Below are 72,089 nucleotides of genomic sequence, written 5' to 3'. Positions count from 1 at the left end.
AATGTATCGGCCAACCTTGTTAGGATCCACCTAAATCTTCCTAGGTTTCTAATGGTCAAGTCATTCTACAGCCTTCTAGCGTCGAGTCTTCAAATGATCTACTTTGCGCAAAGTATCTAAACTGAGGCGGACACATATTGCACTTGGTTCAAAGAGAATGGGAAACGAGAGGGATGCATCGCTCGACCTCTCTACCCATAGAGTAAAGTCCCATTCCGATCCCCTAAAACAATATGAGCCAGGGTTCTACCCTACATTATCTAAGGTCAATATGTCATCATGATTTGAATGTTGAGAAGCCTCCTAGTTCTCTAGGACCTCCCTGTCGTAGAACCGACCTGTCGAGGGTTCCACCCACCCGCTTCCCTTGATAGCTTTAGTTTTCTACTTACCTAAGGGCACATTAGTGGTAACACATACAAGCAACTTCCTTAATTAACCCATTAGTCACATGTTCCATTACGTAATTTAATGCACTAACACAAATTTAGATTAGATAAATTCCTTGAAAGTAAACTTTATATTAAAATTTTAACTGAGATACAAATCTCGTCCATGGGATGATTCCCGCACTCCGTACGGATGCGTCTTATTTTCCTCTAAGTTTCCACCCTTGCACTAGTAACAGGGCCTCGAGATTCCTTCTCGAGTCATGTAGACCATCTGAGTAGGATCCGGGGACAGGGGATTTATAGTCAGAGCCCCCTGGCACCCGAGCATCCTCCTACAAACAGACGTTTCTACAGAAAGATCTCTCACGATGGGTTTGGCCCATTTTTCCAATGTGGTTATCAGAAAAACCCCCTTGGATAAGGTTGGCGGCTAGCTGGGGGTGCTCAACACGCTAATGAAGATAAGATGCATAAATAGCTTGCTAAAACATTTGAGATCCATAAAGTAGTGTTCTAGAAAGATGAAGAGCCAACACATGAGCAATATATAAATGATACAAGGCTTAGATAACTAGCTATTACTGACATGGGAGTGCCATAGGTAGGTGGACAGCCTCACATTTTATATGATAGATAGGTGGGATAGCTAAAGACTTCTATTGATCCAGTTTTACGATATTCTATGGTCTAAACTATGGTATGCAATCAAAGATAGATTCTTTGCTTTAAAAATGCTACTTGGGAGTTAGTTCATTTCCTTTGCTTGAGGACAAAAATGCACTATCATGCAAGTGGATCAAGTTGAAGGTATCTCCATCTAATGCATTACCCGAGTACAATGCAAGATTGGTGGCCAAGGGATTCAAAAAAGAGAAGGAGATTGACTTTAATGAGATCTTCTCACCACTTAACCACCTTTCATATGCTAGTTACATTGGTTGCCAACAAGGAAGACATGGAGCTTATTCAAATATTGAAGTAAGTGAGCACTTATTAAAAAAAGTATAGTATTGCATCATTATGATACTGAGAATGTTTCTTGACATTTTTCCTAAAGCTCTAGGTAAAGAGCTCTTCTACAAGGACTTGGCATGATGAAACTTCCATTACACGAAATTAATTTGAGAAGGAAAGACATCACATAATGCATGCTAACTAACACTGTTAAATAGCATACACACATTGTTAACTAGCATATAGAAAACTATTAATATGCAAGAAAAGAACAGAAAAAAAGCTATATTTAGAGATGTTACTAAACTTGAGGGGAGGAAAGTTCATACTATCTCAAAGGTGTGAATATTACTCTTTGTTTTAGCTCACAGATTACTACTAATTAGCATATGGGCAATTGCTAAGTAGCATACATGACATCAAATAGGTCAATGCTATTTAGCATAGAAGAAAGCAAATATATTGGCTAATTAGCACGGAGGACTATATAAGAAAATTGCTAATTAACATACTAAATAATACACGTGTTATTACTAATTAGCGTGCAATACACTGCTCATCAACATATATAGTTTTTTATTCATAAGATGATGTCACAATGGTGACAATACATTAAAATATATGACTGAAGCTATATATTTGACCTTTGGTTACACTTTTAGTTGGAGAAAGTCTCCCTAAATCAAGGATTAAAAAAATTTCAGTTACTACTTTGGCTAAGAGCACTTTTGGAGAATGAATATCTCTCAATTCGACCACTAACTTTCAAGGCAATAAAAATATAAAATTGTTAACCCTCAAAACGACATAAGGCGCAAGTCTCAATATGACACAAGGTGCAAAAAAGACTTAAGAAGGAGCATAAAAGGACAACTTGCTGAAAAAAGAAGACTAAGAAGCACATGAAAATTTTTAAAAATCAAGAATAAGGTATGCAAGAAATAAAGCACATTTTAACCCTTTGTAAATGAGCACCATGCTCTCTCCTGTGCAAGTTGTAAATGAAAAGGCACATGTAAAGGAGCCATGAGAATAGAAAAAAGAATAGGAAAGAAAGTGGAAAAGAGGGCCAAGACTAGACGGCCGGTCATGGAAATGGGTTGGGTGCTTAAGGTGACAAGGGCATGTATAAAAGTCAAAAAATGAATGGATAAGCTGATTCTTAGTGTGTGTGCAAACTAGCCCTCTTCTTCCGCTTACTCTTACTTCCTTCTTGTGCATGACAGAGGGAGAGAGGGAGTGTGAGAGGTAGAGAGTGTGAGTGTGTGAGTGAGGGACCGTGGAGAAGCTCTTCTCCTCCTCTCTTCATCTTCTCCTTCTTCTCTTCTCTTTTCTTGTGCGCACAACTATGGAGGTTGGAGCATGAAGCATGGAGACAAAGCTTGCTTGAGCTAGCATCTTGAATCGTGGAGCCATCGAAGGATTTGAGGAGGAGGACTACAATGATCGGATTCAATGGTAAGCTCACTACATCCTTGTTTGAGAGCACGCACGGCTATGTGAGAGGTAGCCATAGCCACTCTCTTGAAACACTTGACTTGATAAGTGGTCCGTAGGGTCTTGGCGGTTGCTAGTGATAATGAAGAAATTTTGGTTCCATTGTTGCTAAGATCATGGATTCAAGCTTGAGTGCTTGCGCGCTCCAAATCGAGCAATGTAGTAGGAGTTTGTCTTTGAGACAATGCTTGGTTTAGGTAGAAAGTGAGGGAGTTGGAGGGTGTTTGATCTCCTTTGCTTGATAGTTTAGGTGTTGGAAGATTTAAAAATGTTAGTTAGATCAATGGTATGTTGTTTTTCATTAGTAGGATGCATTAAGATTTGGAAAATTAGGAAAAAGAAAGAAAAGGTAAGTCTCTATAATAACTAGGAAACAAGGAAGCAGGGAAAGAGAAGAAAAGAGATTTGAATATCTTACAAGGAAAACAGAGAGTAAGGGAAGAAAGAGAAAGCATTAAAAGGAGATATCTAAAAAGGGGAGGGAAGAGCTCATTTGATCTTGTGAAGGATTGAGAGAGAGAGTAGCAAGTCAAGAGAGAGTAGCATGCCAAGAGAGCACATCAAAAATCCATTGTAGCATCTCTTTCGATGATTCCATGTATGCTCAAAACTTTCCTTTTCTAGCTAATGAATAAGGCATTGTCATCATTTTTTTGTCATTTGGTGTATTTTTTCCATCTCTTGGAGATAGCGCCCCAAGCCTCGAACAGCCACCCTAACTAGCCCTCGGTCTCTTGGACGACTAAGTCACTTCGGTCCACTCAAAGAATCCACTCTCAGACTGCCTCGAATGGCCAAATTGTCCACTTAGATACATATTCTCGGACGGCACTCTTGTCCAAGTCGGCAAAGCTGACCATTCAGACAAGCTAAACTCACCACTTAGATTAATGAATCTGGGACTTGGATGGACAAAAATACTACAACTTGGACTTCCAAATCAAAACACTACCTAACCCAAAACACTTTCTTAGGGACTATCCAGACCTCCCAAACATACCAAAGGATGTGAGCTAGTTATTGAGTGACCCTAGCTAGATCCCAAACTCACAAGTGTGACCATAGAGCTGACCAACACTAGAATTCGCCCCGACAATCCAATAATTTACCAAATCAACCAATCACTTGCACCTTACTTCCTAGTAGAGACTCTATTTGATTGCCGTGTGTGTGTGTGTGTGTGTGTGTGTGTGTGTGTGTGTGTGTGTGTGTGTGTGTGTGTGTGTGTGTGTGTGTGTGTGTGTGTGTGTGTGTGTGTGTGTGTGTGTGTGTGTGTGTGTGTGTGTGTGTGTGTGTGTGTGTGTGTGTGTGTGTGTGTGTGTGTGTGAATGATTTAATTGAAGGTTGCACATTGCATTGTAGGCACCTAGGTGCATTTGAAAAGTGGAAAGCCTGATTGTGCATAGCTCACCTGCTGGCATTGCACCATCCGAGTGCATGAGTAAGTGTAATTTTGCGAAGTGATTTCATGAACAATGAATACACTAAAGGGGAATTAAGCTAAGAAACGAACCCACCATTGTAGAACTTGCAACATCCCTAGGACCATGGGGACAAACCAAGACACTCAACATTGAGAGGTGAACAGCCTTAAACCCCTTGATAACTAAGCGAAGAAAGGGATGAACCACAATAGAGACATGTCCTTGATTGACCTAATCACCCTCATTAACACCTTAGTGGTTCAAGAGAATGTCAACATAGTAGGTGCTAGCATGGACACGAGTAACCAAGACCTCAACCTAAGCGATTTTCCAGTCAACATATAGCAACTCATATCACAATACAATTGACAAATGGAAATAGCACACCATAGAAGATTCATAGATGAGATCATTACCGATCTCAAGGAGGAAAGGAGGCTAGAAAGAGTTGCCCTACTACAATGCTTAGCCAGTTATAACCAGGAGCAACATGTTTAGAGGCTACACCAGGAGATAGAGCTCAAAGAGGTCCAATGAGTCTTAGCCATCACAAGCAAGAATAGATCCAAATGAAATACTGATAAGGAGAGAGCATTAGAGGTTGTGAGCAAGCTTCTCACAAAGTGACTATTAGGCAAAACCGCCATAGAGCAAAGCGAAGCAGCCCTAGCAACTTCATTGCTAGCTGGACTAAGAATCACCCAAAATGTTAGAAAAGCCAGACCAAGATACTATAGTTGCAACAAAGAAACTTGAGAAGTATCAGACAAGTAACGATCCTTATAGCTTCATTAGTAGTTGGAGCAATTGTGCAAGGCAAATAGCCTCATGGACCCTGCTCAATGTGCACAAGCTTTTGGACTCTACCTAGGAGACAAGGGACGAGCTTGGTTTACTAGCCTAGACAACACAAAGTGCAAGAATTTCAATAACTTGAAGGATCTTTTCATTAACAGATTTTCCAAGGCAAGATACTTAGACAACCTCATCGTCAAGTTGATGAATGTCAACCAAAAAGACAAGGAGGAAATTCAAGACTATGTCACTCACATGAGAAGTCTCTACAAGAGGATTCTAGCAACAGAGCAACCCAATGAGAGTGCAGTCTTTACCATGTTTATCAATGGAATCCAAAACAAAGAGCTTTATAAGGCCTTAGCTAGTAAGTCTAACTTGCAAAGGGACATGCTAGCTAGGAACTTTGAAGAGGCAATACACGTGGACGACTTGCAAAGAGAGAGAAGCTCAAGAGCCACACCACTTTGAGGAACATCAAGAGAACCATAACCCCTAATGAGAGTGATCAAGCCATGGCATGTAGGATAAAGAAAAAAACATTGACCAAAACCAAGAGATAGTCAACTTGAAGTTAGAGTTGGCCAAGCTACAAGAGATGTTGAGAAGGCCAGTGTGACCCCACGTGTAATGTGTGCATTGTAGTGGGAACCATCTTCCTTGAATGTCTTGATCCTAGATCATGACATTGTGCTAACTATGGTAGATTCAAACATGATGTGATGCACTATCAATTGCCAAAAAGTCTCCCATATCAACAACCTTATACTTAGCCCTAGTATCCAAGGAATAGGCAGCCCAACTCTGGAAGAGGAGCTCCATTAGCTCTACTAGCACCTAATGACTCGAAGCCAGCTACCCCGAGGATTGACATCAACCCCATGGGAAGCCCTAGGCCACCTGACCCATAGTGACCCATCCACCAAGCAATGCTCTGATGATACACTTTATGGAGGAGCTAGTGGAGGATGAAGTGTATGTGAACCCCTATATCTCCTATGACGAGGAGGGTAATCCTATATTAATGGACATTAGACCAATGATGCCGGTTATGGCTTTAGGCAGGGGAAGACGTAGAGGTCTAGGAGAGGGGGCCCAAACCAAGAGCCACTAGCATGTTGGACTTATGGACATCCAGGGCACATCTCATCCCATTCCCCTAAAAAGGAGCAAGAAAATAGGGACAAGGCTAACTTGAGATGTCCAGAGTGTGGAGTTATACATTTGTACGCTAATTGCCCTAGAAGGGAACCCTCCACTAGTATGCCAATTGTGCCATATTTCCCACTTGAACTCTAGCATCAAAACACCTGATGATAAAGCCACACCAATCCCACTTAACATCATGACTCAAGCATAAACGAAGCGGGCTAGTATCTCAATACTTTGACCTAGCAACTTAGGTGCAACATCTAAGGGAAAGAAAAGTTGGAGAAGGAGAAGGAAGAGGGCAGATGCCAAGATAACTCTCAAAATGGATAGTGCCACCACCTTGACCAAAGGAAAACAGGTTATGGATGCAAATATAGAAATATCTACTCCTAAGACAGTAGAAAAGAGAAGTGCCAAGGTTGGAGAATACCTTGACCTGAAACACCAATTAGAAGTTGTGGACAAAGTCAAGGAGTGGGTGAAAGAAGCTCAAGAGCACCTGTAAGATGCAGAACCCATCTTGAAGGATGAGATTAATGACCTCTCTAGCATGAGTCCACCAATCTCCCCTACACACTTGAGATCAAGAGGCACATCAATGCCCCATGTGGCACCACACAAGCAGAATCTACATGCCATGGATAGATGAATTGCCCAACAACATTGGTAGAAAGGTGTTGAGTTAAAGGAAAAGGAAAGGATTGGCAATTTTCTCATGAAACTAATATCAACTCCTGTAACCTTGCCATTAAGAGAATTACTCAAGTAAAACCCCATGCTATGGGAAGTGTTGAAGCAGTGGGTAGAAACACCTCTAATGGACATGGAGCAACCGACTTGCCAACCATGATGCAGAGACACATATAGCTTAACCTTGAACCCATTGCCTAAATCTCTACAAGTGAATGCCTTTTGGGAGGGCATAGAAATGCACGCAATCTTACCTGTCATTGCATTAGGTATAATGCCACACAAAAAGGAATTGTGGACACATGAGTAGGAGTTAGTGTGCTTAGCCCCATAGTTTTGCAAGCCTGGGGAAACCCACCAATGGAAACTGCACAGTTTAGTGTTACACTAGCAAATGGAATGAAAGTTAGACCATTCAAAGTGCTAAAAGATTGGCCTTTGAAGATAGGAGTCCAATTCTTGGTTAACTTCATGGTTATGAAAGGAGTGGACTATGAAATTCTTGAGTGATAAAGGATTGGGGTAATGGCCTAATATTCTTGGATAATAGAACAAAAGTAGTTAGGGTAGAGATGGATACTTGGAAAACCTCACCAGTTGACATTGATGTTATCTCTACAATACTAAAGGGTGACTCACAAGGAAAGCACGAACATGGACCTCTAACTAAGTATATTCCTTGCCTTGAGGACAAGCATCATTGGATGCATGTATTGGCAACCATCGAATTGCCATTCTCAGATGATGAGGATGATTATAGCCAAAACTCTAGAAGCAACTAGTAAGCCCAATGGAGTCACGGCTTCTAAGTTACCCAAGAATGATGCTACAACATTTGTACCTCTCTACATGATGGCCAGAAGTTCCATTAGTCAACCAAAGCCTGTTACCTACCATGTACCAACTAAAAAACTTGAACTCCGTAGAATTATTGAATGCCTGAAGAGAGAGCTAGCTAGTAACCCAATTGCAAACCCTCTTAAGGATCTCATGAAGAGTCCAAAGTGGCAATGGACTAAGGTGCATGACCCAAATCTGTTGCACGGTTGGGCCCTTATTGCAGACAAGAAAAGTCCTACGAATGGGAGCCATGGGAATGATGAACAGTCTAGATATGAGGATTCGAATGATGAGTATGAAGACTATTGCTCCAATGGTGATGAATGTGAGGAAGAAGCTAAAACCATAGAACATGACACAGAGGGACGAGTGATTGAGCATATAAGAGTGGACTCTAAAACCCGAGAGGCCAAAGCTTTCAGAGTGGAAAGAGGATTCATCAAGGTAAATTGTGATTATACTTGGTTAGAGCACCTGGATATAGTGGACTGTGAGTGAGTTGGATTGGTTCAATCAGGCACTACAGCATTGCTTACAGTGGAATCGGTCTTGGAGCTACAACCACCAGGGGAAACTCCTTCTTTAAGTGAAGGCTATGAGTTCAACTATGAGTCAGAAGTCAGCTCTAAGAGTGATCCAAAAATCCCACAACCACCTAAGACCAAATGCACCAAAGGAGACCTCCCAATCCACCTGAGGCGCAAAAGGCTCAAAGAAGAAAGAAGAAAATAGTCCAAGTCCTCTGAAACTGAACGGCAAAAGAAACCACATGACTTAGCCAAACACTTTACTAAGTATAGAAAGGGCAATCGGATAGTGGTGTTAGTAGAAGAAAAATGAGCAGGATAGGTTAGTGAACCCATTGAAGGACTTGCTAAAGTTAAAGAAGTCAACTTAGCAAGGGAAGGGGACAAGCCTCGACTTGTATACATAGCTGATAATTTAACTGAGCAAGAGGGGGCCTATCTCATTAATCTCTTACGAGAGTATGTGGATGTATTCTCTTGGTCCTTAGAAGAGCTGAAAGGGATCGATCCAAGTATCGTGACTCACAACATTCCTATGATGCCCAACATAACACCAGTCAAACAAATACCATATGCAATGAATCCCAAGCATGCTCATGTTGTGAAGGAGGAAATAGAAAAGTTGTTGAATACTAGATTCATTTATGAGATTGAGCACACAGATTGGGTATCACCCATAATGATTGTCCTCAAGAAGAATGGGAAGATTCAAGTGTGCCTGAATTACAAAAAGGTCAATACATAAAAAAAGAGAGACAATTATTCATTACCATACACTGAGCATATGCTTGAGGGAAGGAAGCCTACAATTTCTTGGATGGCTTCTCTAGCTTTATAACCAAGTGCAAGTTGACCCAAATGATGATCATAAAATGACATTCGCAACAGAATGGGGGGGTGTTTGCCTACATAATCATGCCATTTGGATTGACTAATGTGCTTGCTACCTTCTAGCATCTTATGTGTGCTGTTTTCAAGGACATTCTCAGAAAGTGGCTGGAGATATTTGTTGATGATTTGTGTGTTCATTCCAGTTGTTGGGAGGAGCACCTACTCGCTGACTATTCTCTCATTTGAAGTACCTTGTTGTTGAGTTTGGCGGTCGGCTTCCCTCTTCATAGCCGCTTGCTCTACTTCTTCTTGTTGAGCTTGGTTAGCCTCTTCTTCCCCAAGGTTCCTTGTAGAGAAAGAGACGGTAGGGCTCATTGGAATGGGTCAATGATGCTCTTGGAGTGGCAATTGTTCTAGCATTTCCTCCCTCTTCTCTTCTTTGTCCCCCTCCCCCACGGCATCCTATATCAGGGATGTTAGCACTCCTTTGAACCCTATGTTTGATGCCTTGGATGTGGGGTTTTTCCTTTTTGACTTAGCCCTCGTTGTCATTGGGGATTCCCCACCCATGGTTCTTAGAGATAATGCAAGTAGTTAGTTGATGCCTAGATTGTTGTTCGGACATAGGAGTTTAGGTTCACCTTGTCTAGTGCCTTGGCTACAAGCTCTCGAGCAGTGGTACCCCTATTCTGTTCGTGAGTGCATTGTACCTCTGGCTCAAAAAAGGGAGCATGCACCATCTTGGCTTACAACTTAACAGTAGGATCGGGGATGTCTACTATGTTGATTCCATCATTCATGTATACTTGTTGCTTATTCATCCCCAGCATGCATACACATCTCTCTTTGGCCTCTTTTCTGGCTTGTCCATCAACCCTAGAGCTTTCTCAACCAACTCCAGGCTGAGCACAACTTCCACAATCTTGGTTACATCTCCTTGTTTGATCGTCACTATACCATTGTTCTTCTTGGCATTGAAGGATTTGAGAATTTTTGTGCACCTGTTTGTGATCTATTTGCTAGCTGACCTTCTCTAGGTACTTGCCTAGATTGTATTGCTCAACAATTTGCATGGCTGCATCCTTAGTTTGCTAACAAGTTCTTCCAGGTTGTGTATGCTTTGGTATTGTAGCTGATTGAAAACCTGCATCTCCGTGGTTAAATTATATTTGTTCCGTTGTTCCTTAGTAATTGGTAACCCTGCCATTTGGATTCCTATCATGACACAACAACTCATAATGAGTTCTCTTTGAAGGACAAATTTTTCTTTAAAAAACAAAGTAGTTAGGAGGAACAAAGTGAAATGTATAAGCCAAGGAATGAATCAATCCATATATCAATCAATCCATACATTCCATGTAAGAACTTTGTGAAGTTTTTTTTACTAAATGAAAATTCAATTCATCCTTCGTTTTGGAGTTCAATCGTCTCCCTCCCCTTTTGGAACGATGAGAATCCTTCCTAGGATTGGAGAATGAAGGGATAAGGACGTTTGGTACGCGCTTGATGGGCTCAAGTGTTTCAAGAGCCAATCATAGAAGTTTGGGTTATACTACAATGTAGCTTAGCAGTCCTTATCTTGTGGGAAAACGTCCACATGTGTGATATAGGTCAAGACATCAGTTAAGAGATCAATTGAGTTCATTCTACTAGCAATATGAAGTTCTTTTTCTGTCAAGATCCTATCTATGTGTGGATTCTACATGATATTTTCTTTTAATGGTCTATTTTGTGTCATGGCCAATACTCTAAATAAAGTTGGGGCCATGTACGTGGGGTCATATTTCGAATTTTTGATGGCACGTCGTTGCTCAGCATTGGCCATGATTTGGCACCCCTCTTGTTTCCATTGGATGAGGAGAGCATACAATTTTCGTAAGATATTAGATTTGAATTCAGCTAGCTTTTTCAGCTCATCAAGTTCATCGGGTGACATTGAAACTCTGCTTTTTCTGAAGGATGTGATCAACCGTTGGTTTAAGGCCGGTGCTCGAGAGATTTCAGTGGCAATCAACTACTCTGCAATCGTAGGAGTTTTTGTGAATATGAATTCAAATTCCTCCCAAGAACAGGGCAAAGAGTGTACATCGTTTGCTATTTGTTCGTCAAGCATGCCTAGGTCCAGGTGTTCATAGCTTTGAGCAAATAATGTGAAAGTTGAGTCCAATCGTCTAATACGTCACTAAGTCATCTCCCATGTTCATGGCCATATCGGATGCCAATTCAAGAATTGGTCGGCATTGATAAGATGGTTTAAGGCCTATGGGTGGTTGAGGTTTGACTTGACTAAACTACTTAGCTATGGTTGCCTTCACTATAAGGTGGTCGTTGGAGTATTTGTTAATTGTCACCTGTAGTTGAGCTTGCGGTTCAAGAGATGTGTGGATCTCTGTTTGTGTAGTGGGTGGGGCATTGGAGGTATTAGGGCAAGGCCTATCGGTAGTGGGTTTGAATTTTGGCCACAGTACCCTTCTTGAAAGCCGTGACTATCCTAACATTGCCTATGGCAAGTTGGATGCGCTAAGAGTCGTAGTCACCATTGCAGTATGTTTCTTGAAAGCGTCACCCAAAAGTTATTCTTTGCCAACACTTTTTTTATTAGGTAGTACATGAAATATGATTGGGAGGCTCTCAATCTCAATAGAAACTATTACCTTGGACTTCCCTAGTAGTGGATAGGATGAACCTCCAAATGGGTTGAGTTTGGCATTAGTTAGTTGCACTTGGGGTTGACCAATGAGGGTCCAATGATCATATGTGAGGATGTTTTTGTCAGCTCCCTTATCAAATAATGCACCAAAGGTATGTACCTTTTGGACATTTACCGTTATGCAAAAGTAGGCTGGTGCTATTGTTTCTTCATCCTCCATGCTTGCGATTTGATGTCCATGGGTGGTGTTATCATTGGAGGTTCGTGTAGTGGGTGTGATGGAATGTAGTACTTCTTGATGCGATTGCCATTGAAAAAGCCTATACCCTCTCCTTTTAAGGTTTCAAGCTCCACGTTGCCTATTCTGCTAATGTTACAAACTTTGAAGGGTCCCAATCCCTTGAACTTCATCTTTTACCCTTTACAGAGTACAACGACACTAAGTTTCCTTGTTCAAAGTCGTGTTGTTTGACATGCTTATCAAACCAACTCTTGCATCATGCCTTCTCATATATTAGAGCATATATTGCAATGAGCCGGGTTTTAGATAGGCGTTCTAGTTCTATCAAGTAATTTATCCATGCTTCCTTGCCATCCCATCTCTCTTGGATCGCTATTCTCAAGCTTGGAATGAAGAACTCAACTAGTAAGACTACTTTAATTCCATAGGTCAGCTTGTTGAATGGTGTTTGTCCTATAGCCATTTTGTAGGCTATCCTATAAGCCCATAATGTTGCCATTAGCTTATTGTCCCAATCACTGCATGAGACAGACCACCTTGGTTATGACAGTCACTAGGATTTTGTTTGTGGCTTTAGCTTGACCTTTGGCTTGAGGGTAATACGGTGAGGTTTTTCGATGGATTATCAAGAAGGTGGATAATAAATGGGCAATCACTTCATTGATGAAGAGTGCGCCTTGATCACTTACTAATTCTACGTGACATACAAACTGTGAAATCACTTGCTCCCAAAGAAATTTGGCAGTGGTCCTAGCATTGTTTTTTTGAGTTGCCTGGCTTAGCACCATCCAACCAAGGAGAGGCAAAGAATTATGCTTAGGATTCCTTTCAAGAAGACCAGATCCGCTAATGAAGAAAGTAGAGAATTGCATCGAGCTGAAGAAGAATCAAGGAAACTCAAAGAGGAATGCAAAAAGAGACGAGGAAGAGGAAGAAAGGATAAGACAAGAGGAGGAGGAGCAGGTGGCCGTCACTATTAGAAGATCAATGGAACAACCCTCTTGATCCCAAGAGCTAGCCATGATGAGCCCTACACATGAAGATATGCCTAGCACAAGTGTTGCGACAGAGGAGGCCGAATAAAGACCAGTGGTGGAAGGTAAGGGAAAGGCCCCCATGCATGAAATGCCATTAGTCATGCCTACCACAACCACCCCAACACAAGGATCCACAGAAGCGGTGGTTAATGAAAGTAACATGATGGAATGGGTGCAATAATTATTAGGCAAAGTGCATGAGCTAGCACCAGCTGCATCAAAAGGGGCCCCAATGGTAGGAGCCAAGAGACCAGTAACACAGCCGATGCAGAATCCCGCCAAGGTCCAAAGGTTCCATGACTTGAGGTATCTACCACTTTGGTACGGTCAATAGTGCACAACACAGAAGAGTACGATGAGCTCCAAAGTAGTGTGAGAGAATGAATGAGGAACAAAAAACAGTGCTCACCAAGCTAGAAGTAGAAAAGGAGGCTTTTGCAACCTTTCAACTAGGAAAAACAAGGTAAATGACGATATACACTAGGGAAGTGACAACACTGAAAGAGGCCTTAAAGGCAAGACAGGGTGAAGAAAATTTGAAGGACCTATACGAAGAAGAAAGGGAAAGCCACATGACTTTAGAGCAACTATGTGCCTTAAACTCCAAGGAAAATAAGTGTCTAGAGTTAGAGAACAAGGAGTTGAAGCGACAAAGAGAGGAGCCGAGACAAGAGCTGAATGCCACAAAGATGCAAAAAGATGAAGAGACCATGAGGAAGATGGTAGAGTTGCATAATCAACTCTAGGCAGCACTCCATGAGCAAGGCATCCTAAGGTGGAACACTAGGGCCAAGACAAAGTAAGGATGCTTGTGATATGGAAAGAGCAAGAGCAAATGGTAACTACCCTCTCACGAGAGCAGAACCGAAGCCTTGAACAGATAAAAGAGAGAGCTGAAGGATAGGCAGAAAGGAACAAGGCTTGAATCAAAGATTTGGCAGAGCATCTAACACTAGCAGAAAGTGAGCACATAATAGCTGAAGCAAAAGAAAAAGTGATAGAGACAAGGATGCTAGCACAGTAGGAAGCCTTATTAAACATTGTGCTGCATGTCACTCAAGTTTAAGGAGAAAAGACAATTGAAGGGCTCAAAATAAAATTAGAACTCACAAGGACAACACTAAGATACAGCCTCCATGAAAAGACACCTAGAGCCAACACACCAGCCTAAGCATAGAAGAGCAAAGAGATCATCTGATCAAGACAGGATTGTCTAGGGAAGAGCTCGACCTGTTGGGGTTTGGGGAACAAGAGCAGCAAGCAACACAATCCCCCACTCGGGAGCCTGTAATAGATCCAAATCTAGAAGAAGGACCTCATTTTGAGTAGCAAAATGATGAGGAAGTGCACCCTAATGCACCAAGCCCACATCCATAACCTGAATCTCAAGTAGAAGTGGATAGAGAAAGCTCAGTGCCAAGCCTCAGCCAGAGTGCCTAAAGTCCCTATCCCTCAGCGACAAGACAGCTTACCAGTCAATTGGCATGAGAATTGTCCCTATGGGAGCAACACGAAAGATCAAACTCTCAATGCAGTTGAGCAAAAGGTGGCTAAAGGAAAGAGTAAAGCACCCAACATTATGGCAAAGGAAACCCACCAGATATTAGGAGGACAAAGTGATGGATGAGCCTAGAATAGTCAAGGGCAATGAATCCTAGCCAAAGTGGAGAAGAAATATATGGGATGATAGTATGGATGCATGGATGGCCTTCTGCTACACATTGCCATATGAAAGGGATAATCTGACCTACATGCCCTACCCAAGGAGATTCAGAGTAGATTTTGATCCGGAGGTGCATGGAATGTACGATTTCCCTCGAATCTACAATGTTAATGCCACAACCCTTGAGGAGTGTATGATCTTCAATGAAAATGATCTTCACCCATCTATTGAACACTTCCTTAAGGAATTTTCTTCATATCCAGATCAATCATTTATCATCACTTGTAACTCTCTATGTCTCCTAAGGATACTTCTTAAGCAAAAGCTAGCAGCAAAGAAAGAGCGACTATTGCCCCTCTTTTTTTATATAAATGTGGGCATAGATAGTTATGGTATGACTAGATTCATGATGAGGGCTATCTTTATTGTCAACTTTTTGTATGAACCTCCTAGAGGACATGAGTGATAGTCAGTTCACAAGGTATAACCACCCACTTTTATCCACTACACCTCTAAACATGAGGGTTAACTTAAAAAGCTATATGCTAAGCAAATCCTTCCTAAGTAGGTTGCTTAAACCTCCAACCAGCTCTACCCCTAAAGGAGAATGTGATTCAACTTAGCATCATCCCTTGTAATTTATTTTTATTATTTTTATTTTAAAAAAGAAAAAAAGAAGGAAAGAAGAAGAAGAAGAAATAAAGAAAGAAAGAAGGAAAGGGGGAGAGAGAGAGAGAAAAAGGAAAAAAACAAAACAACTTATTTATTTATTTATGATGTATGAGTGCCATGAACATTGCACCTAGGGACCATCAAATCCCTAGTCCCTCTCCACTTAACGCACTTAGGGCACATCAAGGGCAGGACATTATGATAGACATGTGTCCCTAAGTCATGCATAGCACCTCCCTCTTCCTCGAACTGTGTCCTCAAGTGTGGGACAACACCTTAGGCTTTGTCAACCCATCTCCCAGTTCCATTTTAAATTTTATATTTCCTCTCTCTACAATCCTCTCTACATGTCCCCTCTCTCTCTCTCTCTCTCTCTCTCTCTCTCTCTCTCTCCTTCCACTTTCTTCCCCTCCCCCCTCAGTCTCTCTTAAAGTATGTGAGTTTTATCTTTTCCCTATATATAATTCTCTCTTTATGTTTATATTCTCTCTCTTCTTCTCCTCTCTCTCTCCACCCCTTTTTCTTCTCCTCCACTTTCTCCTAATTTTCATTTTTCTTCTCTCCCTCTCCCTCTTTTAAATTTTATATTTTCTCTCTCTTTCTCTCTCTCTCTGTCTCTTTCCCCTCTCCTTCTCTCTCTCAAAAAACATTTAAATTTAAAAAAAACTTTTCTCTTTTCTTTTTTTTCCTCATCTCTTTTCCTCTTTTCCTCTTTCTTTTTATTCTTCTTCTCTCTTTCTCTCTCTCTCTCTCTCCCCCCTCTCTCCTCTCTTTTCATTCTCTCTCCTCTTTTTTCATTTTTTTTCTTCTTTTCTCTTTAAATTTTTTTCTTTTCTCTTTCTTTTAAATTTGATCTTTCCTCTCTTTGTGTTCCAATTCTCTCTCTTTTTCTTCTTATTTTCTCACTCTCTTTTTCTTCTCTCTGTCTCTCTCCCCCCTCTCATCTCTTTTCCTTTTTTCTGTCTCTCTCTCTCTCTTTTAAATTTTATATTTCCTCTCTCTATAAATCTTTCTCTTTGTTCCCCCCTCTCTCTCCCTCCCTCCTTTCTTTCTTTTTTGCTCTTTGTATATTTCTCTCTCTCTCTCTCTCTCTCATAGTTAGAAAAGTTTAATCTAACTATGAGAGAGAGAGAGAGAGAGAGAGAGAGAGAGAGAGAGAGAGAGAGAGAACCTAGGCCCTACACATGAGAGAGAGGGGGGAGGGGGTGAAGAAAAACGTAAATCAAATAAAGACTATTCTCTTTCCTCTTTCCCCCCTCCTCTCTTAGTCGTCTTCGTTTTATTCCTCTTCTCTCTCTTCTTCTATCTCCCTCTCAAAGTGTGTAAAAAATTATGTTCGAAAAACTTTAAATTAAAAAATATTTAATTAAAAATTTTAAATTAAAAAAAATTAATCTAACTGAGAGAGAGAGAGAGAGAGAGAGAACCTAGGCCCTACACATGAGAGAGAGAGAGGGGGAGGAATTTGATTAAAAAGGGGAGGGGGAAAAGAAAGAGAGAGATTATAAGTGAGAGAGAAGGGAGGGGGCTTTAATTAAAAAAATGGAGGTGAGGGGAGGAGGGGGGAGGCTTTAATAAAAAAAAAGGGAGGGGGAAGAGAAATTGAGAGATTATAAGTGAGAAAGAGAGGAGAGGAGGGGGTTTTGATTGAAAAAGGGAGGTTTAGAAAATAAGATAGGTTCGGCAAGTCCTCTAGAAGTTCGGGGCTTTCCAAACCTATAGCAAAAATAATATAGTAGTATAATACACATATACACATATTGAAATATGCAGGTATTAGGTATATTGAGTTAATGATAACTTAATCTCTCTCTGTCTTTGCTCTCTCGCTTGCCACCATGGTTAAACCATTGCTTTGCTTAGAGGAACATGCCATGCCACCAAGGCTCCCTAGGAGACCATCGCCCACCCTCGTCTTGCATAGTGCATTGCTTGCAACATCATTGCTACCTCTCTCTCTCTCTCTCTCTCTCTCTCTCTCTATGAGAGTGGCATGTTGCCCAGTATGCCTTACTAGCTCATTGCCACCTAGTTGGTGCCCCCTACAACTCAAGTAACACGAGCAAGGAGCAATGAATCATACATAGGCAACCGTGGCAACGTGCGGAGAGAGAGAGAGAGAGAGAGAGAGAGAGAGAGAGAGAGAGAGAGCCTCTCTATGCTTGCTTAGTGCTGTTGAGAACATGGGTTATTGTTGTCAGAACAGAGGTCATATGTGTAGAAAATATGTGTGTAGGCATGTTCAATGGTACTCTTTGCCGAGCCGAGCGTGGACGGTGGCTTGGGCACGTAAAACGTAGGCTTGGAGCACCTAGTTTGTATATTGTGAGATAGCTATCAGCTTTTGAATATAAAAGCTCCTGTCGGATGTTAAAGTAAAAAGATGCGAATACTACCCGAATAGTAGCTGCTCCCACCTTCATCGAGTCATCGTCATAATTCTCATCGAGATGGAGCCCATGTTCATGATAGCGCGGAGCTTCCCTTCAACTCCAGACCGTTATATGCACCTCCTCTCCTGGCGCTAGCTTTGTTGCAGTATCAGTTCACGCGGACCCTTGGCAACATGAACATCTTCAAGAAGAAGGAGACTTCGAAAGGTGCGTCTTGCTACCCTCTCAATATGCTGTGCTGCGAAGGAATTTTAACAGCCATTTTGAAATTGTGCCGTCGAGATACATTTCACCAGGATTGAGACTTGCCTGGTACAAGAAGCTGCAAGCGAGAGCGCGATTCACCTGCATTGTATAAGGAGAGTTCGCCTGCATCAAAAAATTGAGGATCAGTGTCTATGCGGGAAGAGTGCAAGACCAAGGTTTGCCATAATGGCCAAGGTCTCCATATACAGTCCACTCATTCTTATTCCAAAGCTAAAAATTTTAGCCCTAGGGCACCATGAACATCCCGAAGAGGAAGAGCCCGAAAATCACTAGCAATCACCATACACACTCATCAACAAGAGCCCCAAGAAGTTGTGACCATCCAGATCTTGATTGGTTCGCTGAACTGCTGAATGTTATACACTTGCATTTCCCTCCTTCACCAATTACAGGTGTGTGTGCACTGGCCGGGATCCAGTCTTTGAAGTTCTAGGCACAAGTTTTGGACTATTATAGTTCTTCCTTGTCGTGGGGCTCTTCCAGTTCTCTTCAGACTTGGGGCTTCCTTTTGTGGCAGATAGCACTTCGTGGCTTACTTATGTGATATATACACACCTGACTGGATTATTAATCCTCATATAAAGATTGTTTCTTTTGCTGTAATTGGTGTAGATTTAGAGTGCATGTCGGATACAAGTCCCCATCTTGAGGACTTTTAGTGATCTGCTATGGAAGCTACTTTCTAGAGTTCCCTTCATGCCAACTACCTTTAACAGATGGATTGTAGGTGATCATGCCTTCTCAAGTAAAAGCTTTTCACTTTTGCATTCGGATAAGTATTTACAATGATTCTCCATGACTACTTCTTGGATCAGAGACGTTTCTTGGAGCCTCGAGGTGGAGTTGTAGGCTACTATAGAGGCTTGTTTTGTAAAACTTCTTTGGGAGTGGAGTCCGGACCCTTTGGGGATTTGTATCTGAGATGGTGTTCCTAGTTTCTCTCACATTATCTCCTGCTTTTGAGTCCTTTCACTGAGTCAGCTGGGGACATTATGGGGATAGCGGTACACTTCATGGGTTGTGCAGGCAGTTTATTGCCTCAACATTTGGGCATCTCTATTTTACATGGGCAGCATATTTCAGCTTGGCTGACTTGCATTAATGGCCTCATTTATGGCTTGCCAACCTGATACTTTACTGTCCCATTTTTGCCTATTTATAGGCCACCTCTCCTCCATATCATCATTCATTCATCCATGCATGCAGCATCCTCCTAGAGAAGGGGAGTTGGGAGCACTTTGCTGATTGCCCACAGCCCCTGTGGTTGTACACACTCTCATGCTTTGGTAAATGGTTTATGTTTCCCAAGTTCATTATTTCTGAGCTCATGTGTTTTTGTTCTTTTGTTCAATTCTTTATGTATACAACTCCATTGCTTTGCTCATGTTTCCACACCTGTCTGACATGGTATCAGAGCTCAAGCATTGTGGTTCTCGTTCACTGCTGTTTCAGGTTTGAATCATCCTGTTGGATTGCTGAAATCTTGTGCTTTGTCACTGTTCCTATCCAACTGGCCTGGGTTCATCATTCTACAGCTTGCTGGGCAGCTTGTTTAACTTGCGTTTTGATAGCTATTTCTTGTGTTTCCATTGCTGCACCCTTGGTTTCGATCAGTCCAGCCATCTTTTTCAATCAGCTGCTGATGTTTTCCTATTTTATATAATAGTTGCTATTTGTTTTGCAAGCGCCAATCTTTGATCGCTTGCATGTTTTGTTTTTTCGCATTTTATTTCGGCCTGACTTACACACCCAAGGGAAGGTTCACATGTGTTTGTTGTTGTGCCTTGGTTCATTACAGTCACTTCGTATACCATTCCTCTTGTCTTTATTATCTTTTGCTTGAATTGTTGAACTCATGCTATTGGGCTGATTAACCAAAAGTGCCCCAAGTATTCACTCTAAAACTCTTACTTATCTTCTTAGCATTGATGGCTCCTGCATGTTGTAACATTGATGACAGGCTTAAAGGCCGTGACCATCTAACTTGGAGTGTGGTAATGAAAGCGTGGTTTGTGTAGAACATCTCCAGTACGTTGTTTTAGGTTCTACCTTGTGCCCTCAATTACCCTCTTCTCTTCCATCCAATCAAGATGAAGTGAGCTATGAGGAAGTAGTTCTAGACTAGATTGCAACAATACCAAAGCACTAAACACTTATTTGATGTATCTTGAAAGAAGTCCTATCAATGGTTACCTCCTGTGGCATATCTTGCAAGTTGTGGGGCAAGCTCGAGCTTATGTATGAGGCTTTGTTGACCATGGGAGCTGTTATCCTTAATGGCCAATCATAGAATATCAAATTTGAAATGCCTAATATAATTCAGTCATTCATTCTTCAACTAACAGAGATGTAGGATTAACTTTGCAACATATAGTCCACTCTACCCAAAGCCAGTTTGATGGTGTTCCAAATGCCTTACGATGTTAAATACCTCTGTCAATTTCCAACACATGACACCTATACTAGTTGAGTATGAATTTGCTCTATGATTATAGGGGAGGCTGCCATATGATTTTGACGGTCCTCATTTGAGAGATTTAGTTGCTTCATAGAGGGGTGACACCCAAAAGAAGAAGAAGAAGAAGGGTCAGTGCTACTTCTATGGCAAGAAGGGGCACCTCCACAAGGATTGCAAGAAGTTAGGGGTATTATAGGAATAGAAGAAGGATAATAAGAGCAAGGACTCCTCCGATTCTTCATTATACTCCGGCTTCGACATGGACTCCAGCCATATGGCCAAGGTTGCGGTGGCTCAGGAATCATTCTTTTAGCCCTATTGGTTTTGTCATCCCTCATGACTCTCAAATGCCACAGAGTGAGTGGGGTGGTGGGGCATGTAAACCTCATCCATATGCATGTGTGGTGGACCTCGAGTATGACTTTCTATAGGCCTTGATAAAGTCTAGCAGATTCAAATCTTGGAGCTTGTTTGCTATATAGGTTGAGGATGGGAGAGGAGAGAGTGGTCTTTGCTCCTAGTCTATCCCCACATGAGGGGACACTTTGATGATTTGTTGGATGAAGAGGGGAATCCATTGTCATGATGTGCTTTCCACGGAGTTGGTTGACAAAAGGCATTGAAATTTAGCTATTTTTACTCTCTACGGTGAGGTATTGGTATGATCAATATTGACATTAGTGTCTTTCCAAGGCACCATGGTGGTGGCTTGACCACCCATTGCTTGGGTATTAATTGTCCTATCTAATTGTCATTGAATTATGGACTATGGTGTGCCTTTCATCATTATATAGCTTATTGTACTCATCACCCATGATCTGAGAGAGTGTTATTATAGTACATTTCATAGGCTGTGGGAGCAAGTTATTGCCTCAATATTTGGATATTTCTATTTTATGTTGGTGGCATATTTTAGCTTAGCCGACTTGCATTAATGGCCTTATTTATAGCTGCGCGATCGGATTTTTTTTGAGTCTTATTTTGTTAGTTGATATTGTTAATCCATATGCAAGCCTATGTATGTCCCAATGGGTTGGGCACATTTCTTTTCTTCATGAGGTAGTCATTGCATTTTTGGCGCTTGGTTTGATGACCGATTGATCATTTCTTATGGTTGACCTGTATTTTGTTAGCCTTTATTTGCTGGCCGACCAGTTCATGTTGAAGGTCTATTTATGGGCCAGGTGTTCTCTCTTTGTAATTTTCATCACTTTGAATACTTCTATAGCAGTAGGTTCTATCGTGGAGAGGGAGGTAGTACCGGTGTCCACAGAGCAGGTGACTCACTATTGTTTTCACATTGTCGCATGTCTTGGTGTATGGATTTTATTTCCTGAGCATCTCTTCGAGTTCTTTGTGCAGTGTTCACTTTTCAGTTTCTCAAAATAATTGTTTCTTGTTTCTTGATTATATAAAATACTATTTACTTTGGTTAAATTATTTTTTCATGTTTATCTATTTCAGGTGGATCCTCTATTACATGTTTCAATGGTAGAGGCTGTTTACAAGACTTTAGAAGATGGATATAAAAAGCATTGTAAATTCTCAAATGCTTTGGAAGTTGTAATCTGTAACAAACATCATTAATCTTTTTAGTGATTTGAAATGGTCCATAATTTCTTGCTGTGAGCTTAATGACTTGGTATGAAGGCTTGTTAGAGCTTCTTAAATAAACTTTGTTAAATTTCAGCCACACCCAATCTTCTTCTTGTAAAACCAAGTGCCTTCAATCCTTATTTGCTGTATTTTTTGTTTTTCTTGAGATATTTGGATAGCTCGTTGACTTGGGCAAAAGCTTATTCATATCATACACAAACTCATTGGCATGAAATCTCTCCTCCTTTACTTTGAAAATAGGTAGTAAGAGTGGTTTTCCATATATGATCTCAAATGGTGCTATAGAAGTATGAATTATGTTGTTATAGTCATATTCTACCAAAGGTAAACACTTTTTGGATTATTGGTTGGCTTCATGGCAATAACTCTTCAACATATCCAATATTGTGAGATTAGCTATCTCACTTTGACTATCTGTTTGAGGATGATAAGGAGGAGAAAAAGTGAGCTTTATATCTAAATTTTCAATAAGAGCTTGCCAAAAGAGGCTAGTGGTTTATGGATCTCTATCATCCATAATGGATTGTGGTAACCCATGATGCTTGAAGATTTGTTGAATAAATATTCTAGCCATATATTGAGACTTGATAGTCTTCTTGACTTGAATGAAATGATTCTGCTTGTTGAACCTGTCAATAACAATCTATATATCATCATTTCTGTTTACTGATTTTGACAAGCAAAAAATAAAACCCATAGCATTGCTTTTCTAAGGTTGGCTTATGATTAGTAATGGCTGTAAAAGCCTTGTAGGCTTTTGGCTATCAAACTTTGTCTTTTGGCACATAAGACATTATTTAACAAATTGTTTAATGTCTCTTCGAAGACTTGGCGAAAAGAGATATATTTCAGGTGCCTTGGTTGTGGCCAAAATACCATGATGAGCCATGTAATAGCAGTATGACAATTTTTTATTATTTTATGCTTGAAATTTTAGTAATGCACAACTTATTCTCCATTATAAAAAATCAATTTTTGATGACATAAGAGATCTTTTAAAGCTTAAATGTTAGCCATTAACTCCTTTTTATAGATAGTAGTATTCTTTTCTGCATTTTGCAACCTTCTACTTGCATAAGTAACTCGATGCTCTTTTTGGTTTAAGATTGCACAAATGCAGTCTCTTGAAGCATTACATTTCACAAAGAAAGGTTTTAACAAATTAGGTATAATCAAAATATATCCTTTGTTAATATAGAACTTTAGAGCTTCAAAAGCTTTCTTTTCTAGTTTGGTCCATTAGAATGCCATTACTTTCTTGGTCAAATCATGCAATGGTCTAGCAACCAATGCAAACCATTTAATGAGTCTTCTATAATAAGAGCATAATCCCAAGGAACTTCGAACTTTATGAACTCTGGTTAATTTTGGCCATTCTACAACAGCCTTGGTCTTTTCTGGATCCATCCGAGTTTCATCTTTGGATACAATATGGCCCAAATAGTGATCTTTTTCTTGGAAAAATTTACTCTTTTTGCCATTCACATAAAGTTTGTGTTTATAGAGTTTTTAAAACATTGTTTTCAAGTGTTGCTTATGCTCTTCTTTATCTTTGGATGAACCAAAATATTATCAAAGAAATTATTTGTAAACTTTTGGTGTGCTCTAAAGATTCTTTTTATCATTCTATTAAAGGTTGCAGGAACGTTGATGAGACCAAACAGAAGGAACTTCATTAAGACATGTAAATTTAAGAGAAACAGCTATAAACCTGCTGATATATGTCTAAACATTGTCTCCTTGACTTTGCTTGACCTCATTCCATTCTTGTTGCACATCGGCTTCAAAGGATGAAGACAGAAACTTCTTGTTGAACGTCTCCTTAAAGTCTTTTTAAGACTTGAGTTTCTTTCCCTCTTGAACAACTTTGAGTTATCAATTTAAACCAATATCCTCTAAATACATTTTAAACATTTTAATATTTGATTTTTCTATATAATCTTAACCATTAAAAGCAATATGAAACTATCTAGTAAAAGATACAACTTTTTGAGAATTTCTCTTACCATAGAAAACTTCAAACTTGACGCTTTTCTCCCCAAGATTAAAGTCTCTTTTAGTATAGTTTTTTCTTTGCCAAAAGCATCTTTGGAGATTCAACTACCATGGAAATAGTTGATTCTTTGACTTTCTCCTTGCTCTTCTCCATCAATGGATTCTTGGGATAAAAGGAGGTAGCTTGCGTATGATGAGAACTTTGAAGTCACCGGTTGGATGGATCCTCAAATGATAAGTGATGTGTTACCTTTCATAGGCTTAGTTGCATCAATAACATTGATACCTTTTATGTTGAGATAGGCCTTTGCGGTTGTAATACCATTTGTTCAAGAGCCTTCTCGATAAGAAATTTTCAAAGACCTTCGCTTCAATCCATGCTTTAGTCCTCTCCATTAAAGCTTGAATTTTTGGATTTGCTTTCAGCTCCTTGTATCTTTATATCTTCTTATCAAAGAAGCATATAGATAAAAAGTGTTGGGAGTCTTCTAGTAATTTACCTAAATTCTTCTCATTGTCTCTTGACATGGTGAGAAAGTTGGGCCCAAAGATCTTGTTGCCCTAAGAAAGTTCTTACAAAAAAAGAAGCCTTCGCTTTAATATCAATGTAATTATGGGGAAGAATGTGAGAACGACAATGCTTTGAACTTAACCAACTTGATCAATTATCACTATGAAAATTAGAAGATAGAGGGAGAGTGAGTAAGAGAAGAGAGTCGACACCATGTTGCGAGGGAAACTGGCCCTTTCTCTTTATAGGAATTTATTGAAATAAACTAGGGATACCAGGCACTTGAACCATATATAAAGGTTGATTTATTGCAATACTGAAATTTAGGATTTTGAAACTTCAATTTCTGTATACTTTGAGCAGAAAGTTGATTTTTTTCTTTTGTGCTTGGACTAGATTAAGCTAAATAGAAAGTGCTTCTTGGATGAGTGATAGATAGGAGAGTACAAAGCATGTGTGAGAGCTTATTCAAAACGAAGAGAGAGACCTTGAATATATAGATGTGAGGCTTGGGTGCTTAAAAGTGGAAAGTAGGAGCTACATGTGACAAGTATAGGGACAGTTGTCTCTTCAAGATTGTGAGGGATAGAGATGGAAGCTCTCAACAATTGAGAGTACACAGTTGACAGTAGAGAGTGAGAGAGTGAAGACACAACACGACTCCCAATGCAATTGCCAAGAGTGTAATGAAAGTACAAAGTACAACCCTTAAATCTTAGGGTTGTTAATATGCATTTACACTTGAAAGGTGTAAAACACGATAAGCAACCGAAGTGTGTAACATAAGCATATAAAATAGAAGATAATGTAATTGAAGAAAAAAACCTCTCGTAAGAAGAGTAAAAAGTGCCCTAGTGACCTATCGCTGAGTCAAATCCAACAAGCCCCTTTGGAGAGTGAAAAGTAATCAGCATACAAGGATCATCTACCAAGGGAGATCAAATTTAAAGCATTGCGAAATGCTTTAAATTTGTCACGAGGAAGAGCTTTGGTGAAAATGTTTGCCATATTGCTGGTGGTAGGACAATAGACAAGGCTGATATCTCCGGCATGTAGCCTCTCTATGACAAAGTGATAGTGGATCTCTATATGTTTTGTGCGTGCATGAAACACTAGGTTCTGTGCCACTGCAATGACACTCTGACTGTCAATAAACAAGGGAGTAGACTCCGTGACAGATACATCAAAATCAGCCAACAAACGTCTCAGTCATACACATTCAACTGTGTTAGTGAAAGTTGCCTTGTATTTAGCTTCACAAGACAATGTGGCAATAATGGATCGTTTCTTGCTAAGCCAAGAGATGCAAGATCAGCTAAGAAAGAAACCGTTTCTACTCGTAGAGTAACGTGAATCAAAATCTCCAGTCCAATTTGAATCACTGTAAGTATGTAGTTGCAGTGGTTCCTTGTCATGAGGACATGTATCTTTAAAACCTCACTTAACATGTAGATTAATTTTTAATCACATGGTCAAAGTAAATGTTGCACATGTGAAGTGTAATTGTGGTTTGAGTAAATTTACAAGCTTGGGACCCAAGGAAATCACGGGATGTCAAAGGCAAAAGTTACTATAAGTTATGCTGCACAGGTACTCGGTGGTATTTGGTACTTGTTGTTAGCCTAGGTCATTCATTTGGCACAAAGTGTCAATTGGTGACACTATAGAAGTAGCGTTTAATGGTACCTAACGCCAATCTGATGGTTAAAGATGACGCAGACACACTCGAGAATGGAAGTTGCCTAGCTAATTTAATTATTGGCCAGTTAGATTATTTTTTTGGACATTGAAATAATTATTAGATTAATTTTCAGTACTTAAAGATTGAAAATTAATATTTAATTATGGATAATACTGAAAAAACCATTTGGGAAGGTTGCCACTTGTTAAAAATGCCCATGTAAGACTGAAAAACGTCTTTAGAGGTTGGAGAGAGGCATTTTAGTGTATTTAGCTTGCAAGAGAGAGGGAGGAGATGCTGCTAGTTTGATTTGCAGCCATTGGAGGACCTTTTGAGGTAGCCAGGGGTAGGAGAAGACCAATCAAGAACAAGTGACAACATCTACAGGCTGTTGAGACAGGGCAGTAGCAGCAATAAATGACTTATTTTCTTTAGTTCTTTGTATCTACAAGCTGTTGAGATAGGGCAATAGCAATAAATGATCGATTTTCTTCAGTTCTTCGCAAAGAAAATCTGAATTTTCTCTCTCCTTAGCATTCTCTCTTATCTCCTAGCTTTTTCACAGATGTGCGGCATTGAGATCACCAACAATTGAGAAATTTCAGATTTCTTTGTTATAAACCCTAATCTGCAGCAAAAATTAGGGTTTAGCAGCAGCCTTAGGAAATGTGCCAGAAATTGGAAGTTCCAAGACTTGGATTTAACAGGGCTTAAGCTGTTTTTATTCAAATTCAGGTGGAGGAACTAGCAAATCAATGAATTTGGGACACATCTCCATCAAAGCGGGTGAAGGCCAATTGACTGCTTGAATCAAGGGGCAAATCAGATTGAAGACTTGTTGGTCATTTTGGACAGCAAGGCAAGTTGGAATAGCGAAAGGGATTGGCAGAATCCCATTGTACATCAACTTCTTCTTCAATTAAGTTAAAGAAATATTGAAAGGGGTGTCAATTTTGGAGCCAACAGGTTGTTCATTGTTCAAGATTGTAAGCTATTTTGCATTTCTAAGTTTTGTAATAAATGTTATTGTTGTAACTAAGTTGTAATCAAGGAATCACTAGCCATCTATGGAACCTAGGACCTCGAGATATTAGTTGGTGCTAAAGGCAAAAGTTATAGTAAGTTATGTCTAACAGGTACTAGGTGGTACCCAGTGTCAACTTTGAATCTAGACCAATTTATTGGCCACTGAAGTCAATGGTGACATTAGAGACAAGAGATTAATTAATTAATTAATGCTAGTCTAGGGATGAATAACTGCTTAGGGACACTTGGGAGACAAGTTGGCCTAGCTAGTTTAATTATTGGCTGGTGGATTTTTTTTATTTTTGGGTACTAGATAATCATAGTTGACAACATACGTTTCATACTTTCATACGTGTACAAGTATGAAAGTATGATTCAGACTTGTGGGCTGAATCATATGTTGCCCTAAATTTTTGCTTTAAAAACTAGAAATATGTAAGAATGATAAGTTGAACCTTGGTAGGAATTGTAAATATTTCAACAAAGCTTATACTCTAAAAAACAAGCATAAAAGACAATGAAATTTAACAAGGGAATTGTATGAATTTAGAGGAGTGCAGGCTATAGAGCACTTAGAACTACAGCATGGGAGAGAGGGAGAGGATGAGGCTGAGCACTCAACAATTAGCACATTGCAATATGCATGGGTTGCGCACATGCTATCCTATGTTTCCACATGCTGAGCACACTACCCTAAATTTGAATTTCTGCATATGCTGCCTTGGTTTTGCACAGTGCATAGGCTGATGATTGATCTTGTTGGTTGCACGCGGACAGTGGCTGAGGTGTGTAGGCTGCATATGCAGATAATCTACATGGGAAAATATTGAGATTGCAGCAAAAAATGTCACCAAGCAAAAAGTAGCAATTTTGACAAGTTGGGAGCTATTTTTTAATAACCCAAAAAATTGACAAGTATGAAATGGCTTTTCATACGTTTGAATACCAGATGTTTATAGACATCTGATATGCTGAATCATACACATTTGAATCCAACTATGAGAATAATTATTAAATTAATATTCAGAATTAATATTTTGAAAATTAATTGAATAAGATGGATAATGCTTGAAAATGGGATTAGAAGGTTGCCACTTGGCAAAACTTACCCATGCAAGTGGGAAAGACGTTTTTGAGGTTGAGAGAGAGAGAGAGAGAGAGAGAGAGAGAGAGAGAGAGAGAGTCTTGTGCAAGCTTAGAGAGAGAGAGAGAAGGCTGCCATAGTGGCAGCTTGAGGGCTGTTTCAGCCAAACAAGATCGTATTCAGTATGTTCCATCAGTGGAGACAACTTTCATGGTTGTCTAGGTAGGGCAACAACTGATTTCCTCCATTTTCTTACAATGGAAGTTTGAAATTGCTCTCTTTGACATTCTCTCTCATTCTATAGTTGTTTCTAAACTCCTCTTAGCATTTTTCAATAGTTTGAGTCATCAAAGGTAGAGATATTGGAAAATCTCTATTGTGAACCCTAATTTACAACAAAAATCAAGGTTTGACAGCCACCTGGGGATGTGTGCTTAGAATTGAGGGCCTAGGACTTGAATTCTGGCAACTGAAATTGAAGAATTTCAAGGAGATTCAAGAGGCCAGCTAGTCAATGCCAATTTGGGGCTAAATTTGTCTTGCAAGGAGTAGGGTAAAGGCCAATTTCGTAAGCAAACCAAGGGGAAAATTGGTTTGAAGGCTTACTAGTTAGTTTTGACAGCAAGAGACATTTGAATTAGTGGAGGGGATTAGAGAATCTTAGTTGTACTCCATCCAGTTGTAATAAAAGCTAAAGAAATACTGCAAGGGGTGTTTTAGGACCAATAGGCTGTCCATTGTCCAAGATTAAAGTGGTAAAGTGCGCATTTCAATTTATGTGGATTAATTACTTGTTGTAATTAGTGTCAAATCAGGTTAGTACCACCTTATCCGAGGAGAAAGGTTGGTTTCATTGGGAGGGATTGCTCCTCAAATGCCTCGAAGAAGTGCTAGAGGACAACAAATTGCCCCCATTCCTCCTATAGCCAATTAGAGGAGATGGGACTGCAAAGATACCTAAGGCTTGTCCTTAATTGCTCTATCCGTCAAAAGACTTCGAAGGCAGTATGGAATGCTCTTGAACACATGTTTGTGGCTAGGAATGCGGCTAGAATCTCTTACTTGAGAAGAAAGTTGGCAAATGTACATATGGATGAGGGTGATGGCATGACAGATCACCTTACCTATATACCTTTTGTACGATCCTTGCACTCAAAAGATTTTTGTTAACAAAGATGCCATTTTTGCTGAAAATGCAGCCTATTCTCAAGATTAGTTTGATATGCCACCCACCTATGAGTCTAGTGATGTCTTTGAGGGTCTTTTGCCACTTGCATTGGGATTGGAGTTTGTTGTAAATGTAGGAACAAATATATTACAGCAAGTTGTTGCTGCTCCATCTGCCCAGATCAGCCCTTGGTTGATTATGTTTTGCCTTCGGTAATGGACTATGTAGTTGAGCAAGAAAGAGCTGTTGTAGATGCAGCAAAAACAATCTCCAGGTTGTTACAGACTCTCTAGGAGAGTAAGATTGATGCTCTTCTACCTCAACGTACTAGAAAGGTTGGTAAATAGGCTGATTAGAATGCAAGGGGACACATTGTGTGTAAAATTTGGAAGTAGATACTCTTCTTGATGAGCATACATTCATGAGCTCACTTTTGAATGAGGATGAGCCTACTTCATTCGATGACACACATCAGGATGTGTATTTGCATGCCATGGAAGAGGAGTTGGAACCCATTGCTAGTAATGGTACTTGGGATCTTTTTGAGTTGCCACTTGGCAAGAAGTCTATTGGCACCTTAATGTGTTTTTACACTCAAATGCAAGGTTGATGATTCAATTGACAGGTACAAGGCACACTCGGTTGCTAAAGGCTATACTCAGAAAAAAGGTATAGATTATGAGGAAACTTTTGTTCCTACATCCCACATGAGTACAATTAGATGTGTTGTTGAAACAAGCTCCTCGTTCATGGTATTCAAAAATAGATGCTTATCTGAATAGCAAAGGGTTCAAGAATATTCCAATTGCTCCTACTCTATACATTAAGGATGAAAGGGGGGGGGGGGGGGAAAGAGGGGCCTTGTTGGTCATATTCTTTATGTGGATGTTATGCTCCTCACCAGACCTAAAGAAGATAGAATTGCAGATTTTAAAGCTGAATTGAAGAATACATTTGCTATGTTAAATATAGGCCTTTTACATTACTATATGAGGATTTAGTTCACCCAAAACTAGCATGTTATCATCATGTCACAATCATAGTATGCGGAAAAGCTTCTATATAGATTTAACATGTAGGATTGTAAACCTATGAGTACTTTGATAGAGCTAGTAGGATTGTCTCCGTACGTAGTATGGATTGATCTGTACGGCATGTATTCATATGATGGGTTATGGAAAATAGACACTTTTTGGCCACCTCTCCTTTAAGCCTACAACTTTCTTTTTTTTCTTTCTCCTTTCTTCTTCTTTCTTATTTCTCTCTTCCCCAAGCCTCTCTCTCTCTCTCTCTCTCTCAAGCTTCTCACACTCTTTTTCTCTCAAGCCTCTAATCTCTCTCTCTCTCTCTCTCTCTCTCTCTAGCCTCTCCCTCTCTCTCAATCCTCTCTCAAGCTCACACCTCTTTTATTTGTATAATTATTCATGTATGAGCATCCACTCCCATCTATGTAGTTGTAAGTTGTAGGTAGCAATAACACATGGTGCATGCAACATTAGGTTTTGGCATGTTACCCTCAAGTATTCATCTTATATACTCTAATAGCATTGCTATTTAGACATGAAACATCTATTCTATTATCTTTAGTCCAAAATAATCAAGTTAATTTTCTTTTGTACTAATATCGTATTGTACCTCATAAAATCTTAAGGTATCATTTAGTACCGTATTTTATCGTAGTGTACTATATCTTACATTTTGTACCTGACAGCTATGGTTTGAGCTCGGGCTGAAGCTTTCTATGCATGATGGTAGTAAGATGTTTGATGTAGCAATTCATAGCCATGCCATTGGATGCCTTATTTATCTTTACAACACACGCCTTAATATACAAATTGCAATATCTTAGGTAAGCAAGGCTATGCACAGCCCATGTGCAGCTCACTGGCAAGCTATTAAGTGGATCTTCTGTTACTTGTAAGGTACTCACGACGTATGCGTTGATGTTTCCTAGGGCAGAGACTTGCAGTTACAGGCTTAGAATGATTTAGATTGGGGTGGAGACTTAGATATTTGGTAGTCTACTAGTGGACATTATTTCTTTTTGGGCTGTTCATGCATTTCATGGCTTGGCAAGAAACAATATACAACGGCTACCTCGTCTTGTGAGGTTTGAGTACATGGTAGCCTTCAAAGCAATAGTAGAATGTGTATGGTTGTGCAGATTGTCAGCCAATCTATAGATTTTGTTGGAGGGTCCTACACCCATTCTCTCGGACAGTCAGAGTGCTATTGTAGTGGCACAAAATCCTATATTTCATGCTCGCGTGAAACACATTGAGATTCATTACCATTATGTTAGAGAGAGAACTTATGTAGGAGAGATCAGCTTGATGTATGTTCCCACATAGAAAAATGTTGCAGACATTTTCACCAAGGCTTTACCATGTGAGAAGTTTGAGGCTTTACACAAGTCCTTGAACTTATTACCCTTTGGTGATTGATGAACCTTGTACTTCACATTGGCAGCACTGCAAGGGTGTGCTAGAATTTGCCAATTCTAGGTAGTGCCCGATGTAATTCGTATGGTGTTTGGACACTTATTTTAAGTGTCAAAGTGTGGTGTGGACATTGTTAGGACTTTAATGTGGTGACACTAGGTCCTAGAGTTCGTTAAATTAACTCTGTTAGTGTTTGGAAGGTTGACTTTCATTCAGTTGCTTCACTAGAGTGAATGCACTCTCTTCTACTCTCACTATCACTGTCTACTGTCTCTTGTTTCTCCCTCCATAGCCAATTCCAACATTGAATAGTCAAAAGCTGTTTCAAAGGGCTGTCAAGTGAATAAGAGGTTTGTTGTCTATCAATGAAGTTGGCTGTTATCCTCCTCCTCTCATTGTTTTCTTATCCCCTGCTGCTGCATTCACCCAATTTCTCCTTTGTGATTGTGTAGGAAGATTGTTCAACCCTCAAGCTTGCTGCATGGACTGTGTCTACAGGCGTGTGGATTGCTTTGTGAAGATTTTCAGGTGGCTCTGTTGTTTCTGGACAGATTACTAACTATGCTCTCTGCTTGTATGTCTGAGTAGCACACAACATGTGGGCACTTTTGGGGCATCCCACACCTTTTTTACCATCATAAATAGCAGCAGTCTATTGAGGGTTTCCTTGTTTTCAGTCTATGTCACTGCCTCTGTTAATTTGGGGCTGAGGATTGAAGAACCAAAGACATATAGATGCTGATGGGATGGAGGTGACATGCTTGGGGCTAGTATGCTCTTGTAATTTTACTTTTGAGTAATACAACCTGCAAGGCATCCTGGAGATTGCATCTAGTTTGGTGTTTGTGCAGGCCTTATGGGTTATATCTTATTTTTAATTGACTTTTCAGTTATGTTCATGGATTTTATGGATGTTATCAATGGCCAATGACTGTAATTAAGCCTTAAAAATTAGCAAGAAACAAGCTCAATCTTGTTACTCTTGAGGTCCAACACAACATGTCGTAAGTACGATTGAAAATAAGAGACATGGAAAGAGACTTTGTTGGTTCAGTGTTTGTTCCTTCGAGTGGTCTTAGATTTTGGATGTTTGATGCTGCAGTGATAACTTGGAATCTTGCAAAAGTATAATGAACTCTTATCTTGCTGGCTGCTGCAGATGCTCTTCGAACAAGCAGACGGGAAATGACTATTGCAACCAGAGGTAAACCATTTCTTTAGAGGTAGTTACTTAGGAGACTGGTAAGTGAGTACCTTCAGAAATTCAGCTTGTTCATTTGTGATATTATAAGCCATTGAGGTAGCTTGATCCCAAACTAGAACAGTCAGACAATTCGTGCTGCTGCTTCTATTATAGGAAAGTTGTGATCTTTACTAGGCCATTGGTCTCAACGAGTAGAATGATTGACAGTTATAAGGCATGTGTTGCAGGTATCGAGCGTGAAATAAATACATTACAGCTTGAGGTAGAGGTTTATTGCTTGTTTTGTATGAAATGGCCCCTTTTTGTTTGGTACTTTCTAATTTACTTCTGCAGTTGACGTTATCCATTAATCATTGAATGACCCCAGGAAAAGAAACTTATCGCTGAAATCAAGAAAACTGCTAAATCAGGCAATGATGTAGGTGTTGAAGGCCTTTTGGTTCTTTAAGTTGCTTCTTCTGAGCTGTTAATCTAAAGGTATTTGATGATTAATTTGCAAGGTTGCAATTAAAATATTAGCAAGGCAATTGATAAGACTGCGACAGCAAATAGCAAAACTGCAAGGAAGCCGTGCTCAAGTGCGGGGTGTTGCAACACATACCCAGGTGGGTTTCTAAATACATGGTTTGTGGTTGAGGGTTTGATAATTTAGCATACCCATTAGTTCGAGGTTCAAATCAAGAGCTTTTTGTGGTGAGGGTTTGTGGTCAAGGGTTTGATAATTTAGCATACCCATTAGTTCGAGGTTCAAATCAAGAGCTTTTATGATGAAGAGATGGTGCAGTTGAGAACTGAAGTATACTTATTTATCCACAGGCAATGTATGCAAACACTGCAGTTGGAGGTGCTATAAAGGGTGCTACTAAAGCTATGGCAGCCATGAATAAGGTTAGGAGTTTTGACATAAGAGCTATTGTTTGTGGTGTACCATAAGGATGTTGGTTTCAGGCTTTAAGGTAGTTGTTAAAAATTGTTGCAGGTGCCCTGTGTCTGCTACTCAACTACTGCTGAGAACAGCGAGTGGAAATTAGTCTAACTTGTTTTCTGTTTATGTAGTTCTCCTGTTTATGGACTGTTTTGTTTTCTCAGGGGCATGAATTTTTCTGTATAACATTTTATTTATTATCAGATATAAAATTTACTTGTTTTTATGCATGAGTTTGTTTGCATTTTTGTGCACCAGAAAATGGAACCAGCAAAGCAGGCAAAAATCATGCAGGAATTCCAGCGGCAGTCAGCTCAAATGGACATGACGGTAGGAGAATTTTGTTTTCTTCTTATCATTTTCAGATACATATTTAAAACATCCCTTTTTTTTGGATTCCCATCACAGTTCTCCTCCTAAATGCTGACCAAAAGTCTCTTTTTTATAGTTTTATGTTTCTTTTCTGCATGCGATTTACACTGTGATACCATCGGCTACAAGAGCAAGAGTCCCTTTTTTATAAAAGTGTACAAACAGATTTTCTTCAAAAGTTTGTTTTTGTTGATGGACCATAGCTGTCAAGAGTGAAGGGAGACAATACAACAGAAGGTAAATGAAAGACAAGTGCAGGAGAAAATTTAATTAGCAATAGCACATGCCACAAATTTGAAGGTGCAATGGATGGATGCTACTATGCTCTTACCCAAACTTAGGCTGATCTAAACAAATGCTGGATGGAGGACAAACAAATTTCGGAGAGAGGACTGTCAGCATTGAAGAAGAGAGACTGTGGTGCATTGTAATTTATGGGGCCATTCAGTCCTAGTACGTACAAGATAGTTGGTTGACCCTAATCAATGTGTCACAAAACAATGCAAGTTTCTTAATTTTGCTTCTCTATTTTTTTCTTTTATTCTTTGAAATCTCAGAATTTTTTCCATCTTGCCTATAAGTGTACAAGTTAACAGCCAATGCTTTCTGGAAGAATAATATCCATGGGAAAACAAGATTTCATCAGACACTTATTCAAGACACCATCATAGATATCTATTCTTAATAGTGATGCTATAGAGAGCTCTATAGTCCGCATATAGGCAGTAATTTCTTTTTCCAAAAAGAACAGATGAGCTAGTATGGCTCAAATCCTTTTCCAGTTACTCATTTACCTGCCTCATAATTTCCTCTTGTTGTGGGCTGACTCTACAATAAAACCCCTTAGGTAATTAAGGACCTCAATTTAATGACTTAAGGCTTTTTAGGAGGCAACTCTTTATCAAAAAATAACAGCATACTAATCCAAAAACTTAGATCTATCCTGATTGAGAAGGTTTGTGTCCCAAGAGAATTCACATTCACATAATCACTTACATGATTTACATATACCAAGTAGTCAAAAGGAGATATTTTTATTTTGTTCTTAACTTGAATATGAGATACAAGTGGAATAGTCTGCCCTTGAGCATTGGATTTGATTTGTAAATGCTTGGGTGAGTAAAGTGGACAAACTTGTGCTGATAATCAAAATGAGACTGCAGATCATAGTGCCACGCATAACTTTAGAGGTACAATAAAAAAATCCTTAGCCTACCCTTGAATACTGATTGTCAGGTTGGCAAACAATGGCCCTGTTTTAGTTTGTAGCCCTCAAAAGCAACATCGGCACTCTTCTTTTGTCCTAATTGTTACACCTTGTGGAGATATGCTAGGGTTTGCAAAAGAAAACACAATGTATGATCATGATGAAACACAATGAACACAAACACTAACGCAACATGCAAAACTGAAGAATGGAGATAAAAAGGATTGAATATTGAATGAATGTGTACACAATGCTCAAGGGCAGAGCGTCCAACAGTTGATGGTTTGAGGCTGAGGAAGGTGTTGGAGTGTGTCATCCACTAGGGATGGATACCAAGTCCAAAAACCACTAGTTGGAGCTGAATCTGATAAGGCAGTGGGAAGGCAGCAAAAATGCAGCATGTAGGGGAGTTGTCTGTGTGACCTCCAGAAACTGTATAGCAACAGGGCGGCTGATCAAACTTGAAAATGCAGGTGTCCACCATGGTTGGATGAATAGGGCAGAAGTTGGAAACAGCCTATCAGGAGTTGGGGCAGTCAAGAAAGCTGTCCGATTTGTAGCAGACAGTGACTAGCAGGCATGCTGTTGAAAACAGCAAAATGCAGGCAGCCTGAGGTCATGGAGCTCTAGCTGAATGATGACCTCAGAAGCTGGGCAGAATGCAGCCTGTATGAGCCTCCAAAAGGGCAGGTGACAACTGAGGATGACCACAACAGCAGCTGCAAGGTGATGACAGCAAGATAAAACCAAACATTGATGATGGCAGCCACTAGATGATGAAGGCAGCAGCAACAAGTGGCATGGCAGCAGTTGGAAGAGAGTGGGAAGCAGCAGGCGATGGAGTTGGTAGCCATGTGATGATGAAGACTCAGTGGAATAGGATGGAATTGGGGTCAAGTGATGATAAGGATGCAAGTGACCTAGTACACTCCTATTTACAGAGATGGAACAAACCAAAAATGTGGGAGCTTGCTTATGGGACATTGAAACAAACTAAGTGCATATGAGTTTTGGGGTTGTTAAATGAGCTAATGAAGGTTTATGTGTAATGCACATTTTTTAATCTTCATACCTATTACCTCCTCTCAGGCCCAATTTTGGAGCCAAGAGAAAGCAACTAGGGCATCAATCTTGTTGAGTTTTACTCATGCCTATGCTTACATAGGAGTGTCAATGATCTGCATGTAGGACAGTGGGGCACTTTTTACTCTCCGTAAGAGAGGTTTTTCCCCCTAGTCACATTATTCTTCATTTGTGTATTGATGTTACACAATTCGGTCACTTACCACACATTACACACATTTGTGTGTGAATGCACTTTAAGTCACTTACACAACCCTAAAGTCTTAAGGGTTGTACTTTGTACTTGGTATCTTACTTTTCAATCCATCAAGTGTTGAGCTGTGACCACACACTCTCTCTACTGTTGTGTTCACTCTGAAGCTGTATTGTTGTTCTTTGACTTATACAATTGGTATTGGAGCAGTCTCGTCACCTGTCTTGTGACCTGTGAATCTGTTGCTAGCTTCAGCCTGCACAGTCCCGTCAGCGAAGAAACAGCCATCAGCTCCTGTTTGCTCCCGTTTGCTCAGTTCGTCACTTGCCCTATGCCACGTCAGCAATGCTGCCTTGTTTCTGATGCCACCAGCTGCTCTGCCAGCTCATCCATGCTCCCATCGCCTTGGTTCCTGTGCAGCTTCCTCAGCTTGAAGCTGACCACCACGTCAGCACGTTTTCAGCTGTGCAATCACTGTCAGAAACCCTAATCTGCAGAACAGTCTCAAACAGCCACATCAGCAGTTGCCATAGGTATATTTCATTATTTTATTCAGAATTTCAGAGCCAAAGCAAAGGGCTTTTCTATCTTTGGTAGACGTTGGCACATGTATTGTGGTTTCAGTCTGAAATTGATTGAAATTATGCACATTGGACGGTCAAATTTCGGGGCTTTTGTGTTTTTGGTGCTGTTGAGCCTCTTATGACATTGGACAGCGTGTTGCTTGCTGAAATCTGAAAAATTTCAGCACATTGAGGCAGCGGTGGTCAAGTGTGACACGATTTAGTTGATTACAGCTTGGCATTTGCTGTAATTTCTGGAAATTTGAAGATTTCCAGGTGAGCCAGCTTTTGTTATTTGCTCTTGTGCATTTGATTGAGTGACATCTATCATGGTAGCTTAAGGACGGAGTGATGTCTTCACTTATGTATCAAAAGAGAATATATTGGATAGCAACAAGTATTCTTTGTGGTCATTCATGATGAAGAACGTGCTTGTTGCAAAAAATCTTTGGGATTATGTTAGTTGGGAAGAAATACGTCTTGGTGATTTGGCTCTTGCAACTCCTCCACAAGGAGGTCGTGGCCAAAGGCAAGAGGGTGTAGTTGCAACCTCTCAACAAGGAGCAGGACGTGGACAAGTTGCTGCTCAGCCACCACCCCCAAAGAACAATTGCATAGAAGGCTTGGGACACTAGGGATGCCCAAGCATTGTCACTTATTGCATTGGCAATTCAGTGATTGATAATCCCACATATTCGTTCTGTTGCTACTTTATGAGTAGCATAGCTTACACTTGAGTATATATTTGTTGAAAAAAATGATACTCGCATTTGTTTTTTGAAGAAGGAGCTTGAAAATGTGAAGATGGAAGGAGGTGATGTATGCAAGATTACCTTTAAAAAATTGAGGACTTGGATAAGCAGTTGATGAATGTAGATGAGTATTATTCTGATGCTCAGATGATTTCTATGACTTTGAACTCATTGCCACCTTATTTGGCCTTTCGTACGGCATTGAATCTTACAATGCGGGTTTCTACACAACCACTTACTTTTCTTTAGTTGGTTAGCTTATTGTTGCAAGAACAAAGAAGAAAGAATAGTGAAGTGGATGTTGTAGATTTTGAACAAGCTTTTATGGCAAAACAGAAGGGAAACGACAATCGGCTCAAAAATGCTCCGCAGAGTTTTGGAAGTTTTGGAACTTCACGAAACAACAAGAAGCAAGGGGACACACAAGCCAAGAAGGGTAAGTGCCATTACTGTAAAAAAAAAACAGGTCATTATATCACAGAATGCAAGAAACGCATTGCCAAGGAGAAAAAGGAGTTTGGGATGTTCGTTTCAGATACACCTTCTATTGCTACTACTATAGAGTCCGCGTTGTTTGTCATTGATCGTGACTACTGTTTTTACACTTGCAGTTATGATTCTTTTTGGGCAGATAGAGCATTGAGCTGTACAGAGGATGCTAGTGTCAAAAGATGGTGTACCAATGAGACAGTAGGGTTGGCGGGAAGGAACACGGAGTGAACTCAGCAAACATGGAGAAGAGAAAAGAGAGAAGAAACTCTGATGAATGGAATGATGAAGTTCTGAATCATGGAGTGAATGTGATACAAGGAACCAAGGGTGCCGTAGCACAAGGAAGATGATGAAGACAGCCACGAACCACAAACCGCAATGTCCTCCTGAAGGGGTGTGAGGGTAGTGGAGAGGTTGGAGAGAAGAGGTGATGGACTGAATGAATCAGCCGTGAGGAATGAATGAGAGAGTGGCCTATAAATAGGCACAGTCAGTCTAGGATGGCGCTCCTTTTTGGGGTTGCAACCCTAAACGCAAAACGCAGAAATGCAAAACCGCAAACTGCAGGTGAATGGTTTCTCAACACCCCCTCTCAGGCCCAAAAAGAGGAACAAGAGAAGAGTGAGGTGGAGATGCAATGCTTATGCAACAGGTGTCACTTGGACAGTGTCCCTCGTGGGGAAATTGTTCACTTGCCCAAGCGCTCTAGTACAAAGATAATGAAAACATGCAATGCATAGGAGGAATGTCGGACTTTGTGTGGTGCCGAGAACCATAAGGATATGCCCGTACTCAATCTCAAGAGGTGGTTCCATGTTGACCAAGTGACCAAGGCAAGAAGATGTAGAGAAGGAAGAAGATGTAGAGGATCCCTAAGATCCAAGATTTCCACCGAAAAGGTAACCTGTAGTAAAGAATAGTAGACCGAGTGAATTGGAGAGCCCGAAACTCAACATCGGGAGAGAAGCCACTAGCTACGTGCATCCATGCTAGAAGGAATACGAAGACCTCGTCACCAAGTTGTGGCTGAACCTTCGAGGTCCCGATCTAGGTGGTACTTGAAGATCCTGGGTATCAGTAGAAGAGATGACTAGTCAAAGACAACCACCCTAAGAAAGTAGAGGATGCGTGAAGAACTTCAGGTGGAGTAGGTTTCCCCTCTGAGGTGGGAGGTGGAGGGGCCCCCGTTGAAGTCAAGAAGAAGTAGATGCCCCCTCTGAGGGAAAAGAAATAACATCCCCCTCTGAATCCCCCTCTGAAGTAGATAGGGAATCCAAAAACTCATGGATCACGGACTCCAAAATGTCTCATGACGAAGGAAGTGCCGCAGATTGTGTCGAAGAAGGTATCTGGGATGTCGAAGAGCTCCCAGAGGTGGCCTCTCGAACCTAAGTAGTCGAGGATAGGGAAGGATGGGGCTTAGAATGAGCAAGAGGTGGGTAACAGTCGCTTTCTCTCAGTGGAGTGGACCGGGTAGTCGAAGAAGAGGAAGGAGTCGAGCAACCACTGTCTCTCGAAGGAGCGGACTGACGAGGAGACGGTATCAAACAATCACTGACTCTCGATGGAGCGGACTAGAGATCCGTAGATCGTGGAAGCCACTGTACCTAAAAATAAGTGGGAGAAGATTGCTGCTGGCATTGTGACAATCTCCAGGAGGTTGTAGTACCAATCGATCCTCCATGTGCTCGAAAGGACTTAGTGCGCATTGGATGCGTCTTATTGCCTTGAGTATAGTACTCTGATAGCCGATGTAGAATGATCTCTGTGGCCCAGAAAGGAGAGGTGGCACAAGGAGTGCCTGATGGAAGACGTATATACTCTGGAAGGTGGGGAGCAAATGTCGAAGTCAGCAAGCATCGGTGGTGTGTCCGGTGATGCCACAGTAGGAGCACCCAGTAGTCTAGACATCTGTCGGCAAAGAAGCCATGGATACCAGTGTGCCTTGCTAAAGAAGGAAGAGGTTAGCCACCATAAACTACGAACCGCAATGTCCACCTCAAGGGGTATGAGGGCAGTGTGTAGCACGAACTGCAATGTCCGCCTCAAGAGATGGGAGGGTAGTGGAAGGGCTGGAAGTGAGTTGCCAGTGGGAGGAGGGTGTGACCAGCAGTAAGAAATCAACCAGTAGAAAAACGCAGGTGAGGAGAGATACTAAAAACGCAGGTAGCAGGTGAGAGAAAGACTAAAAACACAGGCAGGACGGCTTGCAGGAGAGAGAAAGACTAAAAACGCATGAAAAAAAAGCAGCAGTAGTCAATATGCTGAAACCAGCTTCGAACAGTGTGTGATAAGCTGGAAGCAGGCGCCAGATTGTTGTAGACAGCAATAACCAGCTTGGACCGCGATGTCCTTCGTGTTTGGGGTGTGGGCAGCAAGTTGAAATACTTGAAATCTGCAAAAACGAGATTGTTTTCTGAATGGAGAGTGATCGGCAACAGTCATTCTGCTGTAAACAGTTGCAAACTGCAGATGGAAGGCTGGAAATAGGCGCCAGACTCTAGATGACAGCAAGGGACAGCTGAGACTGCGATGTCCTCCGCGAAAGGGGTGTGGGCAGCAAGTTGAAAACACTTGAAAGCTGCAAAAACGAGATTTTGATGCAGCGGAAGAAGAAGAGAAGTGGATTCCGAACCCGCCACCGGTCTTTGCCTTCATTGGAGTGGAGGATCTTTACCGCTGTTTGAGCAGATCTAGCTCTGATACCATGTCAAAAGATGACGTACCAGCGAGACAATAGGGTTGGCAGGGAGGATCATAGAGTGAACTCGACAAACATGGAGAAGAGAAGAGAAAAGAGAAGAGAAGAGAGAAGAAACTTTAATGAATGGAATGATGAAGTTCCGAATCATGGAGTGAATGTGATACAAGGGACCAAGGGTACCGTAGCACAAGGAAGATGATGAAGACAGCCACGAACCATGAACCGCAATGTCTTCCTAAAGGGGTGTGAGGGTAGTGGAGAGGTTGGAGAGAAGAGGTGACGGACTGAATGAATCAGCCGTGAGGAATGAATGAGAGAGTGGCCTATAAATAGGCATAGTCAGTCTAGGATGGCTCCCCTTTTTGGGGCTGCAAACCCTAAACGCAAAACGCAGAAACGCAAAAATGCAAATTGCAGGTGAAGAGTTTCTCAACAGCTGGCACTTGGATTTTTTGACAGTGGTGCTTCTAAGCACATTACATCTTGCAGGGATTTGTTTAATTTTATTGTTGCAACTCCTATTGGCAAATTAGTGCAATGTGCCAATAATGCATCTTATCCTGTTAGAGGTGTTGGAGAGATTGTTTTGAAAGCCATTGATGGCTTTACTCTGTTGCAGGATGCTTTCTATGTGCCAGGGATAAAGAAGAATTTGTTGTCCATTTCTTCTTTAGCAAAATGTGGAATGCAAGTCAGTTTTGATGATGATAAATACATGGTCAGGGAAAAGGAATTCTTGACTTTGGTACACATTGGCACATTATGTCATGGACTTTATGAGTTAGATGCTCACTTGGTTGATCAGTTAGGTTATTTGGCATCTACTCTTACTCTTGCTATGTCACAGGCAGAGTATGAATTGCTCGTATTGGGTATGTGAATCATGGCAGTTTGATGCTTATGTAGTGTACTCAGATGTTGGAAGGCTTACCTCTCTTGGAGAGCTTCATTACCTTCATTGATGACTTTACATGTTTCTGTTGGGTTTATTCATTGGTTAAAAAGTCAGAAGTATATGATGCATTTTTTGCTTTTACTGCACTCGTGGAAAATCAATTTGGCTGTCAGATTAAGACTCTCCGTCCGGACTAAGAGGGGGAATATATGTCTTCCTTGCTGAATACTTCTTTGAAGCAAAAAGGCATTGCACATCAATTTAATATTGCATATACTCCATAGCAGAATGGGGTTGCAGAAAGGAATAATTGGTCAATCATGGAGATGGCCAGATGTATCTTGAAGGCTAAGAAATTGCCACATGTATTTTGGATGGAAGTAGTTATGTGTGCTTGTCATGTTTTGAATAGGTGCCCTATTAAAGCATTGAAAAATATAACGCCTTTTGAGACTTGGAAGAGTTGTAAACCTTCGGTTGGTTACTTTGGTACTTTTGGGTGTCTTGCAGATGCTCATATGTTCTATGCTAAGTGGAAAATGGGTCCTCAACCATGGATGTTGAGGCTAAGGGAAGGAAGAGGAGCTAGATGTCGGTCTTCGGGTGGTACCGAGAACCATGATGTGAGGAAGCATCGAAATTGGAAGAACAAGATAGAAGTCACTGCCATGATAGCATCAAAGAGAGATGCTGTACGATCCACCTCAAGAGAGGAAGCCTCTGTCAAAAGATGACGTACCAGCGAGACAGTAGGGTTTGCAGGGAGGAACACGGAGTGAACTCGGCAAACATGGAGAAGAGAAGAGAAGAGAAGAGAGAAGAAGCTCTGATGAATGGAATGATGAAGTTTTGAATCATGGAGTGAATGTGATACAAGGGAACAAGGGTGCCTTAGCACAAGGAAGATGATGAAGACATCCATGAACCACGAATCGCAATGTCCTCCTGAAGGGGTATGAGGGTAGTGGAGAGACTGGAGAGAAGAGGTGATGGACTGAATGAATTAGCCGTGAGGAATGAATGAGAGAGTGGCCTATAAATAGGCACAGTCAGTCTAGGATGGCGCTCCTTTTTGGGGTTGCAAACCCTAAACGCAAAACGCAGAAACGCAAAAACGCAAACTGCGGGTGAAGGGTTTCTCAACACCCCCTCTCAGGCCCAAAAAGAGAAACAAGAGAAGAGTGAGGTAGAGATGCAATGCTACATGTTGAAGAATGCTCATGCAACAAGCGCCACTTGGACAGTGTCCCTCGTGGGGAAATTGTTCACTTGCCCAAGCGCCCTAGTACAAAGATGATGAAAATATGCAATGCATAGGAGGAATGTCGGACTTTGTGTGGTGCCGAGAACCATAACAATATGCCCGTACTCAATCTCGAGAGGTGGCTCCATGTTGACCAAGTAACCAAGGCAAGAAGAAGAAGAGGAGGAAGAAGATGTAGAGGATCCCTAAGATCAAAGAGTTCCACCGGAAAGGGAACCTGCAGTAAAGAACAGTAGATAGAGTGAATTGGAGAACCCGAAACACAATCTTGGGAGGGAAGCCACTAGCTCCGTGCATCCATGCTGGAAGGAATACCAAGGCCTCGTCATTAAGTCGCGGTTGAACCTCTGAGGTTCCGATCTAGGTGGTACCTGAAGATCCTGGGTATCAGTAGAAGAGATGACTGGTCGAAGACAACCACCCCAAGAAAGTAGAGGATGGGTGAAGAACTTCATGTGGAGTAGGTTCCCCCTCTGAGATGGGAGGTGGAGGGCCCCCCGTTGAAGTCGAAGAAGAAGTAGATGCCCCCTCTGAGGGCAAAGAAATAACATCCCCCTTTGAATCCCCCTCTGAAGTAGATAGGGAATCCAAAAACTCATGGATCACGAACTTCGAAATGTCTGATAACAGAGGAAGTGCTGCCGGTCGTACCGAAGAAGGTATCTGGGGTGCCGAAGAGCTCCCAAAGGTAGCCTCTTGAACCCGAGTAGTCGAGGGTGGGGAAGAGGGTGGGAAAGGGTGGGGCTCAGAATGAGCAAAAGGTGGGCAACAATCGCTGTCTCTCAGTGGAGCGGATTGGGTAGCCGAAGAAGAGGAAGGAGTCGAGCAGCCATTGTCTCTCGAAGGAGCAGACTGACGAGGAGACGGTATCAAACAATCACTGTCTCTTGATGGAGCGGAATGCAAATCCGTAGGTCGTGGAAGCTACTGTATTGGAAAATAAGTAAGAGAAGACTGCCGTTGGCTTTGCGACGATCTCTAGGGGGTTGTAGCGCCAATCGATCCTCCATGTGCTCGAAAGGACTTAGTGCGCATTAGATGCGTCTTATTGCCTTGAGCATAGTACTCTGATAGCCGATGTAGAATGATCTCTGTGGCCCGGAAAGAAGAGGTGGCACGAGGAGTGCTTGGTGGAAGACACATATACTCCGGAGGGGTGGGGAGCAATGGTCGATGTCGACAGTCTCTGGTGGGATGACCGTTTGTGCCGCAGTAGGAACACCCAGTAGACCAGTCATCTGTTGGTAAAGAAGCCATGGATACCAATGTGCCTTGCTGAAGAAGGAAGAGGTCAGCCACCAGGAACCACGAACCGCAATGTCCGCCTCAAGGGATGTGAGGGCAGTGTGAAGCACGAACCGCAATGTCTGCCGCAAGGGGTGGAAGGGCAGTGGAAGTGAGTTGCCAATGGGAGGAGGATGCTACCGGCAGTAAGAGGTTGCAACCAGTAAAAAAACGCAAGTGAGGAGAGAGAAATACTAAAAACGTAGGCAATAGGTGAGAGAAAGACTAAAAATGCAGGCAGTAGGAGAGAGAAAGACTAAAAACGCAAGTGAGAAGAGAGAAAGAATAAAACGCAGGCAACAGGTGAGAGAAAGACTTAAAAACGCAGGTAGGACAACTTGCAGGTGAGAGAAAGACTAAAAACGCAGGCAGCAGGTGAGAGAAATATTTAAAAACGTAGGCAGGACAACCTGCAGTTGAGAGAAAGACTAAAAACGCAGGTAGGACAGCCTGTAGGAGAGAGAAAGACTAAAAACGTAGGCAACAAGACTGTGATGACGTGGCAGGCTATACGGCAGCACGTCTGCACAGGAGCAACAGTCGCCTGATTGAAATCAGCTCCAAAGTGCGTGAAGAGGGCTGGTAATCAGGCGCCAACTGATGGAGACAGCAATGGATAGCTTCGGCTGAGATGTCCTCCGCGAACGGGATGTGGGCAGCAAGCTGAAACATCTAACATCTGCAAAAACGAGATTTTGATGCAGCGGATGAAGAGAAGTAGATGCCGAACCTGCCACCGGTCTTTGCCTTCACTAGAGTGGAGGATCTTTGCCACTGTTTGAGCATATCTAGCTCTGATACCATGTCAAAAGATGATGTACAAGCGAGACAGTAGGGTTTGCAGGGAGGAACACGGAGTGAACTCGGCAAACATGGAGAAGAGAAGAGAAGAGAGAAGAAACTCTGATGAATGGAATGATGAAGTTCATAATCATGGAGTGAATGTGATACAAGGGAACAAGGGTGCCTTAGCACAAGGAAGATGATGAAGACAGCCACGAACCATAAACCGCAATGTCCTCCTGAAGGGGTTGTGAGGGAAGTGGAGAGGTTGGAGAGAAGAGGTGACGGACTGAATGAATCAGCCGTGAGGAATGAATGAGAGAGTGGCCTATAAATAGGCACAGTCAGTCTAAGATGGCGCCCCTTTTTGGGGTTGCAAACCCTAAACACAAAACGCAGAAACGCAAAAACGCAAACTGCGGGTGAAGGGTTTCTCAACAGCCTCCATGTTGGTAGAAGAGCAAAACTCCTAGGATGATGAAACCATGAATGGAATGGTGCACATCCCACTAACCGTAGGAGGAGCAACAGCTTGCAGCTTGAGAAAGATGGAGTTCTTGGCTGGCCATGCTCCCCCAAGCTCCAAACTGGAGAAGAGTGTTGTAAACATAGAGAGATACTCAAAACATGATCTCCAAAATGGAGAATGATTAGCATCTAATCTTGTAGATCAATCTGGTCTTGTTAGGTTGTGACATCCATATCCCAAGTGTTAGGTGGAAAATGAATAGATTCACAGTTAATAACGTCTTTTAATGTGGTTTGATAGACTGATTGTTGTTATGCATGGATATGTCCTATGCTAAGTGGAAAATGGGTCAACTGAATGATTTCATGGAACATGGTTCTAAGATCTAATGACATACAGAATATGAAGGCTAAATGTCTCACTAACAACATGGATTCTTTTGGAAGCTTAATCCTAACATGTGTTGGATACACAATTTCAGAACTTACAGTGAATGTTTCCCAACTAAACAGTTATAGTCAGCTCCCTTGCCAGGCAACACATAGTTTTGGTGGCTACTTGAAGGCAATGAAGTCAAAGAATAGTTGATCCAAAATGATTGAGTCAGTGTTCACTCCTACGAAAGTTGCCACTCCATGATTTGGTCACATTCCCTGAGAGAAAAGTGCAACCCAAACCTTCCCATCAAGTTTAAATAATTTCACAATGTTTGTAAATGATATTTGCATATTTGTCAGAAACTGCTTGAACTGAGTTTTCATTAGGAATTCTTAACATCATCATCAGTTGTTTGTGCCATTGCTGATCCTCTGTGGCCTGTCAACCAACTAAAGAAGTCACCTTTTGATGTAATCACAAACTGAGCTAAACAAACCAGCCTCCCAACCAACCACAACATATGACAATCAAGTATCTCCAGCCATTAAAAATCACAATCAATGCTCTGGTTCATATCATTAGGTTCTACCCTAACTAATGAACAAAGGCATCAAAACCTTTGTGCTTTTTATCATTATCATAGCCTGCGACCTTGTATATTCTGGTTGATGATTTATTGAAGCAGTAAAAAGAGTTACAAATCACAACATGCATATTCGCTGTACATGGCAGACAGAGATGATGTCAGATTCTATTGATGATGCTTTGGATGACGACGATGCTGAAGAGGAAACTGAGGAGCTCACCAACCAGGTTGGTGTTTCAGCACTTTGAAATGAATCTGCAGGTATCTTAGCTGTTTGATAAATGTAACCCTGGTTTCCTGCCATTTGTAGTCAAATATGTGAAATTTGTAACAGGTGCTTGATGAAATAGGCATTGACATTGCTACTCAGGTTAGTCAAGCCTACATGGCATCACGGATTTACCTGTATGCTTTTAAACTATTGTATATGTTGCCAGTTACATGGTTTTACTTTGTTTACTTCAGTTGTCTTCAGCTCCCAAGGGGAAGCTTACGAACAGAAATGCCAGTGGAGCAAGCAGGTAAAATTCTTTGGCTGTCTTTTGCCAAAGGTTCATTAATCCCGGTTGTAGTCAATGCAAGTTGTACCTTTGTAAGGATATGTCTATGAATAGCTGTGGAAAGAAGGTGAAGTGAATAATGGAGGTTTCTAAAGACCTGAACAGTTAAAAGCACGTAGCACCAAAACAAGGACATCTAGTCCATGTGTGTGTGCATGTGTGTCAGTCATAAATGTCCTCTTTGGGTGGAAGTGCAAGGTTCCCTAATTATCTTCAAGAGCACGTGCCTTTCTTGCAATCTTGCTTGTTAAAGTGGTATGATCGCTGAGGTTACAGGGAAACAGAAACAAAAGTCATGTGCTATGGATCCAAACAAGAAGACTGGTGCATCATTGCTATCAGCTAGATTTTACAGGCTCAAATGACGGTTTTGTCCAGAGACATGCTATGCTTGCCACAAATTTAGTCGCATTTCAAACCAGTGTCATACTGTGCTATATCTGCCTCCTACCATTCTGGTTCAATTGGATGTTGAGGCAAACACGTCAAATGTCCAGCCATGACCTCAAATACACAAGCCAAAACTTAACAAGGAAAAGGGCAATCAAGATGTATTAGTGGCCAGCCTTAACAATGACCAATAGAAATTACACAAGGATGATAGTCTCCCCAAAAACAGCCTTCCTCTATGCAGGATGTCCATTATGACTAGATCTTGGATGCCCACTTCTTCTAACAAGGTGATAATATTACAATGGCCTGCCTCATGTGATTCTAAAGTCCAATTGTGCTTGTAAATAAGGACTCTACCATAACAAGTTCTAATATTACTCCAATGACAAGTACTCAAGAATTAGAAATGCTCATAGAATTGTGGAGTAATTTAACTCAGTTTTTGATTGATCATGCTCTTTGTATCAAAATCCTAATTCTGAATCAAGAAAGATTGCCTTCATTTGTCATCTGGATAAACCTAAAACATGTTTGGCCCATACCCATTGAGTGATCAAGCGTTCCACTTTGTGATATGAAGCTGCAATAGGAACAGTATGCACAAGCTGCACCTGACATACAACTTGATAACCTATTTAATACATGTTATCCATAAAATTGAGCCACATACCTCGTCTTGAAATGTTTGTTAACTTGAAGGATGGCATTTAAAACAGAGATTGGTGAAATCTATACCCATTGTAGACATCATAATTCCATCAGAATTTGTATTGTAGGACACAATGAGGCAAATTGTCCACGACAAATGTATGAGAGCTACTATAAAGCTTATTGATGGAGCATAAAGGCTTTCAGTAGTTCGTAAATATATTGCACCTCTTCACAGTAGTAATGACATCTGCATGGTCTCTAGATCATCCCTGTCATCCATTAACATGTCAGTTCAGCCTTGCAAGCTTTCTAAAAATGGCATGTCAGCACCTTATGCAGCACATTTCCTCTCACACAATTGAGTGCCATGAAGTTCCTAAGAAAGATTCATGCTTTGAAGGAGTGTCGCTGTAGTGAGAGTTGTTTATGTGGCATTTTTGTAATGCTGCTGAACCTTTGAGAGGAGGTACTTGTGTTCTATGGTAAGCAATGATGGTTTGGATCTACTGAAGTAAGGATATCGTGAAGGGTGGTGGGCGTTGTGCTCCGCAAAGTGTGACTGCTTGATCTGTTATGATCCCTCTGAGTTATGGATAGTGTGTCAATGATGCTGTAGTGGTAGTGTCTGACAAGCTTGATTTGGAGTGAGTATTGAAGAAATTTGTAGGAACTGAGTGGCCCATTGACTTTGCCTCTGTCTTTACTCTCCTACTCGTTAGTTTCTCTCTATGTGTGTAGAGCTCCACATACTCCATCACCCTACGGAGAGCCCCAAAACCATCTCGAAAAAGGTAATGTAATCTTCTTGTAATCCTATAATAATCAGTCAATTGCAATTAAAGCTCACAATGAAAATGTAGGTTCTGTGGATGTGACCCCTAGATATACATAGGACCTAGCTAACTCTAACCATATCCCCTTCTAGCTAACTCAACCATATCCCCTTCAAGAGGAAATTTATACCCTGTTCGGGTCACCCAAGCTTGTGTTGTTGTGAAAACCATCAGCTTGGTCCTCCCAAGGCTCATTGTCAATTCTCTATCCATGCAAAATGCCTGCACTGCATCCATATGTCTCTGCGGGCCCCATTGTCAATCCTCTATTCATGCAAAATGCCTGCAATGCATCCATGTGTCTTTGCAAGCCCGAGAAAGAAAGATATATTAATGTCTTTTGAGGCCAAGAATGGCCTATGAGACAAAACCTTGTACAATGATGACTGCCAATTGACATTGAAATTTGGTATACTAGAGCTAATAAATAGTTCTGTGCAAAGAGGCTAAAGTGATATACAATGCAATGTCCATGTAGGGGTACAGTGAAAGGGATGGTGGAGAGGTCCTATGCACAGAGACACAGAGAGAGAGAGAGAGAGAGAGAGAGAGAGAGAGAGAGAGAGAGAGAGAGAGAGCTGATTCACTTCATTGAACACTTTGCAGCTCTAAGGTTGATGAGTTGGAGCAAAGGTTTGCAGCTTTACGGAGCTAAGGTAAATTGAACTGTAAGCATGTTTGTCTCTCTTCATTGTGTTCTGAGTGTCATTTGGATGGTACAAAATAAAGCAACTAAATGGCCTGCTCTAGCTTCTGCACTCGTGAGGACGCCTTCACAGTTGAGTGGGAAGCACTTGGTCTTGCAAAATGTTGTGCATTTCAAGACACAAATAGCACATAAATTTGTATCTTTAGAAGGAAATTGACATTTGACAATAAGCCCAATTCAAACCCCCTATCTTTGTCTCTTATCTGCGTGCTTTCTCTCAGACATCCCCTGGGAGTTTTGATCCTTGTGCTTGCTGCAGACGCACAGAACATTTGCCTGAGAGAATGTTGATGAAAAGGTGGTCTTCTAATAGTAAATGGGCTCAAGTGCACAAATGCTGTAGCTTAAAGACAGTGGCTTATGACATGGGGCAGTTACGGTTCCAATTACTTTACATAGGAAGAGCTTGAAGCTCCAGTCATTTTTGCATAGGAAATGCCAGCCATACCACCAGTATTGAAACATTTGCATTGGTGTTGGTGCGGGGAACATGCAAAAGGCTACTGCAACAATGTGTGCCTTCTAGCATGAAATAGGGGTGATCCACCCAGGTTAGAAGCAGGCGTGAGTGTTCAGGGAAGCCATAATTGATCAAATTTCCATTTGTGTTTGTAAATACTATACATTTACAAAGCAAATGATAATGTATTTAATCAAGATCAAGCTAGCTACTGCCAATACTGCTGTGGATGAGATAACCTGCATCATTTATTCCTGAATTGATTTTTTTCCAACTCATTTGAGTATAATCTTTGTTATGCTGTTTACTTGACTTCACTCTTCGAACATTGATTGCAAGATAAACAGTTTAACACAAAAATTAAGTGTAGACTTTAACCACATTGCATCGCAAGTGCAAAAGTATCTTGCATAAAAGATTAGGAATAATATAGGGCACAAACAAGCATAGTGAGTAACAAGTCAATAACAAGGAAAAATGAATCAAGATATTCTGTTTAATAATCAAAGCCAAGTGGGTTTTTCTTTTCTTTCCTAAAGCTTAGGAGTAGAGTAGGTTACAAACAAGCATACTGAGTAACAAGCCAATAACAGGAAAAAATGAATCAAGATATTTGGTTTAAGAATCAAAGCCAAGGGGGTTTTCCTTTTTCATAGTAATATGCTAAATAGTAGTACAAAGAATTGAAATTGAATGGGAAGCATTGTAACTTACTTCCATATAACACATGGCTGGAACCATTTGCATCAATGTGCATTGCATGTGTCTTACCTCTATTGCATACTTGAATTGAGTATGTATCAGTCATTGTACACTTCCCTTAATATGACTTAATTCTTTATATCTTACATGGATTTATATTATCAAACAATAATTGGTCTAATCTTATAAGCATATAAACTTTGGCTAAAAACTATGTGTCGTGGTCTTTATATTGTTGATGAGCGCCTTTGAGTTAATAATCAATCTTGTAAGGTCAAAACTTAGGGAACACGTCTTATGATCATGTTGATTATGTGTTATACCATGTATAATTGGAAAAGTAACATGTCTTATGGTAAGTTGAAAATTACCAATCTCTTAATATATGATCATAGAAGTAAAAGGTCTCATGACATACATACTTAGTTTGGTGAAATATGAAATGATTAATACTTTTTTCTTAAATTATTTAAAGGGTCCACTTGTTCATGGTGATGTTTCAAATTCTTAATATCCAATTGATTTGAATAAACATTTCAACGAAGAAAATAGCCTTTTGCTTGAGTATATTTATATATGAGGTAAACATTCTTTTCACGTGCTTGCCTTTTGCAACCAACTTACATTCCTTCTTGAAATCTTTTAGAGTAGTCATGTAGATTGAACTTTACTTGCAAACCTTGCTTAACCATTTGCCAAACAAAAATCAATTTCTTTGTAATGTTAGGCACTCGTAGTACATTAATTAAACACTCTAATCTTGTTATCTTATCTAGATGATGAGTATTATATGAGTAATATGATGTGTTGTATCATCACTTGTTTTCACCAAATTAGGCATTTTATGATTTTTTATTTTTAAAAATTATTTTGTATGAGACTTACATGGCTAGAAGTACATGAATCTATATATCATATATCATTACTTGTATTGATGTATTTGCATTTATTGTATCTATTATGTGTACAATGTACATTATATATTACAAGTGGGGATTGATCATGAAAACATTGTCCTTGTTGTAGACATTGATGATTATGGATTGATTTAGCTTTGGTTAGTGCACTTGATACTTCCTTTTATCAGACAAGTTTATCAACTTTAGATGTATGCTAGCTTATGTACTTGAGTTTCATTGTTCATATACAATGAGCCAATTATAGATTGGTGGATATCCATTGTCTTTGGGAGATCTTTTATGCATAGTTTATGTACATGTTACTCTTTTGTTTGGGATTGCATCTAGATATTTGACATATTTGGGACAATAATAACATTTGGTATCTTGGTGATTTATGTGTTTCTTACATTGCTAGTTGCATTTTATATCTTAGTTACCACTCGGATATCCCTAATAGTAGAAGCTTTATATTTTGATCTTTTGCTTATAATTATACATTCATTTAATGTAGTTATATAGAGAGCTATGCATGAATTTAGTTTTGAGCATGTTCTTTAAGAGCAGACACGTGTATTGTGCACTCTAGTGCTTCTTGCTCTTGTGGATAGTTGCTTATTGGCTTAGTCTTCCTTTTGTTGTATGCTTTTTGGCTCATATTTGGGGTTGATTTACTATAATTACAACTCGTATTCTCTTTGGTTGGTAAATATAATAGCATGTGTTTCAAATGCTTCTAATGATATTGCCATCTTTAACATTGAGAAGTTGGATAGCAATAACTTTTAGCATTGGAAGACTTAGATTTGGTCAGCATTAGTACAAAAGAAATATTCAAGCCATTGAAAACTAAGGGCATAAAGTTAGAAGATTGGAATAGAGATAATTGGAAAGAGCTTGATGAGCTATGTAAGTCCATTACATTGTCTTTGTCTAAGTAAATGTACTTCAAGGTTATTGCAACTGAATGTGGTGCTTATGATTTATGGGAAAAGATATGTTATCTTTATGATAAGTAGAGTCACACTTCATAGTTGTATTGGTTGAAGAAGCTTGTGAACCTTCACATCAAGAAGGGCACATTTATATCCACTCATTTGATTAAGTTTCACTTCATTTTTAGCTAGTTTATCTTGCAAGGCATTCAATTTGAGAATAACATAGTTTTTGTTTTTACTTGTTACAATACTTGAGTCTTGAGATACATTCTATACCACTACGAGTATTAATTATCTTGAAGATGAGTTTAAATGTATTGATGTAGAGAGTGTATTGCTTATAGAAGAAGTGAATAGGAAGAACATTGATGTAGCATGTACTTCTCATGTGCTTTTAGTTAGAGGCATACATGATGGTAAAGAGAATGATTGGTGTAGTAGAGACTCATAGTCCAACAGGGACAAGTCTAAGTCTCGTTTGGGCAGTCATGTAGTATGTCATGTGGTCTTAAATCCTCTCTTGTCATTATTGTAGGCATCAAGGTCATACAAGGCCACAGTGCTATACGATATGCAATGATAGATGTGAAAAAAACAAAGGCAAAGTGTAGGATAATGCCAAGTCTTTTGATAATCATATTGTTTTTAAGTCCATTGTTAGGACTAAAGAGATAAATCCCTTAGAGTACAGCTCAAATGATTACATACTTGGTTTTTTCTCACTTGATACTACTCAAATGATTGATGTTTAGTCTACTTACTCTCAATCTCAGCTTCTTGATTCGAGAGATTCCTTCCATGTTATCTTGCATCGTCATTAGTTTTATACCTACTACAATGTTAGAGGTTTAGTTAGAAAGGTTGGTAGCCTATATCTCTTGCGTATATTTAGATTTGTTGATTATATTTTGGTCGTGACTGATCTTCCATATGTATTTCTTTAGTATCGGCATCTTGGGTATATGTCTCTTAAACAAATGAAGGTCTTGACTCGTTTTCAGTATTTACCATCTCTTGACTACTCATGTTTTAATTCGTGTAATCATTGTTTAGGTAGGCAAACTCCGTAACTTGCATAAAAATTTTGGTGCTACGTGCATGGGTAACTTGTTGGCTCTTATGCATTCAAATGTTTGTGATCCCATGTCCTATTAGTCATTAGGTGGCTCTAAGTATGGATTGAGGCAATTACTACTATGTTCATCTGATTAATAGATTTTCATGTCCAGCTCTTGGTGGTAGAGTTGTAGAGGAGGTACGGTCTTGTAAATCTCCCTCGTATATACACTTACAAGTCTTTGGATGTGAGGATTTCTACCATATTTTCAAGGACAAACACAAGTTGGATTCGAAGTCCATCAAATGCATGTTTCTTGGATATGGTGATGCAATGATATGTGTTATCGCCTCAGAAGCTTATTCGTAGCTATAATGTCATGTTTCATGAGAAAAAGATGCATATGAGACTAGAGTAGGTAGTTGAGGTACTACGGTGATCTTTCAGGAGGAGCCTCTATTATAGTACAACCAATCTTAGACAACTTGTCATTGCTAATGATGTAGTGGCCCATGATCTACATGTAATATGCAGGATCATGGTGTTAAAGAGAGAGGATAGGCAATACAAACCCCATAGCCAGTTTTGATACACATTACTAGAGTCTTACATCCTCCTGACTGTTTTGAGTCCTCTATGCATTATTTGTTGTTGACAGATTCTGATGAGCCCACTTATGAGTAGGCTATGCGCAGAGGTGATAATCATTCATGGGAGAGAGCCATGAAATTCAAGTTTGATTCATTGCAAAAAATTTATACGCAGGACTTGGTTTTCTTGCCAAATGGTAAACATGCATTGCAATGTAAGTGGGTGTATAAGTTGAAGAGCACCCTTGGTCACCCTAAGCTAGCAAACAATATCTGTTTGGTTACAAAGGGTTTCAAATAGGAAAAGAAAGTTGACTTTGATGAGGTTTTCTTTCCTGTGTGGTCAAGTTTGACTACCTTGTGCTTGGTTTTGGCCTTAGTTGCATAGTTAGATTTGGAGCTTTATTTGATGGATGTGAAAACAACTTTCTTACATAGCAACGTGCATTAGGACATGTATATGTAGCAGCCTAAGGGCTTTGTGAAAAAGGACAAGGAATGCCTAGCATGCAAGTTGAGAAAGAGTCTCTATGGATTTAAGCAAGCAGGAAATGGTATCACAAGGTTGATGCTTTTATGCATTACGTAGGGTCATTCCCACAACACTATGGATCCATGTCTTTACATGAAGAAGGCCCGTGATGGTAGCCTTATCCTTTTGGTACTATATGCTAATGATTTATTGATTGTTGGGAGTGCTTGTACTGAGCTAGATGCTTTGAAGACTCAGCTCAAGAAGAGCTTTGAGATGACAGACTAAGCATTTCTCGCACATGCTCAGTATGTGCATTATGTGCAATCGCTCTAAGGGACTTTTGTACTTGTCCCATGAGGAGTATATCCACATGGTACTTGAGTGTCTCCATATGTAGGGTGGTAAGCCTATTGGCTACCCATTACGTTCTCATGTAAAAGTTAGTGAGACAAATTGTTCCTCGTTAGATCATGAGACATTGTGATACTGTGAAGGGTATCATGAGATACCTTAAGAGCATTGCACATATGTGCATTTGTTATGGTGGCAAGGATACTAGAGTCATGGGCTACACATACTCAGATTATGTGGGGCATGCAAATGGTAGGAAGTCCATCTTTGGCTTTGTCTTCACCTTTGTTGGAGGTGTTATTTCTTGGATGTCTAGGGAATAGAAATATAGGGCATTGTCTACTAGTGCAGTTGAGTAGCCACCATTGAGGCTTGTAAGGAGGTTCTATGGTTAGGCTGTTTGGTTATAGACCTTAGTATGGCTATGAATCCTATATTGTACTCTATGAGTGCCATCTAGTTGGCATGTAATCGAGTCTTTCATGCAAAGATCAAGCACATTGAGGTTTATTATCATTTAATTAGAGAGGTAATTGAGGATAAGTAGATAGAGCTTGTTAATATATTGATTGATGAGAATCTTGTTGATTTTCTCACTAAAAGTCTCCCAATGGAATGTTATGCCTTTCTTAAGAAGTTGATGGGCGTAGGATGAGATGACATCTGTTCCTCTCATAATATTGTACTTATATGTACACATTGTACTTTGTTACTTTTTTTTCTTATAATCTCCTTACTCAGGTACATTTTCCTTTAAGTGGAAGGTTGTTGGGGATTAAAGGCTGCTTGTGTGCCTAGCCACCTATATTTACCTTGCTCACAGTGTCTGCACACTTGTATATTGTAGATGGTGGCCACTCATAAGTGTCACTTTATTCTTTCTATGACAATAGAATATAGGGAGGCAAGTCACATGTTGTGATGTGACTATTGGAGTTTCCACATACCATCTTGCTCTCTCTTACTTGAACCTTCATAGCTCTTGCATCCTTTTGCTTCTGCTTATACTTTCATCTCTTACTCTACCTTTCAATAAATAACTTCTTATTATCAACCTAATTACTAATAGATCCATGATTGTTATGCTGTCTTCTTCCATTTTTCTTATTCCACCTCTCCTTGTGCCACATTTTCTGTGGTTGCCCTACCTCAAGACTAGTCTCTACCACTTGTTGTGATCGCTTTTATGAATCATGAGATTATTCCTAATTTTAGCCATAAGGGTCACTACTATAGTATCTATCACCAAAACCTCTACATCTAATTGTATTAGAGTAGAGCATCTATTTTGAACCATGCTTAATTTGTGATGAGGATACAACAAGAGCTAATTTCTTTTATTCTAATATCAACATAGATATTAGATCTTGGAAAATCAAGAATGGTATTTCTTGTGTTGATGGAGGTTTAGAACATTACTTCTCACCCAAACCATCCAAACATGCAACCACTATATTATCATCAACTTGCATTTTAATAGATCCAAGAGCTCTAACAATGCTCTTAATCTTTAATGCATAGTCATTAATAGACAGGTTGCCACACTTGACATTGTTCAACTCAAACTTCAACAATAGCTTTTTAGCTTGGTACTTCTACCAAATAACTTAATCAAATCATTCCATGATTCTGTAGGACTTTTTGCATTCGATATATGCCCAAACATGTTTTTTGAAACACTAATGAAAAGCCAATATGTCTTTTTGAGTACTCTGGTTCTATTCCTTAAATGCCTTTGTTTGCTCAGGTGTGGTTTTTGTGATAACTCTAGGGCCTCAACATCATCTCCTTAAATGTAGTCACAATAACCTTTAGCCCCATAAGGAAATTGATTAATTTGAACTTCTAAGCATGGAAGTTATTTTTAAGATTGTCATTGAAAATTTAATTAAACCCCTCAGATATTGTACAGTGAAATGCAAAAATATGCTATTATTGTTAACTTGCTAATTCAAGTAAATTATCATATGTACTAGTTTCGATACATTAGCATATACTAAGCAACACCTGTAATGTTTGATATCTACAAATACTATTATCATATTCAACACCAATAATATATTTGTGAAAGGATATGGTTTTTAGAGTTGTTGGCCCTTACCAGATTGGCACATGGATAGTCTTTAACTCTTGAATAAAGAATGAAACATGAGTTTGATTGTAGAAGTGCAGGCCAGAGGTCTATTACACTCCCTCAACCACTCCAAGCTACAAAGATGGCTTGTCAATTAGAGATTGCATAAGAGAGAACTCTACTAGCGTCCTCCATACTAAGGCTTCCTTGTAGACCCTTATGCTTACTGCTTATAACTCAACTCCTCCTTTGGATGAGGCTTTGATACTATGAAAAGGTAGGGACAGAGAGAGGAAGCTTAAGCTCTTACAAGACACACAACATGGAAATAATGCATGCAACATAGGAAGCCGAAAACCATAATATTTCTTATTTTATTTTATTTTTCACTAAAATAGTTTACCAAGAATAAAGAGAAATAAAATACACAATATTCAAGTGGTCCATAGTGTGAACACACTAACTAGCAAGATGACTAGATAGATATCTCATAACTCAAGTAGGTAAATATGCCAATGATATGAACGTAGAAATGAGCTTAACATATCAATAACAAATGAGCTTGAGTATGTGAGGGACAAGAGGTGAAGCACTCCAACAAGTCCACTATCCTTTTTTTCTTTGTTTTTCTTCTTCTAGGAGCCTCTTCAAGAGAATCCCAATGGGCAAGAGAATAACCAAAGGAGCGGTGTCCACGGTATTCATCAGTGGAATACAAATTAAAGAACTCTACAAAGCCTTGGCTGGCAACTTGAGCTTACAGCGAGATGCACTGGCAAGGGTTTTCGAGGAAGCTATTAGAGTGGATGACCAGCTCAAGGAAAGAAGCTCCAAAGGCTCGAATCGAGAAGATTCCAAGTTAAATCTTGCTCCAATTTGAAGCATGTTGGGAGGTTACTTAGAGCAATTGAGAAGATCAACAAGAAAACATGAAGATGATTTGGTTTCTAATTTGGATTCAAGTTTAAGTGATGATGATGATTGCTACCCTTTACCTATGGTTTTGCCAAAGATTGAGGGTGAGGGAGTGAGAAAGGACAAGAGCCAAAGTAGCCAAGGATCCTTTAGTACCCCAAACCCAACAAAGGAGCTTATATTAGGTGCACCATAACTAAACATGCAACCTTTTTCACTGGACTGCTCAATAATAACTATAATCTGCAATTTGTATGCAAATGCCTTTTGTATTTGCAACCCATCAAACAGTTGAAATTTGACATATTCAAAATCTATAACCTATGTACATATAAATGGTGGACATAGTCGAAAGTAGATTATAACCAAAAAATGCTGCTAGGACCACTTGCAAGTCCAAAACGGAGGTCAAAATGACATCAAATACCAAAAATCACAGTGTCATGGCTCTAAAGGACTTAGCTATAGTACATATACCATTCCTCCCACACACCAAGTTATTGCAATCGAAGACTGTAGCCCTACCAACCTCATGAGTCTCTTCTTGCAGCTATAACTTAAGGCAAATTGAGCAAGGTGAAAGAGCTTCTTACTCATTGCTTGCTTACTTGCTTTCATACTCCAATGCCTTCACCTCAACCTTTAATCGAGCTCTACACAACTATGGGATGGCTTTGATCCATGAAAATAGGCAAGAGAAAAGAGAGATGAAAAGACCAAAAGCACACACACAAAAGTAATGGAGACTTGAGAAGTGGTTGAGCCAAACACACCAACAATCAAGACTTTGGACAGACTTCTATTGTTTCAAAAGCTACGACTCACTTCCACAGCAATCTCTCACCTTGTCTCTCAGCACTCCACTCTAACTAACCAGGCATCCTCCTCTCCAACCCAAGAAAGCAAGAATATAAGACTAGCTTGATTTGTAGTGAACTCACCTAACTTACCTTCTTGTATTTGACAACTTGAAGGCTCGAAGATGGTTCCATGACCACGATCAATACGATTTGTGGTGAACTCACCTAACTTACCTTCTTGTATTTGACAACTCGAAGGCTCGAAGATGGTTCCATGACCACGATCAATACGATCCAATGTCATTACTCCTTCACATCCACCACCAAGCACACCAATGAGTCAAAGAGCTAGTAGAGATGATGAAAAAAGCAAGGTGATAGCGAAGAGCTTCACCTTCCCTCAATACCTCACTCAACACACCTCTCACTCTCTCCCTCTCAATGCAATGGAAGCAAGATGATAGAATAGAAAGATATAATAGAAAGCTTGAGTAGTCACACTGATAGAGCTTCCGTAGCATGGATGTGCCAAAAGGGTAAATACAATTGAGACCTCCCACCCTTATATAGACCAAGAATTAGGTTTAGGGTTTGCATTTTTCATTTAGGGTTTGCACCCCTTTTGCATTTTGCATGTAGGGTTTGCACCCCTTTTGTATTTAGGGTTTCCACAACTGTGAATTAGGGTTTGCACCCTCTCTTGGGTGTCCTATCCACTTAGTGGACTCTAGGCCGGTCCTTGAAGCTTGCTTCAATCTTATCCTAAATAGACCAATCCTATGCTAATATATTCGCAAATCCATGTGCACAATCCATGCAACACTTGCCAGTGTGACAAATACAACTACGGGAGATAATTACAACGGGCACGGGAGTGAGCTGCTCGGCTCTCACAAAATATACATCCATGATAATATGATGATTTTCATGAGTACAAAATAATACACATGTCCAAAATAATACATTGAAGCTCCACAAAATAATAATCTACCAAAAAATGATGTCCAACACTTACGCTTTTGTTGCCATCTCAAAATATTGTTAACATTATTTCCCCCCTAGATGAGTGCTAGTCCCATGGCATTCACATATTGCTGGTACGAGGGTAGATGGTGACTGATGTTGTTACTGGTGACTAATCCTGTAGAAGTTGATTGTGCTAAAGATACACTTGATGAATGGTTCTTCTAAGACAACTAGAATGGCCCTTGAAGTTGAATGGGTGTAATATCTCCCCCCCTGTGACCCCTGTGCCTTCCCCATGCGAACCACCCCCTTTAGATGTTTTATTTTTTTTTTGAAAATTTTTTATCCCTCTCTCTCTCCCCTTCGACAGCACGTCGGAGAGAGAGAGAGAGGGAGTGAAGTGGGAGAAGGGGGGGCATGCAGCCCCCCAGATGGCGGGGAACGCCATCTCCTCTCCCATAAGCCATCTCCTTTCCCCTCTATAATGGCCCCCCCTCGCGCTGACACACAGCGCCCCCTGGACGTCAGCAAGCAAGTCCTTCCCCCTCCCCTCGTGCTTGTCACCCCCTCCGTGCGACAGTAGCGGCCCCCCTGGGGGCTTTCGGCTGAAACCTCCCCCCCCCTCCTTGATCGCCAGTCAGCTGCGGTCCCCCCGTGAGCAAAAAAGAGGAGAAGAAGAGAAGAAGAGAAGAAGAGAAGGAGAGGAGAAGAGGAAGAGGAGAGGGAGAGAAGAAGAGAAGGAGAGAGAGAAGAGAGAAGGAGAAGGAGAGAAGAGAGAAGGAGAAGAAGAAGAAGAAGAGATAGAAGAGGAAGAGGAGAGGCAGAGAAGAAGAGAAGGAGAGAGAGAAGAGGAAGAGGAGAGGGAGAGAGAGAAGGAGAAGAAGAAGGAGAAGAAGAGGGAGAGAGAAGAGAGAAGAGAAGAAGAGGGAGAGAGAAGAGAAGAAGAAGGAGAAGAAGAGGGAGAGAGAAGAGAAGAATAAGGAGAAGAAGAAGGAGGAGAAGAGGGAGAGAGAAGAGAAGAAGAAGGAGAAGAAGAGGGAGAGAGAGAAGAAGAAGAAGAAGAAGAAGAAGAAGAAGAAGAGGAAGAGAGAGGAGAAGAAGAAGAAGAAGGTGAGAAAGAAGAGAACTCGAAGGGAAATCAGAAGGCCAAACACGAAGACTCGTTCACGGCCATCAAGAAATCCCCTCGAAAATGGTGTCCTCTAACCCTCCCGCTATTCTTATTGCTTATTGTTCATGGTACTCCTCCATACTTAAAGTGCATGATTATGAAAAGTCAAGTGCCTGAGTTGCATGAAATATTGACTGGCCTAGTACATGAAATATTTTTGCACGAAATATTGCAAATACTGGATGATTGCATGAGAGTCAAGTGGACAAATAAAATGGATTCTGCATGGATGACGCACATGAAATGATAAGGTTTTCATAAAATTTTACATAAAATGATAGACCTTCGCGTAGAGCAATGCCTAAATTAACCAATAAAAATTATGATTTGCATCTGCATAAAAATTAAACACATGAAATGTTAGTTTCTATTCATAGGATGCAATTGCACCGATGGATAGAAACCTAGACTTCCATATACAAAGTCACATGAGATCCGGTGCATTAGGAATAAGTATAATTGCCTGCGAATTGATTTATCAATCTTGCTGTAGACTATCGCAAATGGATATATTCCTAGCTTAATAGAAGCTGGTGACCTAACTCTAAATGGATTGTTGACCCAAGTTATGCTTGGTTGTTTGAAAAGGGTATCTCCAAGTGAATATCGACTGGTTGTGTTGGTAAGAGGAGAGAATCTTACTAAGGATAGGTGGATCATAAGCAAGGTGATTGCTTGATGTGTTTTGGATGCTAATCCAAGTTGTTTGTGATTGATGATTTCATGGCCGGGTTTGTGATGACTAATTGCCATGGGAACAAAAAGGATGTTTTCCTAATTAAGGGATGTTAGGCTAGTTGTTTCAGCTTGATTGTTTCCAAAAGGATGCTTAAGGATTGGTTGTGGTTTTGGATGAATATCCAAGTGATTATATTTTCATGGTGGGAACTGTAAGGATAAATTGCCATGGGAACAAAATGGATGTTTTCCCCAGTAAATGTTATTAGGCTAGTTGCTTCAGCTGTGGATGTTTCCCTAAAGGGATAATTAAGGAAGGATGGCGTTGGCTACCCCCGCGAACCGCCAAACCCTAACCAAGGGGGTTATGAATCCGCGCCGGGAATGTGGACCGAACCCGTCGCAAGAGGTCTCTCCATGGAAATTACTTGGCGTAGGAGGACGCTTGGGTGCCAGGGGAGGCTATGGCCGTAAATCCCAATGCCTCTGGACCCTACACAAGTGTTCTATGTGACTCGAGATGGGATCTCGAGGCCTTGATACTAGTTACAAGGCGGAATCTTGGTAGGATAAACCTTCAGGTTTTTATTGCCGGGAGACGGAATGATTTTTCTGCGGAGGCAGAAAGGGACACTTAATTCTCCTGTATGGGCAGGAGACAAACATTAATCTAAAGATAAGGTAAGGAAGTGTTTGATCTTGTTTTATCTTGTTTTCGTGTCAGTGCCCTAAATTACGTAAAGAAACCTGTGATTAACGGGTTAATTAAGGAAGCTGCTTTTATATGTCAAACATAATGTGGTAGGTAATTAGATAGCTAAAACAATCCCCAAGGGAAGCGTGGTGGATTTGACCAATGGGTCTATCCTACGGAAGGGTGGTCTTGGTTAGCCGAGAGCTTTCCTCAAAGGAAATGTTAACGAGGAATATTAGGAAAAGTCGAACGATGACCTTAGACAATGTTGGTTAGAGCCTTGATTCATACCGTTTTAGGGCACCGGAATGGGACTATGCCTTGTGGGCAAAGAGGTCGAGCGATGCATCCCTCTCGTTTCCCATTCTCTTTGAACCAAGTGCGGTATGAGTCTGCTTTGGCCCAGTTGTGTCTGCACAAAGTGGAGCAGTTGTAGACCGACACTAGAAGGGTGTTAGGAAGACCCGATTACAAGGAACCCGGACTTCAGGTCGATCCTAGTGGGAACGGTCGGATAAGTTCCGTTGCGGGGCAGAATCGAGAGATCCTAGTTGGCAAACCCCGTGTCATTCCTTGGGAGTGCCGGGCAGCGTCTTCTAGATATATCTCTCGATGGACTGCTAAGACGTGTCCTGCGATTTGAGGAGCAGGCACGTTACAATGGGAGAGTGCAAAAGATGGGAGATTTAATATTGATGTAGAAGTGATGACTCATAATCCTCGATGAACTGTTGTACCTGCAAAGTAAAACCTCATGTACAATCACTTTATAGGGGAAAGTGCTAGTCTTTTTTTGTTGATGCACAAGACATATGAAGATGTTGGTTTGGGAGATGAGCCAAAAGCCTAAAGTATTGTCCCACACTTGAGGACCCAAAAACATAAATAGGTTATGGTGAAAATACTGATAGTGAGTGTGTGTGCATACATAGTCTAATACATAGTTAGAAGATTGCTTCAGGGTTCTTCTAATGATGTTAGAAAATGAAATAAGGAACCTTGAAGCTTGTGATGATGGGAAGAAATGTCGTTGCTGAGGGAAAAGGGATTGTTAATGAAGAGTATGGAAAAACACCAAGGACAAAGGGATATGAGCTAGAGAGTCCAATCCAATATGCTCTTGAAGCACATGGTTCTCCATTGGACCCCAACCACTCATGGTAGCTGATGCAATTGTGATGTCTAGACTAAAGAACCTTTTCCACCTTGCATTGGAGTTGAGTTGCAGGTACTATGATGAAATGGAGTGGAAAGGCCTGTGCCATTTGTAAAATAATAGACAGATATAGGCTTAGGGCATGAAGCAAGAAGAGGGAATTAGAAAAAGGGACCTTGCCACAATGGCCGATCATGTAAAAAGGGATGGGTGCCCATGGGATTTTAGGGTTTTGTATATAAAGTTGAAATGTGAATGAGAAGCTCATTCTTTGGTGTGTGGCTAACAAGAGTATATAAAGTTGAAATGTGAATGAGAAGCTCATTCTTTGGTGTGTGGCTAACAAGAGTCCTCTCTTCTTCTCTTCTTCTCTTCACCTTGCTTGTGTGTGTGCTCTTGAGAGAGGGAGTGTGAGAGAGTGAGTGAGTGTGTGGGAGTGAGTAATCAAGAGGGTAAAGCTCTTCACCATCTCCTCTTCTCTCTTCTTCTCTCTTCTCTTCTCTGCTCTTTTCTCGCACACGCTGCTATGGTGGATGGAGCTTGGAGATGGAGGAGGCTTGAGGATGCTTGAGCTAGCATCTAGGATCGTGGAGCTACCGGTGTGTGCGAGAGAGGAGGCAACTCATTTTGACATCAAGGTAAGCTCACTACACCCCGAGTGGATTGACGGTGCATCGGCTAGGTGAGAGATAGCCATGAGAGCTCGCTTGAAACGCTTAAAACAATAAGCGGTCCGTGGATCTTGGTGGTTGAGCGTGAGCTCCCACTACATTTTGGTTTCATTGCTGGGACCAACAGATTCAAGCTTGAGCACTTGTATGCCTCATATCGAGCATCGAAGTAAGGGATTCATCCTCGAAACAGAGCTTGAGATAGGTAGGAAGTTTGGGTTTTCGATCTTCAAAACAAGTAAGTATTTTGGGTTATTTTGTTGGTTTGATGATTGGAAAAGATGGAGAAATCATTTCAGTTTTTTTCCTTCGATCTTTGTTGCATTTAGCGTAGGTTAGGATTAAGAAATCGGATAAAAAAAGTGTAGGGTTTGCTGCTGTAAAACAAGGCAAAATAGGGCACAAATCATGCAAAAATGGGAAAAAAGAGAGATGTTTAATGTCGGCAAGTGAGTGATTGGAGACATCAAATCCTTACCCGCGAAGGGGTTTAAGAGCCAAGAGGTCAAGGAAGAGCTCATTTCATACCCTAACATTGAGAGAGAGAGAGAGAGAGAGAGAGAGAGAGAGAGAGAGAGAGAGAGAGAGAGAGAGAGAGAGAGAGAGAGAGAGAGAGAGAGAGAGAGAGAGAGAGAGAGAGAGAGAGAGAGAGAGCTCTTGGAGATTCGATTTGATCTTGCCACCAAGGAGTCTACCGCGCGTTTCAGGTATATCAAGCCCTTTCCCTTATGCCTTGGTACTGATCTGGAAGCTCTTGTGTGATATGATTGCATGTGTCACAAGTTTTGAGCAAATTCATACCTTCGCTGCCATCATCGTGCGCCGTTCGGCCCGTCCGAGTGACCGATTCCTAGGCCAAGTCCAAGAATCGGTCCTCAGCTCACTTACTCTCAGCCGACTCGGCCCACTAGTCGAGTCACCCCGTCTGAACATATCACTCGGCCCTCGGCCCATGTGTCTCAACTCGTCCGAATAGACCCCCTCGGCCCATTCGAGTGAATCTCCTCGGCCCGTCCGAATCACCCTGTCTGAGACACCCTGTTCAAGCTTCCCATTCGGCCCTCGGCCACGATAACTCGGCCCGTCCCAGTGACACACTCAGCCCACAACTTCCATTCGGCCCTCGGCCTGTTCGAATCCATCACTTGACCCCTACAATTTGGATGAGTTGGGTCGAGTCAAGAAGTTCCAAATTTTCAGGAATTAGACCAAACTCGGCTAAACTCGGCCGCCTAAACCTGTGTGAGTCCTCCCAACACGCAGAACTCGATTCTGGTGCAAGGAAGAGGCAAATTAGTAGGATACAGCCACTTAGCAGCTCGAGTAGGCTATTGCAAGACCCAGAGTCCTAGCGACAGCCAACTGAGCCAAACACTCTAAACAAACCTAAAATGGGTACCCATTGGCCCTTCTTGCACCTAATGACATTAAACCAGCTGTTCCTAGAATGGAAATAATCCCTACAGGCATACCTAGACCGCCTGGTCCCTACGTGACCCATCCACCAAGTGTGACGCTCCAGTCCACTACATGGAGGAGCCAAATGAGGAAGAGACTTATGCGTACCCATACGTCTCGCACAACGATGAGGGCAATGCAGTCCTTATGGACTATCGACTAGTACCGGTGATGGCATTAGGAAGAGTCCGAGATAGAGTCCTAGGAGGGCGGCAGATGCAGGATCCAATCATGTGTTGGACTTGCGGTCATCTAGGGCACGTCTCATCATGTTGTCCTAAAAGGGAGCAACCAAATAGAAACAAGGCAGACATAAGGTGCCCTGAGTGCCGAATCACTCATCTCTTCATTGACTGTCCCAAGCAAAAATCATCCTCAAGTTCAGCCAACATGCCATCTGTCCTATTGGGGCTATTCGGTGTCGAGAACCTCGATGGGGAGGTCACACCTATCCCATTGCATGTCATGACCCGAGAGACAAAGCAGGCTGGCTTATCATTGCCAGATCCTAGCAACCTCGATGCAGCCTCGATCGGGAAGAAGAGCCGGAGACAGAGAAAGAAGAAACCCGAAGTTAAGATCACACTGAAAACTAAGAGTGCCACGACTTTGCCTGCTGGAAAGAAGGTCACTGGTGCATAGGCAGAAACCTTTGCTCCTAAGACGGCCGAAAATGGAAGTGTTAAGGTAGGGGAATACTTGCATCCGAAGCGCCAACTAGAGGCTATCAAGAAAGTGAAGGAATGGGTAAAAGAGGTCCAAGAGCACCTAAAAGATGCTGAGCCCATCGTAGAGGATGAGATCAAAGATCTCTCCAACGTAAGCACGCTAGTCTCACCACGCTAGTCTCACCCCCCTCGACCAAAATTGAGAGATGCGACTACGCCGCAAGCGGTACCGTCTAGGCAAAGCCTTGACGCTATAGGCCAGCAAATCAGTCACGGTCATTGGCGGAGGACAATCTGAAATAGGAGAAAGACGAGCAGCCAATAACCTCCTTACCATGCTAGTGACCACCCCTATGATGCTCAGCTTGGGAGACCTGCTTAGGTAGCATTCCACCCTATGGTAAGACTTGAAGCAATGGGTTGAAGGATCACGAGAGCAAGATGCTGCAGACTTGCATGACCATGATACAGAGACAAATACTGAGTCTAACACTGCACTCTATGCCTAAGTCCTTGCACGTTAATGCTTTTTGGGAAGGCACCGAGATGCATGCAGTCTTACTTGTCTTAGCCCTAGGCGACACAATGAGAAAGGGGATTGTAGACACAGGAGCAAGGGTTAGTGTACTAAGCCACACAGTGCTTCAGACTTAGGGAAACCCGCCTGTCGAAACCGCCAGGTTCAATGTCACAGTAGCAAACAGTATGAGAGTGAAACCATTCGGGGTACTTAAAAACTAACTGATGAAAATTGCAGGCATCCAGTTCTCAGTTGACTTTATAGTCATGAAGAGAGTGGACTACGATATCCTATTAGGCTGACCATGAATGCGCAATGCCAGAGTCATCGAAGATTGGGGTAACGGCTTAATCTTCCTTGGCAATAGAATGGAAGTTGTGAGGGTAGAGATGGACACTTGGAAGACCTCACCAGTCAACTTGGACGCCATCTCCGTGATGCTTAAAGGTAACACTCAAGTCAAGGAGTCCTATGGGCCCTTGACCAATTGTATCCCATGCCCGGAGGATGAGCGAGACTGGATGCATGTCCTTGCTATGATCAACTTGCCATTCTCGAATACAAGCAAGCCATCAAGACATTTGGCAAGTCAAAAGACACCCTCCGTACCAGTCTGCATGATGGCAGGAACCCTTTGTGGGCGACCTAAACTTGTCACATTCCAAGTGCCAAATAACAAGAGGGAACTCCAAGAGATTCTAGAGTATTTGACTGGTAAGCTAGCTGGCAATCCAGCAACAAACTTCAAGCCACTCCAAGATCTGTTAGATGAACCAAGGTGGCAATGGACTAGGGTGCATGGCTTAAACCTCATGTACAATTGGGCCCTAGTCCTCGATCAGAGACAAGAGATATAACAAAACCTAGGAGACGATGAGCAGTCAGATGAAGATGACGCCAAGGACGAGTAAGCAACTTAAACTACCTCATCATTAGCAAGGCCTAGATCAATCATTGCAAAAAACTTAGCATAAGTAGTGTATATGGCCTCAAATTGGAGTAAGCATTCTGTTTCAGAGGAATTGAATTTCTTTGCCAAATGAGCGGCCATGGTACTCAATGGTCAACATACTAGCAAAGGCTTGATGACAAAAGGAGGGTTAGCTTTAGTAGGGTTGGATCTAGAGATGTGTCTCAGTAACCTCATATAGAGCATCCAGAGGTTCAACCCACTCAATTGGGACTAACTGGTGGGGTGAGTTAGTAGGGATATCACTGGCGTTGGGCCTAGGATTTAGATGTGTAAGCATATCTCTTCTAGCCACTATGTCTGGGTTAGTAGAAGGTTTATGTACATCACTCTACTTCACATCATTTGATGATGAAGATTTAGTCATTGTACTAGGTAAGATTTGGTATTGTGGCACTCAACCTTGGAATAAACCATTCATAAAAAGTAGGATTGTATTCTAATGAAGCATGCTCATCAAGAAGTTGTGGTGGGTCATGGATGAGACAAAAGATATATCTAGTGACATCAATCATCATGTCTCGTTGTCCTAATCAACTTGCAATGTGTAGCTCTTCCTCTAAAATAATTTTGTCACACAGGGGATCAAGTTTAGCCAATTTAGAAATGTTGACACCACAAACAAGTGCAAGCACTCAGAGAGAGATGTAGGAGCAACATGTGTAGGATCATGCATTGAAGTCCAAAGTGCCTTTATTTGCTTAGCAATAGTCATTAGGTGGCTACCATATCGTGCAGCAAATCCTCGACTAGAATACCATTTCCATTCAAACTCACTTTGTCCTTCTACTTTCTTGGCCAATGTTGCAACATCTTCCTTACTTGTTGTGTGCTTCTCAGTGTAGAACACAAAAATTAAGCGATGCTTCTCCTGCTCTAACTTGGTCATTTGCTTTATAACTTCTCCCACAAGTACTGGGTAAATCCAACAAATCTGTGATTGCTTTGACCGTGTCAAAGGATTTTCTAAGAGTTTTTTATACTCAGTAGTCTAAATTCCAAGGTTGGTGTGAATATATGCATGATAAAGTAAAGTCAAGAGTGTTTCATCTAGTTCTTGAGAACTTGTAGCTTTTGATTGATCCTTGTGTTGCCCCTCTTTTCTAACATCTCTATGATCAATCATTTAGACGGTTTCAAGTGTATTGGAGCTTTCGATTGACAAGAACATGACTTGTGAATCAATGGATTCATTATGCTCTTTGCACTAGATTCTATATCCAGTATGAGTGAGCCTTGAGGCATAGTGTGTGTGTAAGTGGGATTGTGAGTGAGTGTGTGAGTGATTGGTAAATGTGAGTGAGTGAGTATGAGGGATAAGTGAGGTGTGAGTGTGAGTGAAGGATAAGTGAGATGTGAGTGTTAGTGAAGGATAAGTGACATGTGAGTGGGCTTGTATAGTAGAGTGTGTAAACGTTCCTTATTTGTGAGTAAGGTGTGGTGGTTCAACTGAGTGAGGTGGTGCGAGTGAGAGGTGGTTCAAGTGAGTGTGGTGGTGCGAGTGAGGGGAGGTTCGAGTGAGTGAGGTGGTTCAAGTGAGTGTGGTGGTGTGAAGGAGGTGATGTGAGTGAGTGGCTAGGGTTGAGGTGGTATGCGTGAGTGATCATATGAGTGAGGGATAGTTCAAGTGAGTGTGGTGGTGAGAAGGAGGTATGTCAGTGACTAAGGTGGTGTGAGTGAGGAGTGGTTCAAGTGAGTGAGGTGGTGCAAGTGAGAGGTGGTGTGAGTGAGTGAGGTGATGTGATGAGGGATGGTTCTAGTGAGCTATGCATTTGGTTATTTGTCAATCATAAATACATCTGCAATCGATCACAACGGTAAGCAAAATAAACCATCGTTTGCAAGGTTGCCACATGGGTTGTCCAAGCAAGAAGGGTTTGAGTTGCATTTTGTGTTTGAGATTTGAGATTTGAGTTTTGTGTGTGTGTGTTTTTTTAAAGGTTTGTGTTTTGTGTTTTTTCCTACCCTAACAATGTCTATCTTCACAATCTCAATCGAATGAACTAGTTGCTTCCGATTCGACCTTCCTAACCTAGCCGAATGGGTTTTGTAATACTAGCCACAAACATGGACGATCCGAACCCCATCAATCTCATCCACACCCATGCACAAGCCTCCTATTCCTCCACACGATAGGAGTGAGAGAAGCTTAGCAGTTGCACCGTCCTAGGTTTCGGTAATGGAACCTAATGTTGAGCCAAACGTACCAACAATCAGAACTTTGGATGGACTTGTATTGTTTCAGAAGGTGCAACTCACTTTGGCGACCATCTCTCACCTTGTCTCTCAATACTCCACTCTAACTAACCAAGCATCCTCCTCTCCAACCCAAGAAAGCAAGAACACAAAACTAGCTCAAGTTGTAGTGAACTCACCTAACTTACCTTCTTGTGTTTGACAACTTGAAGGCTTGAAGATGGTTCCACGACCACGATCAACATGATTCAATGTCGTCACTCCTTTGCATCCACTATCAATCATACCAACAAGTCGAAGAGCTAGTAGAGATTACAAGAAAAGCAAGGCAATAGTGAAGAGCTTCACCTTTCCCCAGTGCCTTGCTCAACACACCTCTCACTCTCTCCCTCTTAGTCACTCTCAATGCAATGGAAGCAAGATGATAGAATACAAAGCTTGAGTGGTCACACTGATAGAGGTTTCACAGCATGGATGTGCCAAAAGGGTGAATACAACTGAGACCTCCCACCCTTAAATAGAAAAATAATTAGGGTTAGGGTTTGCATTTTGCATTTAGGGTTTGTGCCCCTTTTTTGTTTTTGCACCCTCTCTTGGGCATCCTACCCACTTGGTGGGCTCTAGGTCTAGGCTCTAGGCCGGTCAATCCTTGAAACATGCTTCAACCTTAGCCTAAATAGACCAAGCCTATGCTAATCTAATCGCAAATCCATGTGTGACCACTCAAACATCCACTGATAAACTCAAGTTTCAGCCTCTCATCAAGAGAATCAAACAAGAGCAAGTCATGAGAGATACTCTTTGAAAGCCCTAGTTGTAATTGCCTACAACACCCGAAACATATTCACAAAAGAGCTCAGACCCTCCACCCAAAGGCTAAGTTTACTCCTTGGTCCAACTTCAAAGGAATCCTCCGCAATCCTTATCACAAACCCAACTCTCATCAATCATTTCAATCCTTATCCATTTCTAGAAATCCTTACTAACATCTCATATGTAATGTTTGTAAAAGACATGGTCATATAGAAAATGATTGTCTCTAAAATAATAGATTCAATAAAATTCACTCAAGTGGGTAATATCACTCTCTTAGCATTGGAAATTGTGACACAAAATATCAATCAAACACCATCATTAGCTTAGCTACAAGTGTTTGGGTACCTTATCAAGACTCCAAAGAAGAATACACTTGGTTCTTAGACTCTGGAGCTACTCATCATATGACTTTCCACAAAGAATGGTTGGTCAATTTCAAAGAGATGTCTACTTCACTCAGTGTAGCCATGGGGCACAACAGCATCTAGCAAGCTCAAGGCTATGGTACCATTCAAGTGGAGCTTCCATCTAACCACATAATCAATGTGAGCTCACTTC

At 41.0% G+C, this 72,089-nt stretch overlaps 1 protein-coding gene across 2 annotated transcripts; it reads left to right on the top strand.

The window, feature by feature from the left end:
• The first annotated feature begins 17,745 nt into the window (after positions 1–17,745).
• Positions 17,746–51,078, top strand: LOC148038811 (vacuolar protein sorting-associated protein 2 homolog 3-like). 2 transcript variants are annotated; one of them, XM_087674676.1, is made up of 12 exons: positions 17,746–17,965; positions 33,166–33,210; positions 33,438–33,472; positions 33,578–33,628; positions 33,711–33,815; positions 34,027–34,098; positions 34,394–34,465; positions 47,307–47,387; positions 47,495–47,530; positions 47,626–47,681; positions 50,204–50,253; positions 50,566–51,078. In XM_087674676.1, the coding sequence occupies exons 1-11, from the start codon at positions 17,932–17,934 to the stop codon at positions 50,250–50,252; spliced, it is 636 nt and encodes a 211-aa protein (XP_087530802.1). In that variant the 5' UTR covers positions 17,746–17,931; the 3' UTR covers position 50,253; positions 50,566–51,078. The 2 variants fall into 2 exon arrangements, with proteins under 2 accessions (XP_087530802.1, XP_087530803.1); XM_087674677.1 differs by having other exon boundaries at positions 50,528–51,078.
• Positions 51,079–72,089: the final 21,011 nt, after the last annotated feature.

This window comes from Lygodium microphyllum, chromosome 3 (genome assembly GCF_053477565.2).
Source record: "Lygodium microphyllum isolate KBCC chromosome 3, Lygodium_microphyllum_v1.1.10, whole genome shotgun sequence".
In the NCBI taxonomy this organism is placed as follows: Eukaryota; Viridiplantae; Streptophyta; class Polypodiopsida; order Schizaeales; family Lygodiaceae; genus Lygodium; species Lygodium microphyllum.
Note: the sequence above shows the minus strand (reverse complement) of the source record. Positions and strands in the feature narration are given on the sequence as shown.

Excerpts from the sequence above, each read along its gene's own strand:
- LOC148038811 (XM_087674676.1), top strand. The coding sequence starts at position 17,932 with ATGAACATCTTCAAGAAGAAGGAGACTTCGAAAG. Across the intron at positions 33,629-33,710 it reads CTGCTAAATCAGGCAATGAT|GTTGCAATTAAAATATTAGC; the intron begins GTAGGTGTTGAA and ends TTAATTTGCAAG. Across the intron at positions 33,816-34,026 it reads GTGTTGCAACACATACCCAG|GCAATGTATGCAAACACTGC; the intron begins GTGGGTTTCTAA and ends ATTTATCCACAG.